At 35.7% G+C, this 72,089-nt stretch overlaps 3 protein-coding genes and 2 long non-coding RNA genes across 7 annotated transcripts in view; 3 read left to right on the top strand and 2 right to left on the bottom strand.

Annotated features, from left to right (window-relative positions):
* Positions 1 to 13,617: 13,617 nt before the first annotated feature.
* Positions 13,618 to 15,159, bottom strand: LOC142164945 (uncharacterized). The gene is made up of 2 exons (XR_012696034.1): positions 15,061 to 15,159; positions 13,618 to 14,913 (listed from the first exon to the last, which is right to left on the bottom strand). It is a non-coding gene; the product is annotated as an uncharacterized LOC142164945 (long non-coding RNA).
* Positions 15,160 to 19,003: 3,844 nt separating this feature from the next.
* Positions 19,004 to 25,108, top strand: LOC107799822 (polyamine oxidase 2). The gene is made up of 10 exons (XM_016622969.2): positions 19,004 to 19,489; positions 21,145 to 21,260; positions 21,340 to 21,428; positions 21,546 to 21,659; positions 21,817 to 21,904; positions 22,072 to 22,157; positions 22,258 to 22,360; positions 23,205 to 23,302; positions 23,426 to 23,855; positions 24,384 to 25,108. The coding sequence occupies exons 1-10, from the start codon at positions 19,450 to 19,452 to the stop codon at positions 24,690 to 24,692; spliced, it is 1,473 nt and encodes a 490-aa protein (XP_016478455.1). The 5' UTR covers positions 19,004 to 19,449; the 3' UTR covers positions 24,693 to 25,108.
* Positions 25,109 to 28,302: 3,194 nt separating this feature from the next.
* LOC107799823 (uncharacterized) lies at positions 28,303 to 46,161 on the top strand. Its single transcript, XM_016622970.2, has 9 exons — positions 28,303 to 28,485; positions 29,231 to 29,543; positions 29,964 to 30,254; positions 36,247 to 36,495; positions 37,097 to 37,221; positions 41,987 to 42,085; positions 42,684 to 43,293; positions 44,798 to 45,666; positions 45,716 to 46,161. Exons 1-9 carry the CDS (start codon positions 28,421 to 28,423, stop codon positions 46,032 to 46,034), a joined length of 2,940 nt encoding a protein of 979 aa, XP_016478456.2. The 5' UTR covers positions 28,303 to 28,420; the 3' UTR covers positions 46,035 to 46,161.
* A 5,691-nt stretch (positions 46,162 to 51,852) lies between these two features.
* Positions 51,853 to 58,735, bottom strand: LOC107762058 (auxin response factor 6). Of its 2 annotated transcripts, none has more exons than XM_075223472.1 (14): positions 58,149 to 58,735; positions 57,928 to 58,046; positions 57,353 to 57,451; positions 57,210 to 57,266; positions 56,980 to 57,138; positions 56,758 to 56,842; positions 56,270 to 56,360; positions 55,692 to 55,856; positions 55,495 to 55,617; positions 55,037 to 55,112; positions 54,743 to 54,890; positions 53,519 to 54,642; positions 53,196 to 53,386; positions 51,853 to 52,282 (listed from the first exon to the last, which is right to left on the bottom strand). In XM_075223472.1, exons 1-14 carry the CDS (start codon positions 58,189 to 58,191, stop codon positions 52,081 to 52,083), a joined length of 2,682 nt encoding a protein of 893 aa, XP_075079573.1. In that variant the 5' UTR covers positions 58,192 to 58,735; the 3' UTR covers positions 51,853 to 52,080. The 2 variants fall into 2 exon arrangements, with proteins under 2 accessions (XP_075079573.1, XP_075079574.1); XM_075223473.1 differs by having other exon boundaries at positions 57,928 to 58,043; positions 58,149 to 58,732.
* Positions 58,736 to 70,015: 11,280 nt separating this feature from the next.
* LOC107783215 (uncharacterized) overlaps positions 70,016 to 72,089 on the top strand; it is a 6,016-nt gene continuing 3,942 nt past the window's right edge. The window contains exons 1-2 of one of the 2 annotated variants that reach the window (XR_001647415.2): positions 70,016 to 70,431; positions 71,799 to 72,089. The exon at positions 71,799 to 72,089 is cut by the window's right edge and continues 3,942 nt beyond it. This is a non-coding gene — a long non-coding RNA (uncharacterized LOC107783215). The remainder of the gene's footprint in view (positions 70,432 to 71,798) is intronic. The other variant, XR_012695853.1, reaches the window with a different exon arrangement.

Here is a 72,089-nt window from a genome sequence, read left to right as displayed (position 1 = left end):
AACTCAGGCACTGGTGGAACTCCAAGCGAATCTCGCGATAGTGAACCAGGTAACATAGTTAATTCTGATTTACAAAATTTAGTTCTAACCTTGCAGAAGCAGCTCAAGGATCAAAGCAATCGCATAGAGAAAATACCTGGAGTACCACCCGTAATCAAAAGAATAGACATGGATAAGTACTCACAACAACCATGGAAGCCTAGTGCTACTCCGGTGTCGATCCCGAAGAAGTTCAAAATGCCTGATATTCCAAAGTATGATGGCACAACTGATCCACGAGATCACGTGACTGCATTCACAACTGGTATTAAAGGCAATGATTTAACCAAACAAGAAATTAAATCAGTGTTGGTCAAGAAATTCGGTGAAACACTCACCAAGGGAGCATTAACATGGTATTCCCTTTTACCCGAAAATTCTATAAATTCTTTTGCTGAGCTTGCAGATTCTTTTATCAAAGTGCATTCGGGAGCTCAAAAAGTTGAAAAAAGAATGGAAGATATTTTCAAAATCAAGCAAGGATATTCATAGTTGCTTAGAGAGTTCGTGGATAGGTTTCAGCGTGAAAGAATAATGTTACCACGCGTACCTGATAACTGGGCGGCAATGGCCTTTGCCAGTAATTTGAATGAGAAAAGCTCAGAAGCTACAAGACGACTCAAGGAAAGTCTACGTGAATTTCCAGCAACAACCTGGAATGATGCTTACAACAGATATAACACGAAGCTGAGCATAGAAGAAGACACTATATCCCCATCTCAGAAAGAGGAAAAAGTAAGTTCGAGACGTTCAGAAACCGAAAATGGTCCGGTAAAAATAAATACGAACCATATATGGGCCTAGCAGGAAAAAACTCACGATCAAAGTAGGATAATTCAAGGTACGATCACAGATCAAGAAATAGAGAGTCAGGTTCATCAAGGTTTGGAAACGATTGAAACACACGAGAAACTCGAGATGATGATAGAAACTTGAAGGCAAGATTTGGTGGTTATAATTTTAATGTCAGCACTTCAGAGTTAGTAGCGATATTAAGAGGCATGGGAGATAAGGTACGATGGCCAAAAGAAATGAGATCGAATCCAAACAGGCGCAATCCTGATCACTGGTGCGAATTTCACAACGATCATGGTCATAAAATGGCAGATTGTAGATTATTACAAAGTGAAGTTGACCATATATTAAAACAAGGGTATCTCACCAAATTATTTAGTGAGAAAGGTAAGCAAGCATACATGAAGAATAGGCAGGAGCCCCCTAAACCTACTTCTCCAAAAAGGACCGTCAATATTATAAGCGGGGGCGAGGAAATCAATGGCATGACATATACCGCAGCTAATAAGGTCTCTAAAGTTACAATCACCCACGGGAAGCGGATCCGACATGTGTTGGAGGAAGAAAGTATTACATTTGATGATGTAGATGCGGATGACGTGTTAACTCCACATAACGATGCACTGATAATATCTCTATTTGTACATGATACTAATATGAAACGAGTTTTGATTGATCCAGGTAGTTCTGTAAACATTATTCTGTTAAGAGTACTAAACGAGATGCAAGCCGAAAATAAACTAGTACCAAAGGTGCATACTTTGTCTGGATTCGACAATTCAAGCGTTGTGACGAAAGGGGAGGTAACACATACTTCATTCGCAGAAGGGGTTGTCAAAGATACAAAATTTCAGGTGGTAAAGATGGAAATGGCTTACAATATGATTCTCGGGAGAGCATGGATCCACGAGATGGATGTCGTTCCGTCTACCTTGCATCAAGTCATTAAATTTCCATCACTATGGGGAATATGTCAAATTCGTGGGGATCAACAGACATCCAGGAACATCAACTCCGTAGCAGATTCAAATACGAGAAACAAAGAAAAATAGCAGTTACAGAATCTAGTTGAGAATACCACAACACAAGCCTCAACTGAACAAGGGCGAACAGATGTGGACTCAAGGCCCGATTCCATTCAAGGACCAGAGAAAAATGAAAATATCAAAATAATGATTGAAGAACTGGAGGCTGTAGAGTTATTTACACAATGGCCTGAAAGGAAAGTCTATATTGGGGCCAACCTAAGCTACGACACGAAAGGTAAGTTGAAGCCATGACACGAAAGGTAAGTTGATTGAATTTTTAAAAACTAATGTGGATTGTTTTGCCTGGTCCCATTCTGATATGATAGGAATACCATCGGAAGTAATGACCCACAAGTTAAATGAAGACCCATCATATCCACCCATCAAACAAAAGAAGAGAAAGCAGGGGACTTTAAAAAATCAGGTGATTCAAGATGAGGTTAAAAAACTATTAAAAATTGGGTCTATCCGCGAGGTAAAGTATCCTAATTGGTTAGCCAATACTGTTGTAGTACCGAAAAAGAATGGTAAATGGCAAGTTTGTTTAGATTACACAGACCTTAACAAAGCTTGTCCTAAAGATTCTTTTCCATTACCACATATAGATCAACTGATTGATGCTACTGCATGGCATGAGTTGTTAAGCTTTTTAGATGCATATTCAGGGTACAACCAGATCAAAATGGATCCCCTATATGAAGAAAAAACTTCATTTATAACTGACATGGGGACTTACTGTTATAAAGTAATGCCCTTTGGTCTCAAAATTGTTGGTGCAACGTATCAAATATTGGTAACTAAAATGTTCCAAGAACATTTAGGGAAAACTATGGAGGTCTACATAGATGATATGCTTATCAAAACTCAACATTCAGGGGATCATATATCGAACTTGTCTGATACGCTTCAGATCTTATGAAAATTCAATATGAAGCTAAATCCCGAGAAATGTGCATTCGGCATTTCGTCAGGTAAATTTTGGGTTTTCTTGTTTCTAACCATGGTATTGAAGTAAATCCCGCGCAGATTAAAGCCATTGAAGAAATTCTTGATATGCTTACAAGTAAAAAAGAAGTGCAGAGATTGACATGAAGAATTGCAGCCTTGGGGAGATTTATTTCCAAGTCATTAGAAAAATATTTTAAATTCTTTTCAGCTCTTAAAAAGCAAGATCGGTTCGAATGGACTGAGGAGTGTCAACAAGCACTCAAAAACTTGAAGACATACCTATCAAATCCGTTCGCAAAACCGAAGGTTGGGGAAAGGTTACTCATTTATCTGGTTGTGTCAGAAGTAGCGGTGAGTGTTGTTTTAGTTCATGAAGACCAAGTTAAACAGTCTCCGATTTATTATATTAGCAAATCTTTGTTAGATGCGGAGACGCGATATCCTCAATTAGAAAAGCTTGCACTCGCATTAATCAAGGAATCTAGAAAAATAAGGCCTTATTTTCAATGCCAACCTATTTCCGTAGTAACTGCTTATCCATTGCGCAATATATTACACAAGCATGAGTTGTCAGATAGGTTAGCCAAATGGGCTATAGAATTAAGTGAATATAACATCACATACCAGCCCAAAACCGCTATAAAATCTCAGGTGTTAGCAGATTTCGTGGTTGATTTTACCCAAGGGACGCAATTAGAAGCAGAAAAAGAGTTGCAGGTGTTCAACGGAGCTAACCCAGGAACTTGGACCTTGTTTACTGGGGGTTCATCTAACGTAAAGGGTGCTGGTTTAGGGATTGTTTTGGTACCACCTACGGGCGAAACCATTCGACAAGCCATAAAATGTCATTTTATAACTAACAATGAGGCAGAATATGAAGTTGTGATTGCAGGTTTAGAATTGGCAAAATGAACTCGGCATTAATCAGATTGTAATCAAAAGCGATTCGCAACTTGTAGTTAACCAAATGTTGGGGACTTATACATCCAGTGAGGCATGAATGCAGCAGTACTTAGAGAAGGTACGGGATTTAATTAGGCAATTTCAAACCTGGAAAGTCACGCAGATACCAAGAGATGAAAATGTCAAAGCAGATGCCCTAGCCAATCTCGCATCTGCGGCAGACGTGGCAAGCAATGAAAATGCCTCCGTAATTCATTTTTTTCACTCAGTACTCGATCCAGATAAAAATGAGGTAAATTTCAATAACTTAACCTGGGATTGGAGGAACGAGATTGTTGCTTTTTTGCAGTATGGTACCATCCCTGAAGACAAGAAAACAGCCCACGCACTTCGAAAAAAGGCTGCTCGATATTGTTTAAAGCAAGGCAATCTTTATCGAAATATGTTTGAAGGTCCCTTAGCAAGATGCCTCGGTCCTTCTCAAACAGAATATATAATGAGAGAGATACACGAGGGGCATTGTGGAAATCACGCAGGAGGGAGATCACTGGTAAGAACCATGATTAGAGCAGGTTATTATTGGCCTAAAATGGAAGAGGAAGCGGAGAATTTCGTGGCTAAATGTGATAAATACCAAAGATACGGTAATAACATGCACAGACCTGCGGAGTTGCTACATTCGGTCATCGCACTGTGGCCTTTTATTAAATAGGGGATGGATATCGTGGGTCCATTACCACAAGCAAAAGGACAAGTAAAATTCTTGCTTATACTCACTGACTACTTCACTAAATGGGTAGAAGCATAAGCATTTAAGCAGGTGCGAGAAAAAAAAGTCAAAGATTTCATTTGGAGAAATATCATATGTCGATTCGGGTTACCAAAGGAAATCGTGTGTGATAATGGCTCGCAAATCATAGGCGTACAAATCACAGAATTTTTTCAAAGTTGGCAGATCAAGAGGATTACATCCACGCCTTATCATCCGGTGGGTAATGGACAAGCATAATCAACAAATAAAGTCATTGTCAACAATTTGAAGAAACGATTGGAAAAATCTAAAGGTAATTGGCCAGAATTATTACCTGGTGTTTTATGGGCGTACCGCACAATAACAAAAACAAACACGGGCGAAACACCGTTCTCATTGGTATATAGATTTGAAGCTTTAATTCCAGTTGAAATAGGGGAGCCAAGCACGAGGTACACGCAAGCGCCAAAAGAATCCAATGAAGAAGAAATGCGCATAAACTTTGATTTACTTGAAGGAAAAAAGGAAGCTGCACTAATAAGAATGGTAGCACAAAAGCATGGCATGGAACGATACTACAATCGAAGAGAATGACTAAGATACTTCAAGATTGGGGATTTTGTACTCAAGAAAGTTTTTCAATCCACGAAGGCGTCCAATGCGGGTAAATTAACTCCAACCTGGGAAGGACCCTACAAGATTCATGGTATTGCGGGGAAAGGAGCAAGAGAAAGGTTGTCAACAATGGGGACTCGCCGAGGGTTAGGGTTTGAAGAAGATATAATAGTACGAGGAAGAAGAAACTTTGAATTGAATATTCTGAACTTTTGTGAAAAAAACAAAGGTAAAAAGTTAAATTTATAAGAAGCAGCCGTCAAAGAAAAATGCGCCATGATGGAAATGTCATAATGAGAATTGTTGCCTCGTAATTGGTGAAGCCGTAAAAAAGCCTTAAAAAGCGCTGAAAGGTTGCAGAATAGTGTTGAAATCTCCCAGAATCAGCCAGGCCTCCATCATAGTGCTATTTATCTGTCTTAGTTGATTCCATATTTCTTGTCTCTCTACAACAGTATTATAACCATACACAAAAGTCAACCAGTACTTAAATTTTGAATTTCTGTCCTTGATCTCACAGTGCACCAATTGAGCTCCAGCCTGAGTTATATTAACATCTACTTGCTAAGTCTTCCACATTACCCATATTCTCCCATTGGGAGTACATGAATAGTTTGAGAATACTTCCCATTCAGTTCCAATCCTCCTTCTAACTTTTTTCTCATTCCATTTTTTCACTTTGGTCTCAAGGCACCCTAACACTGTGATTTTATTCTTAAGCAAAAAAGCCTTGAGTTCTTTCTGCTTATAGGGCTTGTTAAGCCCTCTAATATTCCATGAACTAATGATCATGGAGGGTGAACCAAAGGTATTGTTTCTTCTTTTGATGTCAAACTAGCATCCTCTCTTTCCTGGATTCTTAAGGCATTAAATCTGTTTTTATGTAGTATAACTTTAATAGTTTCATCAGTCATACTCTTTCTCATTGAGCTTCTCTCCTCGGGACTTTGCACCTGCTTTCCTTTTGACTTTGCTATCTGAAAAACATTGTCCTGCTGCTCTATTTTTGTACTGGTGCTTGGTGGTGCATTTGGCTCTTCTTTGCTAGTCTCATCTATGACCTCTTTAGCCTGTGCTTCCTATGTTGTCTTTTGCTTCACAATCTATTTTGTGGTTACTCTTTTCCTCCTCTTGTTCTATCCACCTATTTGTCCTTTGGCCTCAGGTCATTGGTACTTTTCTATCTTTGTTTGGCCATTACATTTCCCTATGTCATGCCCTATTGTGAGACAGTCTTGACAGAAGGAAGGATGCCAATCATAGCTCAATTTTTGCTCCCTTGTTTTTCCTTCAGCAGTTTCTATTAGCATTGTCTCAGGTAGTCCTTGGGACACATCCATTTCAATCAACATACGAGCATAGGATACTCTAGCCTCTTGTGCTGTTAGTTTATCAGTGCAGATTGGGTTTCCAATCGAGCTTGCAATTCTCCCTAATTTCTTTAATGTCCAGTACTGTATAGGTAGCCCAGGGAAGTTTACCCATACTGGAACATTTTTTGTGGATTCCTTACACATTTGGAAGTCCGGTTTCCATACTTTCAGAATCATAGGTCTATTATTGAAAGTGTATGGTCCATTTTGAAGGACCAAATCCCTGTCCTCATCAGACTCAAATTTGAAAATAATGTAGCCTTCATTATGCATTAGTACCTGTGGAGTTGAAACAAATTGCCAAACTCCATACTCAAATTTCAGCATCTCTTTGAATTGAGGAGATCCACCTATGACATAGCCAATTAAGCTAGTCCTTCATCTCTTATTTTTCTCTTCCACTTCTATGAGGTTCAATCTAACAATTTTCCTTCCATCCTTAACAATAGGGGGTAATAGTTCAATTTCAAACCCTGTTGTATAGATCTATTACCTTGAACCACGGCAGCTAGAGTTGGTTTTGAGATCCCTATGCCTGACGAGAAAGTCAATTTCCTAGCTACCATCGCCATTTCCGTCTCATTTGGTGCAGGACCTGCAGGAGTCATTGTTATCGGAGCTGCCTGTGTTTGATTGCCACCGGCTCCTCCGATTTCTTTCTTTCTTGTCCATACAGAACAGTTGGTGCACTCCCCATGCCTTTCATCCAATGGAACAGTTGCACCGAGTCTAAAGCTTGGGGAATCCCCGTTTCTGGTGTAATTAGTCGTGTATCTTCATCATCTGTCTTATCTTCCTCTTCTACATTAGTTTCCTTAGCTACGGAGTTCTTCTTCCTCTGTCTCTCCATCTCCACCAGTGCAAGTTAGCAGACCTTGCTTAACGTGCGCCGAGAGATTAACTCTTATTACAAGACCGAACTTACTTTTTAAAATAAACATATGTTGAGGAATGTTTTTCTATGAAAAAAGTTTTAAAAAATTATTTAATTTGTCTACCTACATTGTAGTAATAGAATTTAATATTTATTTATAAAAAAAATATATGCTAAGTATTTATTTATTTACTAGGGATATAATTTTATTTCTCACTTTCTTAGATTATTTCAAACTTGCATTATATAATAGCATTAATCAAGCATAAATTTTGAAGGACAATTTTGTCTTTAACTAAGTTGATGCATGCATTAAAACCCATTGCATTGTTAATATCATGGTTTCTTATGCATTAGTTATGCATAGGATAATACCAAATAGAGTGTATAACTAATGCATAGATTCAAAAAGTGTACCAAACAAAGTATTACTGATACACGAAGCTAATGCATGCATTATTTAACCTAATGCATCCTACCAAACGACCCATTAGTGTCTTAGACAAGTTAATTTGAAGTATTAGTATTTATTATGCAATGAAAATATGAAATGAATACTTTTAAAGTTTGATCCTTACGTATTGGTCTTATTAAATAATTTTATGTAACCAGTTAATTTCAATTTTATAATTCAAATTTTGAATTTAAAACTTTAAATTTTAAAGTTTAAAAGTTTAATTTTATGCCTTAAAATACTTATTTTATTATTTAAAAGTTTGCAAACACTTAAATAATATTTACATTGACAAAGAAACATAATACACCAAAAAAATAAATTATCTGACCTGGTCTGGACCCGATAAGCCCGAACCCGAATGGGCCCACCAAAACCCAAAATATTCCAGCCCACTACAAGCCCAGAATATCAATCCACTAACCAACTCGAAATAATAATCGGATGGGCTGTTTCTTTTCGTGTTCAGCCCGGACCAACCCGTTCGGTTAACACCCCCAAATTTTGAATTAGTTTGAACTTCAATATCGTTGAAACTAGGGGTGGGCATAAAATCCGAAAAAATCAAATTTCGAACCGAACCAAATTAATTTAGTATTTCGGTTTCGGTTTTTTCGGTATTTCGGTTTATTTCGGTACAGAAATTTCGGTAATTCGGTACAGTATACGGTATTGGATTATTGATATTTATACCGAAATAGTTTAATGAGGTGAGATCAATATTTCGGTGTCCGTAAATGAAAGCAAATCTCACTACTACTGTTAACTTGCTTTTAAAATTTCTCGGACTTCGTAGAGTTTGTAATTTGAGACTAAGCACTACACACCAGAGTTTCTTGAGCCTTTTAGGAATATCAATAGCTCTAATGTCATTTGTTGAGCATAGAAGTTGTGCGACAAAAAACCTGAAGGCATATGCATGTCTTAAAGTATTCTCAAGCTTGTATCTTAGTCATTTAAACATGAGAGAGGAAGTAGAATAAGTTAAACTTGTCACGGGAAGTTTTCAAGTTAATATTTTCATTTATTTGAGAAAGTCTCTCTGTTCGGTTCAAGCTTTCGTTTGAGAATGGTAATTCACAATTAGGCATCTATTTTATTCATGAAATTATGCCATTTTCTTGATTAAAGTTCTTATTTAAGTTTCATCTATTTACAGTGAACCCCCAGAAGAGAAATGCATCCGGAAAGCAGAATTGGCAACTGGAAAAGGAGACTGGTTCACCATCATTATAATTTTCGGACCTCAAAATACATAGTGGTGTAGTAGAACGATCACTTTTTCAGCATTGGCCTTAATACAAATTAAAGTTCGTAATATGGTGTGTAGTGCTTAGTCTCAAATTAAATTGGCTACCTACATTGGCCTTAATGTAAAAAGTCGATGTAACTTTTGGAATATTCTGGATTTTATAGGCTCAAGCACATAAATGTAAGTATCAAATGAATGACAAAAGATTTTGTGAACAACTTTAGAGGATCAAGAAAAAGAAAACACAATATTAGAATAATTGAAGGTAAAATAATGTTGACGCTATATTTTGCTAGTTAATGAATGGGGAGACAGTGAAGATTTGGTTTAAACTGAAACAGTACCGAAATAGTACCGAACCAAAATAAGAAATACCGACCATACCGAAATATTATGGTACGATATTTGGTATATACAATTGATAAATCGAATACCGAACCGAAATTCTTAAGTACCGAACCGAAATACCGAACACCCGTCCCTAATTGAAACAAAGAGAAAGGTGAACACGTGGGATGTTAGAGATGTGGCAACAATTAAACCGCGTGGGCATTATCTACACAGAGATCTTTATAGTGAAATGTCATTTCGTGGTGCATTAAAATTTAAAAATGACCGGACGAGGTGACAGGTGGCAAACTGCTATCTCCGTTGTCTTTTTTCTACTATTGTTATTTTGTTTTTGATAGAAAATAAGTTCACAAATCTATTGAAGGTGAAAATAGGAAAAATGATCCTTTATGTTTTAAGATAGGTTTAAAGCGGTCCCTTAACTATACACTGAGCAGTTTTAATTCCTTGATTTTGTTAAAATAGCACTTTTGTCTTTGTAAACGTTTTTTTTTAAAAAAATTTAACCTTAAACACTAGGAAAGTCCCATCAAATCCAAAATATACAAAAAATAAATTGCAATAAACACTAAAGGACGAAAAATAGTAGTAAAAAATACACCTTAAAAAGCTGCACCAAACTTTAAAAATGAATAAAAAGTAAACAAAAGCTGCAAAAATTATATCTCAAATACAAATTCTCCCTAATTTCTATGTTTCTTAAACAGTTCCCGTAAAATCTAATAGGTAAAGTTAAATATACGAAGACTGAAAACGTTAACTTGTAGTAATAATAAATTTAAAGGATGAAAACTGCTTAGTGCAAACTAAAAATTACTTTGAATCTAACCTCAAATATAAGGAACCATTTTTATCATTTTCTCTCCATTAAAGTCTCAATCACTTTCTCATGGTCGGTCTCTAAAACTAAACTCAATTAATTTTTTCGACCTTTTCTTTCGCCTTCATCTCTTTACGTCTTTCAACTACCAACTTTCTCTACGTCAGATATCTTTTTTTTTTCTGTTTTAACTTTTATTATTATATCTAACTTACTGCTATGAATCTGTATTGCTGTAATAAATAATTAAACAATTAAGTTTTTGGAAAAATAGAAAGTTAGTAGAATTAGAACGACAAAATAAATTCTAAAAAATAATATAGGAATAAATTGAGTCCGCTGAATACACAATATGGTTTTAAGAAAATTATACCCCTTAAGTACTCGAGGTACTGGAATATATCCTCTCAAGATAAAACGATTTAACTCACCAACGTATTGGTACCAAAATCTTTGGTAAACGGCAAACCATTCAATGGTTGTAAAACACACTGAAAAATATTGTGCAGAATAAGAAGAAGGTAATCAGAAAATTTAGTAAGTAGAAATTCTGGGATTCAAGGCATATTTATAACCCATTTGACACTATTTCTGAAAAGGTTTGCAACCTTTCAGAACAACCATGGCTGTTGAAAAAGTTTGCAACCTTTCAGAACAACCATAACTGTTGGAACAGGTGGGAATATTGTGGGAAATTAAAAAACTGATTTAAAATAATGTGGGAAAGAAAACGGACAGGACCGTGGGTCATGGGTTATTTCGGATTGATTTTTTGTTAATTAAATTAATTAATTAAATAATTGAAAGGAATTTTATCCAAAAAGATTAATCAATCATTGACCGAAGCCGAAGCTCAATTGTATATATACCCATCAAAGTCTTTTCTTCCTCAAATATGGGACAATGTCCTTTTGCCAAAGAGGAAAACTCAAATATTTTACTTTCCCTCCATTTCTCATTCATCCTTTTTAAGCTACACCAAGCTTAAAATTAAGTTACGCCAAGCTTAAAGCCCAGCACTAACAACCCCAGTAAAGATATAGTTTTTTTGGTTTCTCATCTGGTGCCTTGTATTCATATTAAAGTCTGATTATATTCGTATTCGCATCGTGTAGGGTCTCATTTGGGGAGAAACGTTCCCTACCAACGATTTTTCCATACACATAGTCCGAAACCGAGATCTTTAGTTAAGGAAATAGCAGTTCCATCTATTGCACCATATCTTTTGTTACTCCCTCTGATTTACAATAAGTGATCAATTTGCTTTGGGCACATCCATTAACGAAATACTAAATTTTAGACAAAAATTAAATAGTTAGTGTGACTAAACTACTCTTAATTAAGTGTTGCAGCATAATTTAATGTGAGGAGTAAAAAAATTTTTAGGGATACATACATAAGGATAATTTTGAAAAAATAAAATGAATTTTTTCTTGATTATATAAATAAACACTTATTTTGAATCAAAATAAAAAAATAAATTGATCACTTATTGTGGACCGAACCGAAGGAAATAGTAGTAAGGAAAGATATAGTTTTATCCTCGTAAAACATCCTGCAATGTACCAGTTTCCTCTCACCATTTAAGATAAGCTTTTCTTATCGACATTGTACTACTTTAATTAATTAATCAACACGTGGAAAACACTTTTACCCATTTTGCTTTTCTATTCCACAAACTTGTTCACTCGTCATTACGAAAAACCAAAAAAAAAAAAAAATAATCAATTTTCTTTTCCCCGATTACAAAAACGTTTTGGATAAATAAATTATTTCTTCAACACTAATGGGTTGGCTCAACGATCAACACTTAAAACTGTTAATCAAAAGGTTCAGGAGAGGCCCTTCCATAAAGCAAGTAAAGTAATCGCTTTAAGTCCCATATATTTGTAGGGGTTCCATTTTTTGTTACACCTAATAGATTATGTATTAGTTTAAAAATTATTCTGTAAAGTGAAAAAGTTTTATTTATTTCTAACAAATACAGAGAAGAAAGATTTGCAACCACTATGATTTCTACCAAGAAAATTGCATTTGAAATAGATATCGAACCCAAATTTTGTAAGAAACGTGTGATATATAGGAAGTAGCAATTTGATGCGAATGTTGATAATGAAATCCCAAAATCTTTCGAAGAGTCCTTTAGAGTTGATTACTTTTATACATAATAGACAGAGCTATTTTTTCACTTCAAAATAGATTTGAACAATTCGAAGCATATGAAAATATTTTTAATTTTTTATTTGGCAGTTAAAACTAAGATCACTAGATGTTGGAAATTTGAAAAAATATTGCCTTAATCTTGAATGTTCCTTAAAGCATAATAATCAATTCGATATTGATGGTTTAGATTTATTTTCTGAATTAAAAGTATTAAGGAAAATATTACAATTAGAAGATAACAATTTAATTGATAAACTTAATCAAATAAAAAGATTTAATTCTTTTCCAAGTGCCTAAAAAGTTAAGGTCTCTCGTAAAGTTTGGCTTTAGGTCACAAAATTCGTTGGGTCGGCCCAGAAAAGGTTTTACGGTTGAACTTGAATAATTAGTATTCTTCTCTACCCTTTGAAGCCCAAACTTACCATTCATCCGGAAAAATATGTATAAAACAATAGTTCAAGGAAAACATTACAAAAAAGAAATAAAAAATTCTGAGGTTTCCAGTATATATATAAAATTCGATGTTACGTAAATCAAATAGAAATATACAGAACGTCAATATGCTTGAGAAGATCATATAATGGGTCATATATACCAATATATATTTGATAAATCAAACGTTTGGTATATCACTTTATATAAAAACTTGTTCTTATTAACATTCAATTTCAGAAGCGTAAAACATTAATTCACTGAAACGATCATTCACTCGTTAAACTAATTCTATGCAATATTTGCATTTAGAAACATTCAATCTTCACGTAAAACACAAGCTATATATATGGAGTATATGTTAGTGTAAATTACCCACACAATATTTACATATACTATGTTTTTGTCAGACCTTTTATTTTTATTTAAAAATTAAAAAGAAATACGCTACCTTCTGAATATCATTTAATTTGGTGGGAAGACCAGTCAATAAAGCAATACTTTATAGTGTGATTTTTAAAATGTCCACTACAGCATGGTTTTATGTATTATTGTTTACAAGTTTAAACTTCTCAATTCAGCTCCCTCGCCATTCTTTAGTTCCTATCTAATCTTCTTGAATCTCACGACAAGTTGTCTTGCCTTGGTTGGAGATCTCATTTTCGAAAAGATAAAGACGATTATTGTGACGACTCATTTCCTGAACAAGCCGGGACCGGCACTCGATCATTAAATATGACCGAACGAATCATCTCTGCTTATCAAATCTATTATAACTCCAAATTTTATATGCAACAAGGCAATACTCTAACCAAATACTTTTGATTAATTTAAACATTTATATAAATCAACTCCAAAACTTTATTCATAGTAACTAATGAAATACGACTAAGTTATTATCAAAAACATCTGAATTTTAACCCAACGACTATGTCTATGAAGCCTCTACTGATAAACTGACGCACTGGTCAGGACATGAGATTTCCTGGCCACTTCTCTAAGTAACAAAGAAATAACTAAATAAAAATGACTCTAAGGAATACTCCACGAACAAAAGCGGAGCTCACCAATAGCACTGGAAGAGAAGGAAGTCCTAACTCGTAGTCTGCTCGCATGCAAATCCGATTCCTACGTTGTACCGCAGACCAACGTAGGTTCCCAAAGAGAACATCAGTACCATCCATTGTACTCAGTGAGTCTCAACAACAGGGGGCGAAACTTTAATAATATTTACATTATGAGCAAAGGTTCTAAATGCATGTAAAACATAAAGCTTATAAGAATAATTCTAAATAATTGCATAATAACAGTCTATGAATATTCTAAAAGAAATTCTTTTCTTTTTCTTTCTTAAAAAAAAATATACTTCACTTTATACTTTGGGAGTTCCAACTATCGTGACTTAATTCTATCTCAATCACCGTGTGATCGGCACGGGTTCGATCCCAACCTGATCGAATAGGCCCAATCCACGAGGTGCCACTCGCTTCATGGTTCTCAGCGCTCATGTATCATACCTTAGCATGACTAAGTAAATTCTCAGCAACGAGACCCTCGGCTCGTGTGCTCCCTACTTTGGCACAAGTAGTTTCAGGAAGCCAACGCCTTGGTCAGGACCCTCGGCCTGGACGATGGCCCCTTCTCAGAATAAAGGATACTCCCAAAAATCTTTTTCTTCTAAAACTTCTTCTTGTGACTTTCAAGTCTAAATCTTTTTTTTATAGAACATCGTGTACGTGCTCATGCTGGTATCCTTAAATGTAAAGCATGACATAAGAGTGAAATAAACATGTAAAAGTATTTCTAAAGATTCTTGCTTCTTCATAAATTTTCAACATGAAAATAGCATATAAGAATAACACAAAAATCTGAAAATTTATGCACATATATCATAATAAATCATCTAAACTTTTGGTAGAACAATTCTAAGTTAATAGGTACTCACTCGCTCCAACTAAGTAAATATAAACTCTTTTAAGCAATTCATCAAGCACCTTGTATGCGTGTTTTTATGAGTTAAACCACTTTAGTAAAGGGTTATATCAACTCACCTCAAAACTCCTTGAGCTAATACGCAGACCCCAGTCCAATTTATACCCGTCAAAATAATTGATTCTATAACAATCAGTGCATTTTAATCAATTTTAAAGTTTCTCGCCTAAACATGAAATTTACTGTTGATATAGAGAAAGAAGGGAATTAACTATTCAATTCTTACCTATTACTACTATAGAATAATTGACAATAGAAAATTTTATATACCTGAATTCAAGAATTTGTGATTTGTAAAAAACCTTAGAATTTTATTTTCGTTGCCTGCGTGCCTTGCGTGAACAGAACAGTGTTCTCTTCTGTTTAATCCTTAAAGCCCTTTGTTTACTCCTTTGCCTTAAAAGGGTTAAGGCTTGGTCACGTGCTTCCTTATTCTTTTTTGTTTTTCCCTTTTTTTTCGACTTAACTAATATCTTATTTTACTTACTTTTAATAATTAATAATATTAAAATTATTAATATTTTTCTAATTGTATATCCAATTATATATATATATATATATATATATATATATATATATATATATATATATTTCACTATAGGCAAGATAAAAGTAATAAAAATAGTAATAATTTAGTTCTATAATTAACGTGTCTCGAAACTTTTATAAATTTGAGGATTATTACAATTATTAGGTCATATATACCAATTATAATTAAGTAAATTTTTAATCAGCATTCAATAGTGCATTACTTACTTCTTTCTGCGCTCTAATTTGCTTTTGCACATTCACTTTCATAATAAAGGCAGAAAACTTTTTCATGCTTCTCAAAGATTGCCCATCTCTTGTATAAAAGGAAAATTGTTGTGCTGTCCCCGTAATGGCACCAAATAACTGAAATAGCATTTTCAATCTTATAAAATTTCTTATATTTCCTAGACTGAACAGGCGTCGAGTTCATTACTCAAATGGTTATTCTACTATTAAAATTTACCTTGTAAAGTCATGTTCTTTTGTTTGTAACAGAAAAGTCAGTTAATTTTTTTTTGGTTTCCCACCCGGTGTCCGATACTCGCATTGGAACTCGACTATATCCGGATTCACGCTACGTAGAGCCCCATTCGGGGAAAGCGCTCCCTACCAAGGATTTTAATTTCTATATCACTAAGTAAATCACTTAACTAGATTTCTCAAATTTTTCGGCGGTCAAATACCTATATATTTTACTCTTTATTTTTTAATAATAATTTTTTTCTTTTTAATCTATATTATGGACTTACCTATAAAACAAATAAATCTTATTTATAAAGTAAAAAGGTACAATAAGATATTTCAAGCATATATAATGTTCGAATAATGAAAAAATTGAGCATTTAAATAATTATTTTTTGTATTACATGCATGTAATATATGTTTTAAAATTTTTTATTCTCTTTTATTCTCAACTGCGTATATAATGAGTAGACACTACTAGAAATTTGGCCAAAACCGACCTCGGCCGACCGACCAACTTCGATTGACTTTTTCGACAAATTTTTTCTTGTTTGGTCATTTGTGAAATTTAATTGACCGGCCGAAATCAGTCAGAAATTGCAACCGACTTCGATCGTTATTTATTACAGACCAACCTAATTTTGACGGATTAAAATTAATCAAAAATTGATCAGTTTTTTCAATTTTTTAATCGATTTTGATCGATATTTCTAGACGATTTTAGCCATTTTTGAAATAGGAGAGCACCATACGACTCAATTAATTTCGAGAATTCCAGAACTTTTATAACGGTAAATGGGGAGGTAGGTGGATATGAGAGAATACAAAACGAAATTCTCACCTCAGGTATTTTGACAAATACATTTCTATGTTGGAAAACAATGTCTCCTATCGGCCAGATAGTTATTATTATTATTTTACTTTTTTTGTGCAACAAAATCTCAGTACCTTAGCTTCAGCCTATTTATTTATCGCTTTTTTTATTTTGTACCTATTTTAAGAAACAAAATCTCAGTGTATAATAATATACTATCTCCAGCCTATTTATTTATCGTCTTTTTAGATTTTTATACATATTTTAAGTAAGCCATTTAATACAGGTTGCATTGGAGGTTAATTTTCTAAAATACTAATCCATTTAGTTTTCTCTTAAATGTCTTACTTATTTAACAAAAATCCACTAATTAGAGCACTGAGACCTAATTTGAAAAATAAATGGCAATTGATACTTCTTATTTTTCAAATATTAGAAAATTAGCTTCCACCCTTAAACCTAATACTTAGGATATTAATTTATAAATATTTCTTTTTATTTTTAGGAAAACTTTCTAATATATAGTGACTTTAGGGGAGAATGCTTTTATATTTGTTGAAGGAATTTTAATATATTTAACTTATATTAAAAGAATTAAGTACTTTTTAATTTTATTTTCATATTTTACTTAAATAAAATGATTTTTTAATTATTTCATGTAATAACAAAATTTTGAGATTATTTATTTACTTATAATATTAATTATTAAGTACATCTATTCATGTCCTTATTCGTAATTTGACACTTGAAAGCACTTTCTAAAAAGTTTGGCCAAACACAAATTATTTCTCAAAAGTGCTTTTTAGACTGATTAGCCAAACACAAACTGCTTCTCTACAAAAGTACTTTTTTCAAAAGCACTTTTGAAAAAAGCACTTCTCAAAATAAGTTGATTTCTCCAGCTTGGCCAAACAGGCTATTAGTCTTTTAGAAGGTTGGTGGATTTTGACGGTCACTCAAAACATTTTGGGTGTGTTTGGTATGAAGGAAAACATTTTCCGGAAAATGTTTTCTAATTTTCCCATATTTGGTTGGCTTAAATGTTTTGGAAAACATTTTCCTCCGATTGGAGGAAAATATTTTCCTTATCAAGGGAAGAGAAAACATTTTCCAAAGCTCTTTCTTAACCTTAACCACTCTCACCAACCCACCCCAACCCCTTCTCCAAAAAAAGATTTTTTTTTCTTTCAAATTTCAGTTTTTCCGTTACCACCCACTCTACTATCCCTTTCCTCCCCCGCAATTTTTTTTTACCTTTATTTTTTTTTTTTGCAATTTCAAATTTCTGTTTTTCATTTTTCTGCACCACCCATTACCCACCCCAATCCCCCCACCTGCCCCCAGCACAATTTTTTTTTTTTACCTTTTTTTGTAATTATTTTTTTTTCATTTTGCTGTCCCCCTAGCCCCGGCCCTAGCCCCCTGCCCCCCTCCCGAAAAAAAAATTTAAATATATTTTTCAGTTTTAATTTTATTATTTATCGGTTTAAAGGCTCAAAATTTTACAAGTTCCAAAATTATGAGTTCGGGGGTTTATGTATTTGGAAGTTTACGGGTTTAGAAATTATAAAGTTTACGGGTTCGAAATTCCGTGGTTTTGAAAGTTTAGCGGTTGGAAAGTTTATGAAATTTGTGGGCCCGGAAGGTTGTTGGTTTAAAAGTTTATGGATTCATGTTTATTATATCTAAATTATTTATGAATACTCTTGAGAAGTCATTTTCCTTAATTTGCATACCAAACACCGAAAAATGAATAAGATTACTACTTATTTTCCAAGAAAATATTTTCCACGGTGAATATGATATTATTTTTCAAATTCAAAAGATTGAGAGAATTAATTAGTGACATTTATGAATTTGAGTGAAATTTGATCTATAATTCATGTATGCTTTTTTTGAAAGATCTATCTCTCACCAGATATGTTCACTACTTCTCGCTTACTTACCACTTAAACAATACCGATTTGAACAAAAAAAAGTGATCCCTTATTTCTCTATTCCTTTCCGTAATCCAATCCGGTAATAAAATTTGAACATGAATTCATTCCATCAATTGAATCTTCAAAGAGACCAATAACAACGACGAATAATAAGGAATTCAGGATAAAAAGTATATATTTTTCATTACATACGTAAAAAAAAAACCATTTTGACACTGGTCGACTAACCAAGATAAAAATATTAAAATTAAATTACTTTATTTGATGTAAATATTGAGTAGAAATAAATATTGTATCGGAATCAATAATTAACAAAATCTCATTTTCTTAAACCCCTTAATTTACTCAATAAAAAAAGAAAGACTTTTTCTTTTTCTTAGTTTTTCCTAATTAAAAATTACAAAGGAAAGCACACATGGCAAAAGAGAGCGTAAAACCTGTCTATAAATCTTAAACCAAATCCCCCACCCCCACTGTTCTTCTCTCCTTAATCTACGTAGGAAACCAATTTGGACTCCATTACCAAATCTCCAACCAAACAACTTTCTTCTCTCTCTCTCTCTAGAATCTTCTTTTCCTCACCCAGAGTTCTCTTAATTCCCCTAATTAATCACAATTTCATCAATTATTCTCTCCGATCATCCCCAAATTTTTCTCATTTAACGGAAATTGTCTTAGAATTCCGTCGAATAGATAATCCATTGTTTGATCCGGAGAGAGAACTTTTTTTCCATAGGTTTTGTATACGCATGAGCTGGTTGATCAAGCTGGGTTTCTCTTCAAATTCTAATATTAATTCTGTTATTCTCAGATTATTGAGATTATTAACTTTAATTTTATTTAATAATCCCTTTGTTATTTTTAATAGTAATTGTTTATCTATCAATAATCACCGATCATCGCCTTTTGATCATGGATTCTCAAAACAAGAGTAATCGCCAACTTCAGAGAGGTTTGTCTCTTTTTATAAAAAGTTTTAATCTTTTTGTCGGTGATTTTTTTTTTTTGGATTTTACTTTATTAAGTTGAATTTTTAGCGTGATTAATTAGATTCAGTAGTCATTTTAAGTTAAATTTGTATTGTTGGAGCTGAATTGTCTTTTTGGTGATATTTGTGATTTACTATGGTTTTACTTAGATTTAGTTGAATTTTAACATAGAATTCAATTTGCTTGAATTTTTTGGGGTTTTGTCTTAACATTTCAATTTAGTTTGTATTACTTAAGCTGGATAACGATAATTAACTCTTGATCTATGCTTTTATAGCTTATTAAAATTGTGAATTGTGAACTATGATAACGAAACCTTTAGTTTTTTTTTAATATTAATAAAAACGCTTTTGCAGTTTTCGAGTTGCAAAGATAATTAAAAAATGGCAAGAATATGCTTTTTAACGTACCTGTTTTGTGACGTGGGCCGCTCTCTTTTAGTTATTCAAACAACTGATGGGTCCAAAATATCGATTGTTAGGTACTTGGGGCCCTCTGAAAATCTTTTAGTGGCTACTTTTGATCTCGCTTACCATCTTGATAAATTAGGAGTTACATTAAACTTTTTATTTGATTAGATAATTAACGGTTAGGCAAATGAATATGAAGACAACTTTATGATCTGTGATATTTCTATTCTATGAAGGAAGTTGGCTAATGACAAATAAATTACATGAATCTTTGACACAGACACACACAAACAAAAGAACCTTTATTTTTGAGGATGCGAAAGGCCTGACACTTTATCTGAATCTTGATTCCCAGAGTAGCTAATTCAGCTGATATTTTTTTGGACATAGGTACTAGCTCCACTTTTAGTTGCAATTGCTAGTCCGTGGTAGGCAACTTTAATCCTCTATCCTAAGTTTAGTATGGGATTGTTATTTTTGAAGATAAAGTTAAGTGAGTAAAAAAATGCTCTCTCTAATAGGTTAAGCTTTTAGATGAAATACACTTCAAAAAGAATTTCTACATGCATGGCTCATAAAAAAAGAATCAAGCCGCACACAAGGGGGTGTGTTGAATACGTAGTTAAGTAAATAAAAGTGTGACTTTAAAGCTAGCTTTTAGATGAAATATTGACACTCTTATAGTTGCTATGCCGTTGTCAGCTTAGTTAACATATTATGGAGTTGTTAAATGGGAAATTGGAGGCACACGAATTCTTTTTTTCATTTCTATGTTCCCCGTATTTGGAAATCCTATTTATCAAAGAGACAATATCACAAATTATAGGTAGTATTGGTTCTTGATTAAAAGGGCAGGATAGCAAATTGTTATGTTCCTTTCATTTTGAGAATCAGAAGCACATCGAAACTGTAATTATGGTTGTTGCACAGGCTTTGTGCAGCTCTGTATACACACACACACAAAAAAAAAAATTACAATATCAAAAAAGAAAAGAAAAAGCAACACTTCACTACAGTTGGAGCTTATAACAGCAAGCAATACAGTAACCTTTTATTTGGTGAATAAGTATGCCACGTTGTCACCTTTCGAGTCAGTTTCTGTCTTTATAAGTTACCTTGTATTATGTTTGTGTGTAATTGTTGGTTGCTTATCATTTTTTATCTTACTTAACAACTTTTCTGACTGAGTTTTTGGTTTTGTCATCTAGCTCCTTGCTTCTCAGGCGATGGACAGCGGGCTGGGGCTTCACCATCTGTCATTGTGATTGGTGGCGGAGTTGCTGGCCTTGCAGCTGCTCGGGCTCTTTATGATGCATCATTTCAGGTATGCATGTGAAAAAGCATGTTTTCACTTAGTTGGTGTAAATGGTGATATGTTTAACAAGGATAATATTTTCTGTTAGGTGGTTGTTTTGGAGTCACGAGATAGAATTGGAGGCCGAGTTCACACTGATTATTCATTTGGTTTTCCTGTTGACTTGGGTGCATCATGGTAATGAGTTCTACTCTTACTTTTGCTTTACATCCATCCAAAATTTTCCTCTTTATTGACAAATTAAGCACAACCTTTTTGCTTGCAATTTGGAAATTGATTGGCTGACTGCTTTAGGTTACATGGAGTCTGCAAAGAGAATCCTCTGGCACCTCTAATCGGAAGACTAGGACTGCCTCTCTATCGTACAAGTGGTGACAATTCTGTGTTGTACGACCATGATCTGGAGAGGTTTGTATTTCAAGACCTTCTTACCTCTCACATGATAGTGTTACATAATGTACAGATTCACGCACAAATAGTTGTGTTAGTCTTTTGATATTATATTTCCAAGTTTGATTATTTTTCAAGTAATGTATATTCATCTGACCTAGCTTTGATTCTTCAGTTATGCCCTTTTTGACATGGATGGGAATCAAGTTCCCCAGGACTTAGTCACTAAGGTTGGCGAAACATTTGAGAGCATTTTGAAGGAGGTGTGTTCTCTTTCTCTTTCTTTCCCTCTCTCTCCCCGCAACTTCATTTATATGAACTCTGAATTCTGGAATATCTATTTCTCTCTTCATGGAAAAGAATTTTACATGTCTTTAAATCGTGTGGTGCTTTGGACATTTTCTGATGAGAGCTGATTCATTTTCTGCAGACTGATACAATTAGACAAGAATTTAGCGAAGACATGTCTATTAGCCGTGCTATATCTATGGTCTTTGAAAGGAGACCGGACTTAAGGTACCATTTGTTCTGTTTTGTTGATAACTGATTCCTCCCCCTCAAACTAACTGAAAAGGAAAAAGAACACCACTTGTGCTAAGTGAAATTCTTGCTACAGGCTCGACGGCATTGCTCATAAGGTGTTGCAATGGTACCTTTGCAGAATGGAAGGCTGGTTTGCTGCAGATGCTGATACCATCTCACTCAAGTGCTGGGACCAGGTAGATTTCTTTGCCTCCTTAAGAAGAAAGAACTTGTTGGGAGAATGTCTATACCTAACTGACCATTATCTTGCAGAGACTACTGGATAACTAGGTTAATATATGAAAATGCTCTCGTTCACCTTATAAAAATATCCTCACTGTAGTAAAACAGTTCGTTCAGAAAGAGGGTGGGGTTTCTATCCTTGTTCGCATGTGGGTTCTGTGACATCTGTTTGCTTAGCTCATTAGAAATGATACAGTGGATGAAGAAAGCGTCGCATCACCTTGATGATGATATAGGATAGAAATTGGATTTTGATATTAGGCGAGCAGGATATAACCATTCTAAATTTTACTGCCAACTGTTTCCTTTGCTAGATCCACTACATCCACGTGTGTCTGTGAGGAGGAGAGTGATACATAATGAAATCATACAGATAGTGGGCGAGAGTTATCTTAATGTAGGACCAATAACTTTTCTTTTATCTCCAGGTTAGTTTGTATTCTATTGTTGTGAGAAGTTCGACCATTTATTCTAAAATATAACTGAAGCATTCCTCCATGCAAGTACTTGGTGATTTAGTTTTGTAATTAACAGGTTAAAAATTGAAATCCCATGTATTAGAATGAATCCTCCTAATTCTAAGATCCTAAGCAAAGCTTAGATCTTGTAACCTGTTCGTGTGTCAGAGTATCTGTAATGTAAGATGTCTGAGGTTCTGGAAGATGAAAATGCTCCTATTTGTGTTATGAATGTAATTGTATATTTATAAAGAGTAAGGTCAAACAACTGTGTACAGTTTCCAGTCCTTGCAAACATTATTTCAAATATGTCTTACATATTCACTTTTGTGATGTACAGGAAGAATTGCTTCCCGGTGGGCATGGTCTTATGGTCCGAGGATATCTTCCTGTCATCAATACACTAGCAAAAGGGCTTGACATACGCTTAGGTCACAGGTAAGAGAAACCTACTTCATGACATCTCTGCTTCCTGCACCTCCCTCTCCTCTTCCCAAACACCAAAAAAAGGAAAGAAAACAGTCTACACGATTAATTTGCTGTTTTCTGAATCTTCCTCAGGGTTACACAAGTAGTAAGGCGTTATAATGGAGTGAAAGTGACAGTTGAGGATGGGAGAACTTTTGTAGCTGATGCTGCTGTTGTTGCTGTTCCTCTTGGTGTTTTAAAATCGAAAAAGATTAAGTTTGAACCCAGATTACCTGAATGGAAGGAGGCTGCAATCAATGAACTAGGTGTAGGGATTGAGAACAAGATTATTCTGCACTTTGAAAAGGTGTTTTGGCCTAATGTTGAGTTCTTGGGGGTAGTTGCAGAGAGCTCATATGAATGTAGTTACTTTTTGAATCTTCACAAGGCTACTGGCCATCCTGTCCTGGTTTATATGCCTGCAGGGCAACTGGCCCGTGACATTGAGAAACTGTCAGATGAGGATGCTGCTAATTTTGCTTTTAAGCAACTTCAGAGGATTCTTCCCAATTCGACGACTCCTGTAATGTTACTTTTCTTCTTGCTCCATTGCTTATTTTTAGGTTTCACGTTTATATGTTTCCGAGAATTCCCTTCCCAGGTTTGTTTGGGCAGCATCATTCTGTAACTTAATGCATCTTTTCCTTCGGGTTTCTTAATCAAGCTAGTGACATGTATGAACATCTGGTTATTATGGTATTAATATGAAGAGTTGCCACATGACTGTAATTTTCTAGTTTTAAAGATTTTGTTTATCATGATGTCTCTTAATCAAATAGTAGTGTAATGTTTATCAAGATTTCTTTCATCACTGAAAACCTAATAGAGTTGGTTTGTAGTGTTCTGCTGATTTCAATCTGAATTCTGGATATCAGTGGGGACCTGTTCAAAAGATTGAATTTGACTAGCTTGAGATTCTGTTAGCTCAATGGGTTTGACACTGGGGAAAAGAGAACTACTATAGAAAGCAAATATGGTCTGCGAGATGCTTTCATATTATATTATGATATTGTTGTGGCTAAGCATCTTTTTTCTCCTGGTCTTGCTGCAGATTCAGTATCTTGTTTCGCATTGGGGTACAGATGTAAACTCACTTGGATCCTACAGCTACGATACAGTTGGGAAGCCCCATGAATTCTATGAAAGGCTGAGAATTCCGGTGGATAACCTATTTTTTGCTGGGGAGGCGACGAGTATGGATTACCCAGGTTCTGTGCATGGCGCATATTCAACAGGTCTAATGGCTGCTGAGGACTGCAGGATGCGTGTTCTGGAGCGGTATGGAGAGTTGGATCTGTTCCAGCCAGTCATGGGTGAAGACACTCCTGTTGCTGTCCCCTTATTGATCTCCCGTATGTAACTCTTTTAGTTCCCTATTATATATGTACAGACACAGTATTTGAGTGCCATATGGGATTGGCTTAACACATCGTGTGCTGACAGCTTAGTGAAAAATTGTGGAAACCAAAAGGTTCCTCAATGAATGATCAAGCATCAGCTAATGTGTATAGTCATCTGTATGCAGTATTTATAGCATTTCTAAGTGAACAAAGAGACAGAACAAGGTTACCATGCAGGTTATATGGTACAATGGTGCAGTTGTGGAAGTCACCTGTGTAGACCAGGTCGGCTGGTGACATCTGCAAATCGCGGTGCTTAATGCACCATTCAGTTTAATAGCTACTGTGTGTAACAAGAACTATGTTATAAGATTTGTGTGTTTTCTAAGACAATTTATTCTCATTTGGCATCAAATAAGCAGTTTATTTTTATCAATTTTATGCATTATAATTGGTCAAAGAATGTGAATTGAGATTGCATCATGCGTCTGAGCACTGGACTGATGCCTTTATTACAGTCTCTCAAAGTTTTTGCTTTTGGCCAAGATAGGCGAATGAGGCTTTTTTTTTTTTTTTGGGGGGGGGGGGGGGGATAACAAACAAGGAGTAGTAATGAAAAGCCGGCAATCGGAGTATAATATAATGATTTTCAAAAGGCACTTAATGTCTATTGATCAGGAAAAAAGGATTGTCAATAGTTTAACATTTAGACGAGGAAAAAATAATTTAAGATTTAAGCTTTTGTGGGCATTAATTTCAGTTAATTATTTAAGTAATTTAAGCATTTACGTAACATAAAAAAGTGAACGGGAGTAATGATCTTTGAATTAATGCAAACAGTAACGAAAAATGGCGTAAATGCGCTTTTACAGAGTTGCAAATTTGCAAACCAGATCCTTTTTCTTTCTCCTAGACATATTTGTATTTGGGGCGATTTATATCATAAAATAATGTAATGGCTATTGATAGCAACGGTTATTGTCTTTGTGCGATCTATAAGTCATGAGTTAAAGCCGTGAAATCAGCTATTGATGCTTGCATCAGGATGAGTTGCTTACATGACACCTCCTTGGACTGCTACTTTTTCGGATCATGCGTGAACATAAAATGCTTTGTACATCGGGCTGCCCTTTGTCAATGTAATGGCTATCTATGTGCAAGGAATATTCATGAAAGAATTAAATAATTAATGCAGCAGAAAATCGTTTTTTTAATATTTCATATACGAATGACATACGCTTGCCTTTTTTTAGTATTAGCTAATTTGCTCCACCAGTTTATCACTGTTTTAGTTCAAGAAAGGCAAAATACATAGTTTACCCATCAAACTTGCACCGAAATTTCTGTTACACATTTTTTTCTCACGAGAAACTTCTTATAAACTAAACCTTTTAAAAGTGTGTCTAAAACACACCTCTTCAGTACTGCCACATTTTTCTCATCAAGTGTATTCATGCACCAACAGTAACGTGACACGTGTTATTGACTTCAAAAACCTTAAATTTACAATTATATCCATCTTCTTCATCTTCCCCCGAGCTGTACCACCATGGTTGCCCCCTCCATCCACCACCCAAAGTGAGTAACTTTGTACTAGTAACCATGAACCTTTATTTTTATTTTTAATTTTAATTTTCAAATTATTAGAATAACATTGAATTTATGTCAACACTACAATTACATATTTTTCCTAAAATTCCTTGTATTTGTATCTTCCCTCTTTCAAATTGGCCAACGATTATATAGTTTGAGTACCAAAATTGCTTACACCAGGAACAGTAAGAACAAAAAAGAACACAAGAACCCAAAATTCCCAACCCATCAATGGCTGAAATGGAAGAAACTTTACAGACCCAATTAGAACCCACAAATTCTCACGAAACACATATGGAGAACTTCACAAATTTTCCCTTCAACATTTGGCCACCCAGGTAGCTCAATCGTGACACCGTTATTCAGCGATTTTTATGTTAAATATGAAACTCTGATTTCTTTTTCTCCTCCTTTAAATCTTGGCAAAACATATTTGGTGGTATGGTGGCAGAAGACGTCGATGGTGCAATAATGGAAAAAGATGGAAAAGAATGGTGGACTTTTTATTCTAAAAAATGAAGAAAAAGATTTAGAAAAATGAAAATATGAAAAAGCTGGACATGTGCTGTCAAAATGAGCCTTTAGACACATAATTTTAATTGTCTACTCCCTTCTTACGTGTGAAAAACACCCGAGTGATACGTAATAAAAAATGTGTGTTTTCGATACACTTTTAAAAGATTGAGTGTGTAAAAGATTATCCGTAAAAAAAGGTATATAATAGAGATTTCGGTACAAGTTTAATGGCTAAACTAGCTTAGGCGAGAACTAATATTTCTCAAGTTATTATCCCAAACTAATCAAACTTAAATAGACTCAATTGATAGGGGTTGCCATTTCTAAATAGCTTAGGCACTCTTTTGAAAATTCAAAATTTTCAAAAAGCCTTTTTTCCCAACTCACAAAATTGCAATATTTTTTCAAGTGAAATGCATGTCAAAACATAATTTCAAATTTCAAATACCATTTTTTAACTTAACTCCAATTATTACTTTTTTCAAAAATTATAATTTTTATGTCCAAACGCGTCCTCATGGAAAGTAACTTTTCGTGCAACCTAAAGTAGGAGCTAAGATGTCTTTGTATGCCGGATGATATTTTTGATAAATATTTTCTAAAAAAAGAAGAAGTTAGTTTCTGATGTCAAAAAAGTATTTTTAAGATTTTTTTTTTGAAGAATTAACCTAAATAGCCGTTTACTCAACCACTTAAACTAAAAATAATTGGCGGAAGTATAATATATTTATAATTTATATATAATATGTATATAATATATGTATTATTAATATATATAATCTATATATAACTAGTAAACAATGAGTCCGACGGGCTATTTATGTTAAGATCCCAAAATCTTTTCTATCAAAAGTGGGAAACGACTTTAAAATACGGGAGAAATTGCTAAAAATAGCACGATATAGCCAGTTTTGGGACTGGTCACTCAAAAATAGCCAGCATTTATGAAGTCAATGAAAAATAGCCACTATTTTGTCGCAACAGAGACCGGTCCAGCATAATATACTGGAGTTCGGTGCACCGGTCTCTGTTGCAGCAAAATAGTGGCTATTTTTCATTGACTTCGTAAACACTGACTATTTTTGAATGACCAGTCCGAAAACTGGCTATACCATGCTATTTTTACTTAAAATACTCCTACATATAATACTTGTAACCTGTTTGGCCAAGCTTCTCAAAATTCAAGAACATTTTTTTTAAAGTATTTTTTTTAAAGCTTGAAGTATTTTGTCAAATTTTTCGAAGAAAAAAAGTGCTTTGAGTAGAAGCAGAAGCAGTTTTGGATAAGTAGAAAATTGTAGTTTCTTCTCAAAAAAGTGCTTTTGATAAAAATACGCTTAGAAGCACTTGTTAAGCTTGTTTTTTATATTAATTAGCCAAACACAATCTGTTTCTCACCGTATCGTTGAAAAAAATACTTTTGAGAAAAAACACGTCTAAAAATAAGTTAGATTTTTGAAGCGTGGCCAAATAGGTTATTAGTGTAATATTAAAAGAAAAAAAATAAGAAAAAGAGAAAATGGTAAAACAAAAGGAAGAAATATCTGAAAAGATTATTCAAATCTTCAACTCCATGAGGATTGCAGTGAGCTAGTGCAGCCAAAGCAAAAGCAGAAGCAATTGTCAAAAGTGGAAGGAAATGCCTCAAACAATGATGATTTTCCTCAAACCATTCATTTCAGCTCCCTCTTCTTCCCTCTGGAGGTTTTCTCACTGTTTTTTTAAAATTATTTTTATTTTTATTTTTTGCTTAAAGAACTATATTTTGTGCTTGATATTGTACAAAGATCACATCTTTTATGTCAGAACGGTATTTATTGGGTTACCAATTTGGGAATTTTCTTATTTAAGAACTGTTCATGCTAGGTGTATAGAGAACACTGAATATCTCCCTTTTTTTCTTTTTTTCTTTGATGTTCTGGGTCTTGTTTGCTGTTTAGAATTCGATTGATATGAAATAGTAGTTGAGAAATGTTAAATAGGCCAAAATCTTATCTTTGAACATTTTTGGGGTAAATGATTTATTTCATGATTTTATCTGCTTACAGTGTGGTGTTTAACAAAATTCCCTGTCCAATAATTTGCCTGCCTCGAAAAAGTAATACTTGGACGCGGGGAATGCCAAGTTATAGCTTTATTGAATCAGAATAGGTGTGTTAGCTGGTTCTTGAATCATATACCTGATGGTTCTTTTAGCTGTTAGCTTTATTTTACTGCCAGGAAATACCACAAAAAGAGAGATGGTAAAAAAAAAATGTAAGTAGAGTAGGAGAGAAAGAAGAAAGAAATGTTAGGTTTTTGTAGTTTCTATTATTTTGGTACATATATGACTTGTTACCATTCACAACTCCATGTATGACAATATTGAATTTGAAGGTTTGTCTTTGCAAATTTGATTTAATTCCATGTTGTGAACTTGTGCTTAGCAAAACCGTCATTTCTCATGCAGTAAATCAAATAGTGGTGGGAATTTATTGGATACAAATGTTAAAATATGTAAAAGAGCAGAAGTGGTGTGTCAAGGCATGCTGGCGCCGAGAAAGTTCATGCAGAAGAGGAAGAAAGTAGAGGTTTTCAAGAGTGCCGAGGACGAAGCAGACCAGAAAAACTGGAGAAAGATGATGAATGAAATTGAAGAAACTGGTTCTGCTGTTTCGGTGCTGAGAAGCCAGAGGTCCAAGAACCAGGGTCTTCCCAAGGACCTTGTTCTTGGAAGCTTGGTTCGATTTAAACAGCTTAAGAAGTGGAACCTTGTTAGTGAGGTATGGACTGTACTCTCTGCATTCAATTTTTTCTCAAAGAAAATCTTTTTCCCCATATGTGGTGTGGATTCTGAGGGTTAGGTTTAATCTGGTGATATTCAATTGGATTTCTGATTTCTGTAGTGCAGGGTATCTGGGATTTTCCTTTTTCTGCTAAGAAGTTGGGGTTTCGTAGAATCTTTGTTTTACCAAATAGATTTGGTTTCTAAAATCAGTTGCTCAATTATTATGTTGAATCTCAAGGATATTTGTGTTCTTGTACTCTGTTGATTTTTCTTTTCATCCTCTTAAATAAATTTGAAAATCAGTTAATTGGCATTTAAGTTTGTACATCAGTTCTCTCCCATTTCTGCATGCTTTAGCCAGTACTCATCTATGTATATCTCGATTATTTGTAGTCTAATCTGTTGTTTCCACTAGATTCTTGAATGGCTTCAAACTCAACACTGGTGGGATTTTAATGAAATGGACTTTCTGATGCTTATTACGGCCTACGGGAAGGAAGGGGAATTCAGTAAAGCTGAAAGCCTTTTAGGCTACATGAATAAGAAGGGCTATTCCCCGAATGTGATATCTCACACTGCTCTGATGGAGGCATATGGAAAAGGAGGTCAATACAGTAAGGCAGAAGCGATATTTCGGAGAATGCAAACCTCAGGCCCTGAACCTTCTGCTATTACATACCAAATCATTCTCAAAATCTTTGTTGAGGTAATGTAGCAAACAATATAACGGAAGTAGATAGACTTAGGAGCTCAATTATTAAAGATATAAGAAGGCGAATGATAAATGCTGAACACAACAATGAAATTTTGATTTTCTGTTTACTGTTGTAAAAATAAAATTTTCTTGTCAATTGAATTGAGCATGTCGTGGGACTCGGTAGTAGGCTATTATATGTTGAGTGTGGAGTTGTAAACATAAATACTTGTGATCAGACTGTTTACTTTTAAGCCTGCTTGTTGTGGTGGAGAAGAGCATTTGTATCATACAATGGCTGGTATGGTGCTTTGCTTTGGAATGACAGAATCATGAACTTCATGTTCTATCTTGCATGCCAAAGCTACGTAATGGAATCGAATTAATAACAATTGCTGCAATCATCTTTTTGTTTTCTAGGCAAAGGGTCCACTGCATAAGTTCCTTGACTATTATGTGATAGGATGAGAAGAAAAGTTTGATAAAATGGTAATGATTCTGACTTTAGATTTGTGGTAAGTATGCTGCTTGGTAATGATTCTTACTTAAGATTTGTGCATTTGGCTGAAGCTCCAGGTCAAGACCGTTAGTGATATTCCGAAAATTATTTTTTAGAAAAGGACCATTAATGATATTTTTGTATGAATCTTTAGATAGTAGAGATTTTGATCTGGACATTTCATTTATGCCAAATAGACTAATTCGGGGGATCTGATATAGCAGTTGAAAGAAACACTTCAAGATGCAGATGTTGACTAGACTTTTTGTCTCTTGTGCTTCTCCAAATCCACAATTAATGATGTAAACAATGACAATACTAATTAGAGAAGAGAGAAATAAAAGGTCATATTATAGAGCATATTTGCAAGATCTGTTGTTTACTTCCTTTGACTTCTGCTTTTAAAAAAGTCTCTCCTTCTTCTGAACAATATCCGTAGATTCTAGTCTTTCTAAATTTGTTTCTTATATTATATTTGACTATTGTTGTTTGTTCCCTTGCTAAAACTTGCTTAGTTACTAGAGTCATTCAAATGGAATTGGTAATTATGTGAATATATGTAATTAGTCCTAGTCCCTTATGTAATAGGAGTAGGTTATGTGTTATGTATACATATAAATAGGGCTCATTGTAACATAGAATATCAATTAATAATATTTTCTCCCATACATTCTCACATGGTATCAGAACAACTAGTGAGAAATCCCCGCTGTGCAGTTACCAGCGAGTCCGGGACAGTCACCGTACCTTTTTTCCGGTGACTTTTAGGTTGTTTTTTGCAAAATCCCTTCTCCAGTGGGTTTTTTACGAAAAATAACATCACCAGCAAGTGCGGATTTCTTAGGCGACCAAACCCCAGAAAACCACACCTGCAGAACCCGTCCACGCGCTCTCACGCGCCTTTAGAGCTTCTGACGCCGGCGGCGCGTCAGACCCACGCGTCGGTACGTGAACAGTGTTTCGGCCATCTTTTTGGAAAATTTCTTCAGGACAGTCTTATCTTCTAGTAATTCCGACCAGGCCCATACTGTTTTCTTTTTATTCCGAGCACTTTGAGATTTTTCCGGCCAGAACAGTAATTCCTTGAAAATTTCTGCTTTTTTTCGGCACAATATTATAATGGCATTCGTATCAGAAGCCTTTAACTCACAATCCGTTGGATCCAATGCATTGAATCTAATCCAGATGGTTTCTTTACCGGATTATATTGAGTTCCTTCAGTACAAAGCATGTAAACAGACATTTTCAGGGATAGCTTCCGTTGTTCAAACAGATAGTAGCGTGACTTGTGTCTCACAATCTTCAACCTCTGAGTCTTGGGTCATTGATTCAGGTGCATCTGATCATATTTTTGGTAACAAATCTCTTTTTACTACTATTTCATATTCTCAATCTCTTCCAACAGTCACAGTGGCCAATGAGTCTCAAACCACGACAACTGCAATAGGTCAAGCATGCCCACTTCTTTCCTTACCTTTAGACTCAGTTCTTTATGTTCCCGATAGTCCTTTTAATCTCATAACCATTAGTCACTTAGCCAAATCACTTAAATCTGCTGTTTTATTTCTTGATGACCTTGTTTTTATTCAAGAATGCAGTACAGGGCGGATCATTGGTACCTGACGTGAATCAGATGGACTTTATTACCTTATCCTTGCAAAATAACATGGACTCACATCTTGTCTTTCTTCAACAACTTGTCCCGCTACTGATTCATCAGATTTATTACATAAACGGTTGGGACATCCAGTTTGTCAAAACTTCAGAAAATGGTACCTGACTTATCTCACTTGTCCACTCTAGAGTGTGAGTCATGTCAGCTCGGTAAGCATACCCGCTCCCATTTCCCGCAGTGTCTTGTTAATCGAGCATAATCACCTTTTACTTTAGTCCATTCAGATGTTTGGGGTCCTAGTCGGGTCAGTTCTACCTTGGGATTCCGCTACTTTGTCAGTTTCATTGATGATTATTCCTGGTGCACTTGGATATTTTTGATGAAAAATCAATCTGAGTTGTTTTGTATTTTCCAGACCTTCCACGCTGAAATTCAAAATTAATTTGGGGTTTCTATCCGCACATTTCGTAGTGATAATGCCCTAGAGTATTTGTCTTCCCCATTTCAGCAGTTATGAACTCCCATAGGATTATTCATCAAACATCTTGTCCGTACACATCCCAACAAAACGGGGTAGCTGAAAGAAAGAATAGACATCTTGTTGAAACTGCTCGTACCCTACTCATACAATCTCATGTTCCGCTGCGTTTTTGGGGGATGCAGTTCTTACATCTTGCTACTTATTAATCGTATGCCATCTTCAACCATCCAGAATCAAGTTCCATTCTCTGTCCTGATTCCCCACTTACCTTTGTTCTCTCTTCCACCCCGTGTTTTTGGGAGCACGTGTTTTGTTCATAACCTCACTCCAGGAAAAATAAGTTAGCTCCTCGTGCTCTTAAATGCGTATTTATGGGTTACTCGAGAACGCAAAAGGGATATCGGTGCTATTCTCCTGACCTCCAGTGGTATCTTATGTCTGCTGATGTTACCTTCTTTGAAACCCAATCATACTTCGCAGGTCCAGATAATCACTTAGATATTTCTGAAGTGCTACCAGTTTCGTCTTTTGGAGATTCAGTCACTATCTCCCATTCATCTTCCTCCATAGCTCCAATTGCAGCTCCACACCTACAGCTCCAGTTGCAGCTCCACCATCTATAGCTCCAGTGCCACCACCTAGTCCAGCTCCACCAACTATAGCTCCAGTGCCACCACCTAGTCTAGTTCAACCTTCTACAGCTCCACCACCCCTGACTTATCCGCACCCAGCATCAGGTCCAGCTGATTCACGTCCTGCACCTGACCCTGCTAATACTGCGGACTTGTATCTTTTTAGTCAACCGATTGCACTACGAAAAGGTATACGGTCCACACTTAATCCTAATCCTCATTATGTCGGTTTAAGTTACCATCGTCTGTCATCATCCCATTGAGCATTTGTATCATCTTTGTCCTGTGTTTCCATCCCTAAGTCTACAAGTGAAGCCCTGTCTCATCCCGGGTGGCGACATGCTATGATTGGCGATATGTCTGCTTTATATACGAGTGGTACCTGGGAGCTTGTTCCTCTTTTTTCGGGTAAATCGACTGTTGGTTGTCGTTGGGTGTATGCCGTCAAAGTTGGTCCAGATGGCCAGGTTGATCGACTTAAGGCTCGTCTTGATGCCAAAGGGTATACCCAGATATTTGAATTCGATTACAGTGATAGTTTCTCTCCCGTGGCTAAAATAGCATCAGTCCGCCTTTTTCTATCCATGGCCGTTGTTCGCCATTGGCCTCTCTATCAGTTGGACATTAAGGATGTTTTTCTTCACGGTGACCTTGAGGATGAGGTTTATATGGAGCAACCACCTGGTTTTGTTGCTCAGGGGGAGCCTAGTGGCCTTGTATGTCGGTTGCGCCAGTCCCTCTATGGTCTAAAGCAATCTCCTCGAGCCTGGTTTGGTAAGTTCAACACAGTTATTCAGGAGTTTGGCATGACTCGTAGTGAAACTGATCACTCTATGTTTTATCGGCATTCTGCTTCAAATCTCTGTATTTATCTGGTTGTTTATGTTGACGATATTGTTATTACCAGCAATGATCAAGATGGTATTAGTAAGTTGAAGCAACATCTCTTTCAGCATTTTCAAACTAAGGATCTGGGCAGATTAAAGTATTTTCTGGGTATTGAGGTCGCTCAGTCTAGCTCTGGTATTGTGATCTCACAACGGAAGTATGCCTTAGATATTCTTGAGGAGACAGGAATGACGGGTTGTAGACCTGTTGACACTCTGATGGATCCGAATTCTAAACTTCTGCCAGGACAGGGGGAGCCTCTTAGCGATCTTGCAAGATATAGGCGGTTGGTTGGTAAATTAAATTACCTCACAGTGACTAGACCTGACATTTCCTTTCCTGTGAGTGTTGTGAGTCAGTTTATGGATTCTCCCTGTGATAGTCACTGGGATGCAGTTGTCCGCATTCTTCGGTATAGAAAATTAGCTCCAGACAAAGGTTTATTGTTTGAGGATCGGGCCATGAGCAGATCGTTGGATACTCAGATGTTGATTGGGCAGGATCACCTTCTGATAGACGTTCTACGTCTGGATATTGTGTCTTAATAGGAGGAAATTTGGTATCTTGGAAGAGCAAGAAATAGAATGTGGTTGCTTGGTCTAGTGCAGAAGTAGAATATCGAGCAATGGCTATGGCGACATGTGAGCTAATTTGGATCAAACAGTTACTTGTGGAGTTGAAATTTGGTGAGATTAATCAGATGGGACTTGTGTGTAATAATCAAGTTGCACTTCATATTGCTTCAAATCCAGTGTTCCCTGAGAGAACTAAATACATTGAGATTGACTGTCACTTTGTTAGAGAAAAGATACTCTCGGGAGATATTGCTACAAAGTTTATGAAGTGGAATGATCAGCTTGCAGATATTTTCACCAAGTCCCTCACTGGTCCTCGTATTAACTACATATGTAACAAGCTCGGTACATATGATTTATATGCACCAGCTTGAGGGGGAGTGTTAGAATAGTTATGTGAATATATGTAATTAGTCCTAGTCCCTTATGTAATAGGAGTAGGTTATGTGTTATGTATACATATAAATAGGGCTCATTGTAACATAGAATATCAATTAATAATATTTTCTCCCGTGCATTCTCACAGGTTCATAGGAGCGACAATGTCATGATTGAAAGTGATAAAATGGGACGAGGTAGACCTTGTACCATTACCATTTGTTACATACTTTTGTAGCCGACCAAGTACTGGAAAATGATTTTCCAAGAAAATGAAAAAGCATAGTGATTAAACGAAAGTTTATGAATTGATGGATTTCCTTAATTTAGGGAAGTTGATAAAGACCATCAAAGAACTCTTTTTAATGAGTATTTACTGGAAAAAGATGAAGTTTCAAGCAGGAAATTGGTACTTATTAGTAGTGGTAGTAGTAGCTGTTGTACCTATTTTCTAAATGTAATTAATTGGGGGAGAGAAAAAGATAGTTGTAAACCCACTACACCAAGTCAAACTGAAATGGTGCCTCCAAAACCAAAAGAAATTGTTTCTGAAACCCTTGCTTCGTTTTGGAAAGCTGCTGGTACTGGTTTGGTAATAGAATACAGGAAAAAATTGACCAAACTGAACCTGAGCACGCTTATGCTTAACTAGCAATAAAAAATCAAGAAGATTGAGAAAATATATTAGTCGAATGCTGTTTCTTTGATAACTATAGACTCTTAGTCTGCTCTCAATCTACGATTTGTTGTGGTTTTAAAGCATTCTATTTTTAGAGAAACCATATCTGGCTATCTGCAAGCGTCAAAGCATTAGTTCAACTTGCTGTGCTTATGTGGGATAAAAGATGTTTTAACTTAACTCAAAAATCCAAGGAAAAACAATAGTTCCTTTATTCATTTATATAAAGTTCCTTGCTAATGAAGGGGTTAATACAGGGTGACAAATTTGATGAAGCTCAAGAAGTCTTTGAAGCTCTTATGGACATGGATGCACCTCCGCTAAAACCAGATCAGAAAATGTTCCACATGATGATCTATATGTATAAGAAGGCTGGGAAATATGAGAAAGCTCGTCAGCTGTTTTCTTTGATGGCCGAGCGAGGAATTCCACAAAATACGGTTACTTACAACAGTTTGATGTCGTTTGAGACTAACTACAAGGAGGTTGCGAACATTTATGATCAGGTAACTTGCAAATTATTTATTAGGTTCTGATTTGTTCAACAAATGGTAATTAAGTATGCTGAACAACTCCTTAAGCGCCTGTTATATTATATCTCTTCGTATCAAAAAAATGTTTTTATTCTAGTATAGGTTTGTTTCTCTTAGCAGTTAGCATTAGTTCTCTGTATTACTCCTTGATGCAGTAGTATTACACTGCATTTTAATTTGAGATGTTAGTGTTCTTTTAAAAACCTTATACAACAACAACAACAACAACCCAGTATAATCCCACACGTGGGGTCTGGGGAGGGTAATATGTACGCAGACCTTACCCCTACCCCGAAGGGTAGAGAGGCCTTTTAAAAACCTTATATTCTTGTTAATTTCTTCTAAGGTGAGACTTTATTTGCAAGATTATTTGTAGTATTATTTGTCTGTTTTAGTTATTGTTTCGTGTTTGCTTTTGAAAATCATGGGCGCACGGAATGGCTTTATGCATTTGCACGTCATTTTAAGCTTTGTCGACAAGGCAGTTTTACATTTGGGGTTAATCACTTGTGTGCTTTTAATTTTGTATTTATAATGACTTGATTAGCAAATTGAAGCAAATGCCTAATTTTAGATGCAAAGAGCTGGTCTTCGGCCTGATGTTGTTAGCTATGCCCTGCTCATTAGTGCATATGGAAAGGCTAGAAGAGAAGAGGAGGCACTCGCTGTTTTTGAGGAAATGCTTGATGCTGGTGTCAGGTACTTAGTTCTTTACTCCACTGGTTATCCAAGATTTTTAACATTGTTTTCCTTTCCCACAGCTTCCTTCTTTCTCTTGTTTTCTCTCCCTTCTGTTGGGTGAGGGGAGACAGTAGTGCGTGCAGTTCACTTTGTGCCTTCGATTCATTTTTTGATCTTTTTTTTTCCGGATAAGGTAAATATTTATATTAATATTGGGAAGCTCGTGTATACAAGAGGTATTTCAAGAAGTAGACACATTAAAACATGATTCTCTACATAAGATACCCCATATAATCAGTTACTTAAAAATGTGCCATTTCATCAACTAGTGAAAGCAAGTTGAACATACCTTATACATTTTCTTTGTCCCAATAATTGGAAAGAAATTAAATTGATTATCGTTGCACATTGAAAGATGAGATGAAAATTCAGTGGGACACTAAACATGACTAACTACTTCACACTCCCCCAAAGCCGGTGCGTATAAATCATATGTACCGAGCTTGTTACAGATGCAACTAATACGAGAACCAGTAAGAGACTTAGTGAAAATATCTGCTAGCTGATCATTCGACTTTACAAACTTTGTAACAATATCTCCTGAGAGTATCTTTTCTATGACAAAGTGACAGTCGATCTCAATGTGTTTAGTCCTCTCATGGAACACCAGATTTGACGCAATATGAAGAGCAGCTTGATTATCACACACCAGTTCCATCTTGCTGATTTCTCCGAACTTCAACTCCTTGAGCAACTGCTTGATCCAAACTAACTCAAACGTTGCCATAGCCATGGCCCGATATTCGGCTTCGACGCTAGATCGAGCAAGTACATTCTGTTTCTTGCTCTTCCAAGAGACCAAATTACCTCTTACTAGAACACAATATCCAGACGTAGAACGTCTATCAGAAGGTGATCCTGCCCAATCAGCATCTGTGTACCCAACAATCTGCTCGTGGCCTCGATCCTCGAATAGTAACCCTTTGCCTGGAGCTGACTTTATATACCGAAGAATGCGAACAACTGCATCCCAGTAACTATCACAGGGAAAGAAATATCAGGTCTAGTCACTGTGAGGTAATTCAATTTGCCAACCAACCTCCTATATCTCGTAGGTCTTTAAGAGGTTCCCCTGTCCAGGCAGAAGCTTAGCATTCAGATCTATATGAGTGTCAACAGGTCTACAACCCATCATTCTAGTCTCCTCATGAATGTCTAAGGCATACTTTCGCTGTGAAATAACAATACCTGAGCTAGACTGAGCGACCTCAATACCTAGAAAATACTTCAATCTGCCCAGATCCTTAGTCTGAAAGTGCTGAAAGAGATGCTGCTTCAGATTAGTAATACCATCCTGATCATTGCCAGTAATAACAATATCATCAACGTAAACCATTAGATAAATACACAGATTAGGAGCAGAATGCCGATAAAACACAGAGTGATCAGCTTCACTACGAGTCATGCCGAACTCCTGGATAACTGTGCTGAACTTACCAAACCAAGCTTGAGGGGACTGTTTCAAACCATATAGTGACCTGCGCAATCGACATACAAGACCACTAGACTCCCCCTGAGCAACAAAACTAGGTGGTTGCTCCATATAAACTTCTTCCTCAAGATCACCGTGGAGAAAAGCATTCTTAATGTCTAACTGATAAAGAGCCAATGACATATAGCAGCCATGGACAAAAAGAGACGAACAAATGCTACTTTAGCCACGGGAGAGAAAGTGTCACTGTAATCGGGCCCAAAAATCTGAGTGTATCCTTTTGCAACAAGACGAGCCTTAAAACGATCAACCTGGCCATCCGGGCCGACTTTAACTACATAAACCCAACGACAATCAACAGTAGACTTACCTGAAGGAAGAGGAACAAGCTCCCAAGTGCCACTCGCATGTAAAGCAGACATCTCCTCCATCATAGCATGTCGCCATCCTGGATGAGATAGTGCCTCACCTGTAGACTTTGGGATAGAAACAATGGACAAAGATGATATAAAAGCATAATGAGGTGATGACGGACGATGATAACTTAAACTGACATAATGGGGATTAGGATTAAGAGTGGATCGTACACCTTTGCGGAGTGCAATTGGTTGACTAAGAGGAGACAAGTCCGCAGTAGGTGCAGAATCTGATGCAGGACGTGAATCACCTGGGCCTGATGCTGGACGTGGACGACGATGATAAGTCAAGAGTGGTGGAGCTGCAGAAGGTTGAACTGGACTAGGTGGTGGAACTGGAGCAGTAGGTGGTGGAGCTGCAACTGGAGCAGTAGGTGGTGGAGCTGGAGTTGTAGAGAAAGATGAATGAGGAGATAGTGACTTAATCTCCAAAAGATGAAACTGGTAGCACCTCAGAAATATCTAAGTGATTACCTGGACCTGTGAAGTATGATTGGGTTTCAAAGAAGGTAACATCAGCAGACATAAGATACCGCTGGAGGTCAGGAGAATATCATCGATACCCCTTTTGCTTTCTCGAGTAACCCAGAAATACACACTTAAGAGCACGAGGAGCTAACTTATCTTTTCCTGGAGTAAGGTTATGAACAAAACACGTGCTTCCAAAGACACGGGGTGGAAGAGAGAACAAAGGTAAGTGGGGAAACAGGATAGAGAATGGAACTTGGTTCTGGATAGCTGAAGATGACATACGATTAATAAGATAGCAAGATGTAGGAACTGCATCCCAAACGCAACGGAGAATGAGATTGTATGAGTAGGGTACGAGCAGTTTCAATAAGATGTCTATTCTTTCTTTCAGCCACCCCATTTTAATGATGTGTACGGACAAGATGTTTGATGAATAATCCCATGAGAGTTCATAAACTGCTGAAATGGGGAAGACAAATACTTTAGGGCATTATCACTACGAAATGTGCGGATAGAAACTCCAAATTGATTTTGAATTTCAGCGTGGAAGGTTTGGAAAATAGAAAACAACTCAAACCGATTTTTCATCAAAAATATCCAAGTGCACCTGGAATAACCATCAATGAAACTGACAAAATAGCGGAATCCCAAAGTAGAACTGACCCGACTAGGACCCCAAACATCTGAATGAACTAAAGTAAAAGGTGACTCTGCTCTATTATCAAGACGCCGAGGGAAATGGGAGCGGGTATACTTACCGAGCTGACATGACTCACACTCTAAAGTGGACAAGTGAGATAAATCAGGTACCATTTTATGAAGTTTTGACAAACTGGGATGTCCCAACCGTTTATGTAATAAATCTGGTGAATCGGTAACTAGACAAGTTATTGAAGGAAGACATGCGAGTCTATGTGATTTTGCAAGGATAAGGTAATAAAGTCCATCTAATTCATGTCCGGTACCAATGATTCGCCTCGTACTGCGTTCCTGTATAAAAACAAGGTCATCAAGAAATAAAACAACGCATTTAAGTGATTTGGCTAAGCGACTAACGGCTATGAGATTAAAAGGACTATTGGGAATATAAATGACTGAATTTAAAGGTAAGGAAGGAAGTGGGCTTGCTTGATCTATTGCAGTTGCCATGGTTTGAGATCCATTGGCCATTGTGACTGCTGGAAGAGATTGAGAATATGAAATTCTAGTGAAAAGAGATTTGTTACCAGAAATATGATTAGATGCACCTGAATCAATGACCCAAGACTCAGAGGTTGAAGATTGGGAGACACAAGTCACGCTACTATCTGTTCGAACAACGGAAGCTATCCCTGAAGATATCTGTTTACATGCTTTATACTGAAGGAACTCAATATAATCCGGTAAAGAAACCATCTGGATTGGATTCAACGGATTGTGAGTTAAAGGCTTCTGATACGAATGCCATTATAATATTGTGCTGGAAAAAGCAGAAATTTTATGGGAATCACTGTTCATGCCGGAAAAATCACTGTAGCTCGCCGGAAAATTCGAAAGTTGTCGGAATCTGTCGGAAATAGTACCAATGGACTCGGAATTTATGTGCGAATAGGTTGTCCTTAAGAAGCTGGGCCAAAAAATGGCCGGAGAAGCACGCACGACGCGCCGGCGGAATCGCATATCTGGGTGGCGCGTGGAGGCGCGTGGGGCGTCTGTCGCCGGAGAACCTTTTTGGGGTTTGGTCGCCGGAGGTTTCTGAATCTATTGGTGGTGCTGGTTTGTGCATAACACTCCCCAAACATAAGATAGACGCTAATCAGTCACTTAGGTCATCGGAAAATTGCACGGTGACTGAGTTATTTTTTCCCGGATGTCGTTGGAATGACGCACAACGATCTTTTTTCACTAATGCTCTGATACCATGTGAGAATGCACGGGAGAAAAATATTATTATTAATTAAAGTGTTGTACAACCCTATTTATATACAGTAATTACATAATAATAGTTATCTACTTCCCGATGTGGGACACTAAACATGACTAACTATTTCACAAATTCTATCTCCTGAGGGGAAGGTGCACTTTTCAGAAAGAAGATCACCAATTAACTTTCTTGTTGACATTTGTGCTTGACGAAAACATAATCATCTAAATTATGGTTTCTTGTTTCAATGGAATTGGTTTTATTCTCTGCAAAGATATTTTCTGATGCTAGCTCCCGCTAGAAAGCACCAAAATCTGGCAGTAGAGATGTGTTTAAGCCAAGTTTTTACTTATTTAGCAAGAGTAGCTTAAGTTCAGAGACACATATGTTCTCCGTCTTCATCCCAGATGATGTGATCTTGCTATGGATGCTTTGAAGTCAGTGACTGCTTTCTCTTATCCTATAATTACAAGGGGTATAAGTGTGCACCTCTTTTTTCAGGCCAACACAGAAATCTTACAACATCTTGCTAGATGCATTTGCAATCTCAGGAATGGTCGAACAAGCCCGAAATGTCTTCAAAAGCATGCGAAGAGACAGGTGACATTTTGTTTGCATTTCCATGAAAAAAACGTAACTATTATTTTTATTAACTCAAAAAACTTTTTTCCACTGTTTGTCAGCACCAGATGGTCTCACCTGATTTTCCTATACTTTGCCTCACTTAATTTGTCGTCCAATGATCCTCACAAACAAATTCCTAGGATGCTTACTTCGGATGAATCTTGCATCCAACATTAAAAATTCTTCATGCGCCTAACTCATCCAGACGGTTTTCTAACAAACCAGTTTCCAAAATAACTCATACAGATATTTTTCTAACAAATACTTCTGAGAAAACATGCATTTTTTTAAACCTTTTGCTCTAACATTGTCTGGTTTAGCGCTTATTGGCCAAAGCATGGAGGTGGATAATATAAATTGTCTTCCTTTCAAATCCTGAACTTGATCCAACTCTCTGACTCAATATTTGGATTAAATTCTCGGACTCACTCAATTAAAGGGAAGGGGAAAAGTAAAATACATGGTGGATTAAATTCACCGACTCAATTACTTGGGAAATTGTCAATGTGATCCTTTGCTCTAACGTAGGAATCCATTCTCAAGTAGACTTTTGATTTTCCGTATTTCCCTGCAGATGTAGCCCCGACCTTTGCTCATACACAACAATGCTATCTGCTTATATTAATGCACCGGATATGGAGGGTGCTGAGAAATTTTTCAGAAGAATAAAGCAGGATGGATTGGAGCCCAATGTTGTCACATACGGCACACTGATTAAGGGATATGCAAAAATAAATGACCTCGAAAAGATGATGGAGAAATATGAACAAATGCGGGTCCATGGTATCAAGGCTAACCAAACTATCTTCACTACAATCATGGACGCGAATGGTAGGAATAAGGAATTTGGCAGTGCCGTTGCTTGGTTCAATGAGATGGTATCTTCCGGGGTATCTCCTGATCAAAAAGCAAAGAACATTCTCTTGTCCTTGGCAAAAACGTCGGAAGAACAGATGGAAGCTAAGCAGCTTACAGGATGCGCCAACGAGCTGATAGTTGACAGAATTCCCAATTACATCAATAATAATGATGAAGACGACTATGACGATGACGATGATGATGGTAGTAGTGATGACGAAGATGACTATGACGATGATGATGGTAGTGGTGATAATGAAGACTATGATGATGACAATAATGCAAAAATGAGCATTTTGTCAGGAGAAAAATTGGATCAACTAACAGTTAGTGGTAGTGCATCTCAGACGTAAGAAAGTAATGCAAAATGAGCCTAGAAAATTTTGTAAATCTTGGTAGTCTTCCTAGTTTATATTACACTTCTCCTCCATTTTGTATGTTAAAGCAAATATGAGACTCCAGGAAAATGAAATTTCAACTTTGAAAAGCAAGCAATTTCTTCCCATCTGTTCAAGCCTATTGCTGGTGGGAGGTAACAGATATCATGTGGAATAAGTCGAGATGCGCGCAAGCTGGTCCGGACACCACAGTTATAAAAAAAAGAAGAGCAAGCAATGTCCAGCTAAAGGTTGTCGACATCAGTGATGTGTCTTCATGTTCTTCATATCAATAACCATCCAGTGTAATCCCACAGGTGGGTTTGAGGAGGATCGTGTGTACACAGTCTTACCTCTATCTTGTGTATTCATGTTCATGATATCAGCAAACACTCGGTGTAATCACACAACTAGAGTTTGGGGAAAGTAGTGTGTACTCGGCGTTACCCCTAGCTTGCGAAGGTAAGGCATGTTCTTGATATCATGTATCTTTATTCTAGTGGTTTGGCTGTTCACATTTCTCCAATTCTATGTCATGGTGCAGTAACCATCCTTTCAACTTTAGTCAGTTTTGAAGTTTATAAATTGAATTTTCACTGTGTGACATTTATAGCTGGTGAACAAGTGGACAAGAATCTGACATTTCATATTCAAAGTTGAATTTCCTTGTAAGGTGTAGCTATCTTGGCAATATAATAAATTGCTTTTGGGACTGGGGACCAATTCACCAAATTACTGAAACTTTACAACCATTGGATGACCACGTGTATATTACTTGAACACTGCAATTTTTCAAACGTGTGATATTTATGGTGCAGGGTTTAGTCGAACATAGTAGCTTCAGGCCAAATTTTGTATTTATGCAAAAACTTGCAAAAATATAGAAGTAATACTTTTTGCAGTGGTTTTTAATTTTGAACCCCGCTTGCCCTATGGACAGAATTTCAAGGTCAAAAGTAAAAAGTATCGACAAAAAATTAAGATCATCCACTTTAAAGGCTACTTGTGTACTTCACCCGTATGAACAAATTTGAATATGTATAAAATACTAATTTAGAATCGAATAATTAAAAGGACTAGAATCTCGAATCCACAAGTTCCAAATTCTGGCCTCGCCTTACCGACTCTATCTCTAATTAATATGGTAGATATTTTTTACCATAAATAATGCAGAGTCCTAACTGTAAAGTTCATATCATTATCAAGAAAGTAGGCCCCTCTTCACTTCATGTCATTTTGTCCTCATTTCCCTTAGTCTCTCTTATATTTCAACCCTACCCCATATCCCAAAATAATCATACACAAAAATTATAACCAAGAAAAAGATAGATTTTCATGGATTTACAAGATATTACTAGTTTGAGGGTATTAATGTTTCCATGGTTAGCATATGGTCATATATCTCCATACAAACATAGCCAAAAAACTTATAGACAAGGGTTTTTATATCTAGCTTTGTTCTACACCTATAAATCTTAATCTTATCAAGCAAAAAATCCCCCAAAATTACTCTCTTTCAATTGATCTTGTTGAACTTCATCTACCACAATTACCTGAGTTTCCTCCTATTTACCATACAACTAATGGCCTCCCACCACATCTCAGCTCCCCTCTCAGAATTGCATTTAACATGTCAAAACCCGAATTCTCAAGAATATTACAAAAAATTAAACGCGATTTGGTAATCTATGATATGTTACCTCCATGGGCAGAAGAAGTTGCTACCCTTTCACACAACGTTCCAGCAGTAATGCTCTTGACTTCTGGTGCAGCTGCGCTTTCACATGTTTTGCATTCGCACAAAAATTCATCCATTGAATTCCCATTTCCAGCCCTTTATTTGAGTAAAATTGAGCAACAACAATTCCAAGTAATTATGGAACAAGCTACTAAAGAGAAAGATCCTGAGGATAAGCTCCTCCACCCTTTATTAGCTGAAATTGGAAACTCGAAAAGAATCATTTTGATGAGTACGTCTAGGGCAATCGAGGCTAAATACATCGATTATATAACCGAATTATCACATTGGAAAGTTGTTCCTACTGGTTATCCAATCCAAGATCATGATCTTATGAGTACTGAAGATGATGATTATGATCTTATCGATTGGCTAGGAACGAAAAATGAGCATTCAACTGTATTTGTTTCGTTTGGAAGTGAGTATTTATTGAGTAAGGAAGATTTTGAAGAGATAGCATTTGGTTTAGAACTTAGCCAAGTTAATTTCATATGGGTTGTAAGGTTTCACAAGGAGAGGAGGAAGCTAAAATCTAGCGCTTATTACCTAAAGATTTTCTTGAAAAAATTGGAGATAAGGGAAAGGTTGTGAATGGTTGGGTACCAAACAACAAAGAATTCTTAACCATTCGAGTATCGGAGGATTTGTAAGTCATTGTGGTTGGAATTCTGTAATGGAAAGTATAGAGTTTAGTGTTCCTATTATAGCAATGCCAATGCATATTGATCAACCTATAAATGCTAGGTTGATGGTTGAACTTGGCGCAGCGGTGGAGATAGTGAAGGATGACGAAGGGAAGGTTGGTAAAGAAGAGGTAGCACAAGTTATTAGAGGTGTTATATGTGGAAAAAATGGGGAAAATCTGAGGAAGAAAGTTAGAGATATTAGTGAGAATTTTAAGTCTGTAAGAGGAGAAGAGATTGATGCTGCTATAGTGCTGTTGAAGAGATAATAAAGATTTGCAAGAATAGCCAAAGTGTCAAAAATGTAACGTGATGTTGTAATTCATAGACAGATCATGTTGTGTTTCTGATTGCTTTTAAAAAAAACAATAGGGTGGAAGACTATATTGCTTCTAAGTTTGTTGTTAGTTGCATAAATTACTTAAATCAGCTGCCATGTTTTCTAACTGTCCTTTTGTTCTTCTAGCTAGTATCAGTGGTGAAGCTAGGAGTTTTTCCAAAGGTATTCAAATTTGAAAGAAGTGGAAAAAAATTCTCGATAAATGGTGTTCAGTATGTGTTATATACCTCTAAAACGTAATGTTATATCCATATACACAGTGGAATTTTTCGACGAAGGGTGGTTAGTTGACCACCCTTATGACCATGTGGCTTTGCCACTGGCTAGTACTAGTATGTTTAAATGGATCATGTTAGACTGTTTACATTACACTCTCTTGGTGTTACAGAACCAATTTTTCGCAAATGGCACGGCACGGCAGTAGCCTAACACTCAAGCCACTCACCCTTACTTGTTTTCTCTCACAGTTTAGGACTTAGAATACTTTCAGACTTGTAAACGAAAGCACACAACAATTACGAGTAAAACATTCAACCTTTTTATTATTCTCGCAGAATATTTTAAAGACTCACATTGGAAAGCTCACAATATGTTACTTGCTTTAGCCAACAAAATACAAATACATACAGGGGTTGCCAATGGCTGTTATAAAGGGAGTAGTTACATGGGGTGTGCCTGGCACATGCCAAGGCCTACAAACAAGTAAAACACTTGGCCATTGTCTGAAGATGATTCTCATTAAATTATCCCACCTTCAGCCTTCAAGCCAACTGATTCATGTGCACTGAACATGGCATAACTTCCACACCACATGCATAGCACACTGCCTTCCAGTCATGTATTTTGCACACTTTTTCCAGCTTTGCCCCCACTTCATTCCGCAAGACTTGCCTTGTCTTTTGGACCATGCCCCGCACATAATCAGCTCATGACAATGCTCGTCATAGCCATACGCATGCATTTGTCAAGTGCCATGCGACTGCATGCCTTCATTTGCCATAGTTGTCGCCCACAACCAAGACTATCGTGCCATCACTCAAGGCACCTTGTCAAGCTGCTCTGCCTAAGTCCATGCGCCAACTTAGGTACACACCCAGCTCTGCACATTGCTTGCCAATGTCCACTCGAACCCGTGTCAAGGGGCAATGTACAAGCTCTTGACATTGGTTATGCTCGACATCTATCACGTTTCAATATTAGGGGCTAACACTTAGGGTGCGGCCTTTTCTCGATTTTGCGTGAAGATGGGATATTTTATGTACCGAGCTGCCACAATTTTAGTAAATTAAATCTCTCTCTGTGTTCATTTTTTAAGTCAGAAATGTCAAATTATATTGCAAGTTATTTATTTTTATGGCATGGTATGTTGTTACTAATAATTCAATTTCAGAATCAAGCTGAAAATTCTGTCCATAAGGTTCTTCGATCATCTCTTGGAAGTGTGCAATTTGTCAACTATGAAATTACTTGGAGCAAGTTTGATGTATGTTTCCTTTTATATTGACCTTAAATAGAATAGGAAGAAATTCAAAAATAGTGAGTTTTACAAGTGGTCATTCAAAAATAGCCACAATTTTAAAAGTAATCGAAATATAACCACTTTTCATGTAAAAATAAATCTGAACGAAAACACTGTTCAAAATACGAAAAAATGCTTCAGTATAATATACTGGAACTTCAGTATATCATACTGGAGTTCCAGTATAATATGCCGGTCCAGCATAATATACTGGAACTTTCCGCGTGTTGGAGTTATACACAAGTGCACCGATCTCTAGTATATTATGCTGGAACTTTCCGTGTTCCAGAAAAATAGTGGCTATTTTCAATGACTTTGCAAACGCTTGCTATTTTTGAATGACCAGTCCGAAAACTGGCTAGCCCATGCTATTTTTACAATAGAATGTGAATGAATATGAATCAAGATTTGGCTTTATTTTTTTGAGCAAATGACCCTCTATAGCCCCTCAAATTTTGATAGCCCGTGATTTTTTCCATTGATACCAAATGTCCCTTTGGCCCAAACATATTACATCTAATAGCCCGAAATGTCTATTTTGTATAGAGATAGTCTATTGTATATAAATTATATATATTTTATATAGTGATGGTCTATTTAGTATATTTTTTGTATAGTGACAATCTATTTTGTATATATTTTGTATAGTGACAGTCTATTTTCCATACTTGTATGCTTAGTATTGGCTTTAAACACTGTTCAAACTTAAACGTGTCTCTGTCTTTTTGACTCTTCAAAAATCTAACTCAATCACAAAAATACCCAAATAATCTCCATAACAATGGACCTTCAAGAATCGATCAGCAACCAAACAGGCGTATCCTTAACATTAGCGAAACATGTTTTTGCAACCGAGGTTAAAGGGGACAACAACATGGTCATTTCCCCTTTGTCGATCCACGTAGTGTTGGGTCTAATCGCAGCGAGTTCAAATGGTCCATCCCGTGATCAGTTGCTCGCTTTCCTCAAATCCAAATCTACTGATGAACTCAACTCTCTTTCTTCTCAGCTTGTTGATTTTGTGGCTAGCCACTAGAATTACTTTTGGGTTATAAAATAATATATTGTAATTTTGGACTATCGGGTGCTATAAGCTTGGCCCGAGTGGCTATAAATAAATTTTGCTCTTGTTTTTTCCAGGCTAATCAAGGTTTAACTCTTAACTAGTCAATTTATTCGCGCTTCGCGCGATCATAAAAAAAATAACGAATTTAAGTTTTGATCTTGTTGTACATTTAATCGAGATATAAGAAATAAAATTTTCATGTACAAAATATAAATATTTTCTCCAATTAACTCCGGAACTCTCCATATAACCATTAACCCCCAAATTAATTTTGTTTAAATACTAAAAGTAGAAAATGATTATTACTCCTATTTGATAGTTTATCATGCACTTTTCACTAATTCTCATACCAGATATGTGAAGTTATAGTAAGATTATGGGTTGATAGACATTAAATAATTAGGCTTAAAACAGTTGGGGGCATTTGCATCTATACCCGCTTTTTGTGTCACGTTTTAACTTGTGCCCGCTTTGCAAAAAAAATTGCAAGCATATCCACTTTTTTGCATAACTTAGCATACGGGGCTGAAGTAGCAAAGACAATCATACAAAACTTCAGCATTCTAGTAGCCGGGCCTGAAGTTCAGCTCTAGAGCTGAAGTTTTTGTTTTGTAACTGGCAAAGTTTTTGTTTTTGTAACTGGCGAACTTCAGCTCTAGAGTTGAAGTTTTGTTTTGTAACTAGCGAACTAGAGCTGAAGTTTTTGTTTTGTAACTGTCAAACTTCAGCTCTAGAGCTGAAGTTATTTAGTTAACCTAGATACTAATAACTCCTTTGATTATCATTCGTGTTGATGAGTACTGTCTTCAGCTCCGCCGTGGACATTCAAGCCTTTCTTTCCAAGGAGAGCAGAAGCACTCTTTGTGTACCAGCATTGGAAGAGATTATTTTCTTGTTGGAAGACATAGTAATTGATTTCTGGGTCAGTTGATATCACCACTGGTTGTCCAAGTATGCTTGTTTTAAATAATCCTCCGTACTTAACAAGTATCAACAAAGAGTTTAAGTTCATGTTATACTATTCTAATAGAGAAACGGACGATGTTGTTCCATTTAGAAGGATATCCAGTTGTAATGGATCCAATATATTTTCTGCTTAGCTGAGATTCTCCTGTATATGATTCGAGAGAGTTGCAAAGCAAGGAGGAGGAGAAAGGGGCTGAAGTTATTTAAAAAGTGGGTACAAGTTGAAAGTTTTTAAAAAAAATGGGTATAGGTTAAATGGGGGCGACCAAATAGGGTGCCCCATGCAATTTGCTGAAACAGTTGTGATTAAAATCTAGACATTATCCAGCTTAAAATAGGGTCAAATTGATGTTATTCTTCTTTCAACTTTTCAAATGGACCTACTGAATATGAAATTAATCAAATAATGGTTGTCTTTATAACGTATGCAAAAACAAATGTATTTTCAAAATTTACAAACTCAACGTATGCGCAGTAATGGGGAGTGGGAAGAAAAAGAGAGCAACATTTAGAGTATCCAATACCATTGCCTACCTAAGAACAAATCAAGCTGATAAACAAAAAAATTGGTCAAAAGAACCAAAACTAATTTCGTTAAAATCTTTAATATACAATAATGATTATCGTCTAATCTACACCTTGTTTAAAAAAGCTAAAGAAAGAAATAAGAGAAGTTTTATGCCAAAAAGGCGTATAGTGGTAATACATTCCTCCTCGCACATAGTATATTGCTTTCAAGTTCCATGACCTCCTCCCTCCCAACTGTTCAAGAAAATAGTATTAACTATCAATAAACTTTCTTTTTCTTTTCTTTGTAATCCATTGTCATTTCTTATTACAAGTAAGCTTTACGTGAACTCAAACCATATAACAATTCAACAGATAGGAGAAAAACTCATAACATTAAATTTATAAAATACTATCAAATACATGTCGGGTTAAGCTTGCTATCTCATTTTGAAGCTTGAAAACTTGCTCTGCTCAATTATAATAGTGTCTTTCAAATTTAATTAGAAACTGGCCACACACCCCCTAATAGCGGAATACAAAAAGGTACCACAAAGAGAAACAATAAGGCATCAATCAATTTAAACATTTCACAAATTTAATTTGGGATATAAAAAAAGGCACAGAAGTTCCAAAGATTCACTTTGGGCTATTTAAAATTAATAAGGTAAAATAATTTTTTTTAAAAATATATGAAAAAAATATACAAAGAGAAATTTTTTTTAGAAAAAGGGAAGAAGATTGAACGGAGGATTTCATGTATTGGGTTTGTAGCACAAGCATCAGAAGACATTTTCTTCACCAGCGGTCTCTTACCTAGTTTGCTTGCACTGCAAAGTTTGTTTTACAGTTGGCTGTGTCATCTTCGTCCATCATCTCTTTGCAGTCTACTATGCAAAGAGCAAAACGAAATGTCTGGATTTTAAGAAACACAAAAGAAATGGAACAATAAGAAGAATGGAGGATGAACCGTTTGTGTAAAATAAGGGTCATGTCTGTCAATATATTTTGCTTGAGTGTCTCCTTATTTAATTCAATAACGTCCAAGGATAAAAGAAATTTGGTAACGTCAGGCGACTAGTGAGTTATTTAGATAAAGCACCTTTTAAGAAGTGACTTTTGGTGTTTTAAGATAGCGCATAAATGGAAAAAAAATTAGAGGAATGCCAAAAAAATTAAGAAAAAAGATAAAAAATGATTCTTGAACAAAGAGATATGCCACATCACTCTTTCTTTCCCCTCCTTTATATATATTATAGATTATCAAATTATAATTTTCAAATTGCACCTTCAGCCCCTTACATAGAAAAGGGGAAAAGAAATTTAAAAAGTCCGTCTAAGGACCATGTGCCTCCTTTGCAATGAAATTTTTGCCAAACATGGAAAAAGTGCTATGAATTTGTGAACTAGAGGGCTTCGGAGCTCATGCGACTCAACCAACCTAGACGCTTTAGCATCGAGAGAGGAGGAATAAGAATGTGTAAAAGAAGAGACGGTCTTAGACCTTGGCTGTTTAAATAAAGCGAGGTCAACTGTTGTTGTACCAGTCTGTCTGTCCCAATAATTGATCTCAAACCTCCCAAATAGAGGTGTAAAACGGCATTTTATCCGAAAAACAATATAAAAAAAGTACAATATATGGATCTAGCAAAGTCAACTGTGGCTACTGCTAACTAGATATTTCTGCAGTTGGTCTCTAGAAGGTAGTTCCACAGGCTTATCAATAATAATAATATTTATAATTTACAGTGTACTTATCTGGGATACAAGCTTCAAATGACACTTAGCCCTTGTCTTTAGGTAGAAAGATACATGACATTTTGACACAACAAAGGGTACAAGAAATTTGCAGACATTAACCAAGGGCAACAACCACCATATGGAACAATTACCTTAGGCAGGGGTCACTATTGATCATTAGTAGTCGAGCGACCCCAAGGGTATCCCATTCATGGCATTTTGGGAGCCCTTTTGGTTCATATAGTCATCACATCCGACGCCATTGCTAGGAAGCCTTTGTACTAGGCCAGCATTTGGAAGATCAAGGCCGTCTTTCCCCATCTGTTGCACTTCGAGTGGAGAAAGTATCTTTATGTACCAAACATTGTTCACAAACTCCCTGAAGCAAGATAGAGATGGTTAAAAAAACATGGAAGAACTAGATATAGTAAAATAAACAAATGCGTGAAGAAAGTACATGTAAGTGCACATACGACCCAATACATTAGAAATATAATGCATGCTACAAACCATTGGCTCCATCCGCAAACAACTCAAGTAGCCAAGTCTCTTCTTTTCCCTTTTTTTTGTGATAACAATGGGGTCAGGACCATCTTTTGCGAGCCTCGACTAATCTATGGGTACCTGCTACCTTCCATCAATACCGACATTGAATAACTGTCTATCAGAACTTAGACGAAAAGAAATCACCTTACACCTTCTTGCCTCCATGGGATTTGAACCCTGATCTCATAATTTTTTTTGATTGTTAAAGGTAAAACCCTGATATTTTTTATAACCGTAAAGTACGAGCCAGTTTGCGCGCACCTCAATTAGTTCCAAGGGATACCTGCTACCTCCTACCAGCAACATGTACCAGGTAACTCTATCTACCAAAGCTTAGACAAATGGAAAGAAAACACCTAGTGTTTTTGTCTCAGCAAGGATTTGAACCTGAGACCTTAGGTAGTTAAAACCCTGATATCATAATCCATTCTAACTTCATTGACCGCTAGGCCACACCCTTCGGTATGCTAGTATAAAAAGGTTTTTCTCCAAGACGCTCATAGTCAGCATAAGGGAAGACTGATTTTTATAGGTGGTAAAATGAAAATATCATGTATACCTAAAAAACTCATACATTGAAATTATATGCATGGAGTCTAGAACAATAATTTGAAACCCCCCCCCCCCCCAAAAAAAAAAAACACCAAAACAAAAAGAAAAAAAAGAGACACGGGGGAAAGGGAGGGCAGAAGAAAAAGGTTGTAGTACCAAGCCTGAAAAAGAAAAGAAAGTTAATGCATTCTTACTGCCAGGGATCGTCACCGAGGAGGAGAACATCATTCTCTCGGTCTACAAATACAAGCTGCCAGCCTGATCTCTCAGGGTCCTCCAACAAGCCTTCTAGCCCAAACATGTGAGCAAGCTCACTTCGAAGTTCGTGATAGCTGCTAAACTTGGAGATATCGAGTGACCGTCCAAAGGACCCTGATTTATGAACCTGCCAGAGACATGCAGTATGAAACATCATAACACCGCAAAATATTTCCTCTTTAAAACTAGACAGCATGTTTGGTCATGCAATTCAGAGAACAAAAGGTGAACTGATGTAAGACAAGCTAATAAAGCTCACCTTCACAAAGGTTCTATTAGTTGGGTTTCCTTGATCCCCATTCTCGGAGGACTGCAAGAAACCTGATTCATCTACACAACTTGAAGTTGTCATGTCTGAGTTAATGGGATACTCGTTGCCCACAGTATTTGTGAAGGTAGAGGTAGCATAAGGAATAGATAAAGATCCATTATCACCACTACTATCCTTCATGTTGGACATACCATTCGGCAGTATGTTCAAAGAGTCGGTATTAAATCCATACAGTGCATTGTTTTGGCTATCTTCTACTCCTCTATAATCAGAAAAAGACTCTCTGCCAGGAAAAGGGGGCAACAGAGAGGAAAGATCAGAAACTTTAGTATTGTGTGATATCACATCCTCAGGCTGGGGCACAGCGAATGGAGTAACCCGAGAAGGGAGCTGAGATTCTAGAGCAATTCGCTTTGATGATGAGGACGAAGACACTAGAGGGTGAGCTTCATGCATGTTAAGGACAGCAGACGCTCCATCACGGGAAAATGAACTCAACAGACTTTGCATAGTAGAATTACTAGATGCATTGACATGGTTACCAAGTATATCAGAAAATGTTTGTGGAGAACCAGTTGAACTTAAGACTCGCAAATGAGAAAGCTGGGGCTGCGCAGCCGAAGTCATCTGAGAGAGACTGGACATGGCCTTGGTTTGCTGTTGATGTTGAAACTGCGAGGAGTTCACTTCTTGGTGTTGCTGAAGCTGTGGCTGCAGCAATTGCTGTTGATCATTATAATTCTGACGGCGCTGCAATTGTTGCTGAAGCATCTGTGCCTGAGATATTAACTGGTTTTCGGAGAAGCCGTGGAGCAGATTTTGCTGTGAATGAGAAGGCTGCAAAATTTGACTATGACTCAAAGATGCTGAACCGCCAGGTATACTTTGTTGGAACTGCATAAAGGATTGATTTGCAAGTTTCGATGGATCTAGTGCAGCCATTGTTTGCAGAATGTCAGGTTGCAAACCTAACATAGAAGCATCAATTCTTGGCTGCATAAACGGAGTAACACCATAGCCCTGGAAATTAAGCGACTGAATCCCTTGGTCTCCTATGTCACCACGCAGCCACGAGAGTGGAGAATTCATAGTCATATCACCATTGGGAAAACCTGAGTGAATGAGAGGTAAACAAACCACAGAAAGTTAGAACTCAACCAAATTTACCTTGTTTGCCCAGGGCAAAAAAAAAAAAGCAAGAAGAACCCATACCAGGGAGAGAAGGTAGTCCAGATGGCCAAGGCCTTTTTAGCCTAAGAGAGAAAGGAGAAGGATACATAGGAAAAGTTGTCAGAGGTTCAATTTCCCACAGCGAAACTCTGGGCTGCCTCTCTCCTGCAGTTGATTCATCCCATCCAACCTGCATCAGGACCAGCGACAAAAGATCTTAATTTATACACTAAAGGCACCACCAAGCTCGTTATAATTTATAAATTTAAACAAAGATACAAGTAGCAGTTAATTGATCTATTACTTTTATTAATGAGCACCTGTTATAAAACTAACCTTCACAGACCGCCAATGTGAATTTGGCCAACGAACAGGATCTAAATCACTGATACCGGTAATTGTGCCCATATACCTGAATCAAAAGATATTTACATGATTAAAGTGTGCATGAGAGAGAGAGAGAGAGAGTTAGGGGAAATTGCTGAGGGTCAAAATCAATATTCCACACCAGCAACGAAAATTTGAAATACTGAATTGGTTGTAAGAGGGTTTGCATGTAAACATATTAACAGCGAAAGTATGGTATCTTTGTTCGTAGAAGAGGTGGCAGTAGCTCAAATATTTTAATCTCCTAACTTTCTTTTCTCTTCCTAAAAGAATTTTCCCTGCTTCCAAATCAGCTAAAACTTCACAAAGGCGCCTTAGCATAGAGTTACTTCAACAGCAAGCTCTAACATTTTTGTCTTTCAAATTACTTTACATTGCACGTGAAAGTCCAAGAAGATAAGACCTACCTACGGACACTCGATTCTTCTGTTTCAAACAGCATCCGGAACCTCATACCAACAGAAATCCGTGTATGATAAACTGCTTTAGCATACTTGGCAAGAGGTATGACAAACTCTGATGGACTTGCCCTGAAATTATGAAGCTAAAAGGTTAAACATGACTCAATTTTGTTAGCAGATGTAACAAAAGAAAAAGACTTTACCTTGGATTATAAAATATTGTAAAGCGGCTATTAGTTGCAGCTGCATGAGCCGCCGCAGCAAGGAGACCAATGTGCATGCTATCACTTGACAAAACTGAAGAAGGCATAACGGTTTGAGGACGATTAGCACGTCGAATCCCCAAAAGCAATTGATTATTTTCATTCCTGATAGAAGATGACAGTATTTTAGCAAAGATAAAACTGATATCAATGAACTGAGAGGGTGAAATGAGAGTGAATTCCTTAAAATGCAAATGATTATCCAACTACATCACTATCAACTGCCAATACATGATGCAGATTCAGAGCTACCTTATTGCGGAAGAGAAAATGATACAGGTTCACAGTTAAAAAGTCACAGACGTAAAAAGATTGAAATCAATCCTTAATTCGTGAAGATTCTCAGTTTGGCTTATTCAAAGTAGCAAATGACAAGCAACAAAACTTGGCCAAATATGATTCTGCACTTAAAATACATACTGCCATTTATCTGAAACTATATAAATCATTTGAAAGTTCAGGATGGTGGAGTGGAAACTTATGAAGAATTAATAAAAGGAACAGACAAAATCTTCTACCAGATAAAGATGACTGCATCACCCGCAACAAGTCTCTTTGCACTTACGAACACACTCCATCCTGTTGTCAATAGATGCCTCTTTGGTTGGCCTAAACATGAGCAACCAATTAGAGTGCTGGTAATGCTTGCACCCAAGTTTGATTTTATAATACTCCCTCCACCACAAAATTAAGAGATGCAAAATCTGAAACATGCAAAGTAGATTCTTCGGAAAGCAAGCAGCCCAGAGGAAAGCAGCAATCTTTTCTACTCTGTCTGTGTTTGTGTATAGATATTTTTTGGGATTGAAGTGAAAGGACAAGTCGGTAAAGATGATAATGATAAACAGCTCAGCTCAATGTTGTGACTTTATATAGTTCATATACTGCAGTAGACAAAAAACCCTAATCTCGAGCTTGAATTTTCTTTTCTTTCAGGTACATTTGGTTCATAGTACCAACTACAAAAACAGTACTCCCTTTAAGCTCTGACTGGACAGAAACTCACCACGAAAAATATGCCGGAATTTCCATTCATTTCCATGGAGATCTTTTGCAATCAACTCTTGACAGGGCGGCTGCTGAGAGTAATCCTGCAAGAGCAAGACACATTCGTCATGAGATCACTGAGCACTACAAGGATACTACAGAATCCAATGCTGATGAGACACAACAAAAGAAAAAGGAAAAGAGAACCACAATGCTGATGAGTTCTGTCGAAGGGACCTACAAGAGGGGGAAAAACTTTTTCTGCTGCACGTCGGGGGACAGAGAATCCACCGTGAGTACTGGTGTCACTTGCCGTCAAGGTTTTGCAGAAATAGTTGGTTGGTTGTTTACTCGGGATGCCAAGTTCTGCTGGTAGCAGGCACACATCCTTTTGCTCTTGCTACATAGAGTAAGTCCGTTACCACAATATAATTAGTAAAACTGATTTTAAAAAGGTAGGAAGTGACATACTGCACTTAGTGGCTGCAACGTCATTTGAGCATATACTTCATCGGTCTCAACATCTGCCTGTAATATAAAAATTCTTCAGAATAATACCTCCCGTGATAGAAACGCACATAGATAACACATCACAACTAACAAAACTAACTTACATGCATTGTCAGGTTGTGAAGCTGACAAATTAGCTGAGGTGGTAAACCAGGATAGTTAGGGATATGAGCATCTACTTCCTTGTTTGTCGAGGCAGCAACCTGTAAAATCTAAATTAGATTGAAGGCGTCTAAAACTCTCAAGTCAATCCTTCATTAAAGAAACTCAGGGAGCTACTTAAAGCTAAAATAGGAAGACTGTGCCTCAAGAAAAATCAGTTCACATAGAATTCAATGGCTCGTGGCACAAACAATAGCAGCATACTCTATTTAGCCACAAAAACTAGAGGTGCAAGCTTTAACAGAACATCACATGAAATTAAAGGGCAAGTTCCATATTTGGCCTGTCGGCCAAAAATAATTACTTCCGCTAGCCAAATATACAAAAAGTATGCACTAATTATGTATAAAATATGTATATTATACATTAATATCCTATAAAAATATACATTTTTTCGGCTATTATTTTGGGAGCGGCTATACAGTGTAGTTTTCCCGAAATTAATTAAATATGAACCATATCAAACACTGAAACTTCAATGAGCTACAGTGTGAAACATAATATACCTATAACTAACCTGTTCACTATGCCCTTGAGGAAAATACACAACTCTGCTTCCTACAGGCGGAAGCGAAACTAGTGGCCCGGCACACGCGTGCCACAACTCTGAATTCAAGCATTTCTTCTCCCCTGCTGCTGTAATTTAAAGCATAAAAATATGAACTTTACTAATTAATCACTACAAACAATGCTTCACTTCAAGTCCACCAAACAAGTAATAACAACAAACAAACAAACCTTCCTCTGGTTGAGGATTGAACCCAGCTGAAGATACCCTCATTACAGCAAATCAAACTAACTCCTATCAAGAACCTACTTTTTACTAGTTAAACCAAAAAACCCAAAAAGGGCAACTCTCAAAAAATATAAAGAACCCAAAAAATGAAAACTTTAGTCTTTTTAGTACAACCCCCACCCCCCACCCCAAGCAAAAACCAAGCAGCAAGAAACCATATTTTTCATCCAAACCCACTTCCACAACTAAATACCACCATTAAAAACTGCTTCATACTTGTCCCCAGATCTTTAATTACTCACTGGAAAATAAAACAAACACACAAAAAACTACACAAACCCTAAATACCCTTTTCTTGAAATAAGCTACAGAAGCAAGTCAGCAACTGAGCTTAGCAAAAAACTGAAGCAGATCTTGAAGTGAACTAAGTAAAACTTGAAACCCTTAAAGAAACTGGGGCTATGAGTTAAAAACTAAGTAGAGAGCACAGTAAAAGAAGCAACTTCTTGGCTGCTTCAAGATCTCTGTAAGAGCTCAAGTTGGCTATTTCAGTAGATCTCTTTCTCTCTCTCTCTCTATCAGCTGTACTTTTTTCCCTTTTTCTTTTTCAGTGATTTTCTTTTTCACATATTGAAAGCTACAGAAGAAAGGAAAGAGCAAAAAAGAAAGAGGGGACCCCAACAATTTAAGGAAGCTAATAGAAGTGAAAGATTGTGTGAAATGCTGTTCTTTTAGCACCTCGTTTGGAATTGCCAATTAGAAAAATAATTATAATATAAAAAATTCAAAATTTTATTTTATTCTAAAACTCAAACATAAGACTTATTAAAAAGTGATTCTATACATCCTATCATAACTTTTAAGAAGTATTTTTGTAATACACATGGTGAAAAGGTAATAATAATACTCAGGTTAAAATATTTATAGTTACAAAAATACCCCTAAGGAAGCAGCTTATTTTCCTCCTTACTTTAGAACGAGCTGCTTTACTTCAAATTAAGGCTTCTTGTTTGAGAAAATTAAAGAAAAAATTAGTAGTAAAATATTAATAAATTACATTGTTATATAATTTTAGCTGACTTTTTTTTCAACGACTTTATTACCGCTATATAATTCTAGATAACTTTGAATATAAAGTTGCTTACAAAAATTAAAACCTTGTCATATATGCTATGCTATTAAGTAAAGGTAATTTTTGACTATAGCGTAATTTATAAAAAAAAATAATTTTATGCACATATCATAAGTATCCTTAAAACATGTGATCTTAAATAAGTTATTACATCTATAATAAGAAGGGAAATTAAAATTTTAAAATAAAAAAGTTTGAAAGTACCTTTTGTTAGCCAATTAAAGAAATAATGCAATAATTTTTGAGTTATTCATTGCATAACAGTCTTCATTTAAAATCTCTTTGATAGCAAATCCATTGGTCAAACGGCCTTAATTGGTATGAAATTGAACAAATCTTTCAATCCAAACATGTGTTAGATAGCATATCAAAACATTAAATACTTTTCATCAAATAATAACCTCTACTTTAAATTAACTATTAATTTTTGCTCCATCTATCTATAATATAATTCTTTAGCATTTTAAAAATACTTTTAACTAAATAAAAATTATGATTTCCTAGTATTTTTATGCACTTTATTATAGCCTTAATTTAGGGGTCAGTTGCATGCGCTTCGACGGAATAATTGATATTTCCCACCAGTATAAATATGGTACAACTTTTATGCAATTTTTTGAATAAATTATTATCTAATGTCGCCATTATTTTCAGATAGGTGTGAGTAATTAGTTATCGTAATGATCACTTATTCAAATATCAGAAGCTGAATTATATTTCAAACCGAGGAAGCCCAAGCTTCTTAATTTTATATTTAAGGTGAGTAGAAGTTTGTAGGGTAACACCAATGAACGTGGTGTAGCGGATGAGGTTGTTTTTCCCTTAACTTTAGTCTCGAATTCGAGTTTTAAATATGGAAAAATTCTTGGTAGAGAACGTTTCTCCCCGAATGGGGCTTTACGCACTACGAATTCAGATAAACTTGGGCTCCAATACGAGTACCGGATAATAAGCAAAAAACCAAAAAAAATAAAATAATAATAATGTTTGTAGGGTAAGGGTAACTTGAATGGAAAAAGGTTGGAAGAGATAAGGGATAAAAGGTGCGTGAATCACTGTGCTACCTTTTATTGACAATCATTGTAGGTTCATTACCAAATCACAAATGGAAATGACAATATATAAGCATATAGTTTATTAACACAAGAATATATATTAATTAATGGACAAAATATAAAGTTGGCCGGTGAATTGAAATTAATATATTTGCTAGCCGAAAAAGATAAAATAGGTACATATAATACACATATATACAACAAGAATATATATTTTATCGGCTATTATTTTTATGAGCTATTAAAAATATACATTTTCCTTAATTAACTATGATTTAATGATAATAGTTTATGTGGAAACGTGTGTCATGCACGTATTGAATAAGTGTAAATACTTGGTGCATATATCATTAATTATTCATCATATATATTAGATAACTTGTCTTATTTTTAATATTACAAATCTATCCTTTGAAAAACTACCCGTGATAGTGTAAAATATATTAAACTCCTCCTTACATATGGGCGAGCCTTAGGGTGGAATTGGACAAAGGTCGGAAAGCTATGGGCCGAGCTGGGGCCCAGGTTGCAATGGCATTGAAGAAGAATTCAAAAATTAGAAGAAAGAATAGGCTTATCCAATTTTTTAAATTAAAAATAGCCGGCAGATATATATAATATATATATATATATATATATATATATATATATATATATATGATTTATATATAATATAAATATCCATATTAATACATGATCGATGTATACTGACTACAAAAAGTAAACATCAAACTGGTCGTCTATTTATATAACAATCCCGAAGAATTAGTCTTAGGCTCTTGGGATCTTTATACCATTAGCCGATCGAATTTATAATTTATTTTACTTAGTCGGTATATATAGATTATATAATTATTATACATGATTACGCATATATTATATAACCACTGACTATTTTTAGTTTAAGCGGTCGGGTGGACAACAATTTAGGTTAGTTCTTTTTTTTTTTTTCTGGTGTCTATCTTTCAAAGTGTAAAAAATTCATCAGTGTTAGCTCTTAATTCTTTTTTTTGAGTGCGTTTTTTTTTTGGCAATATTGTTTCTTTTGTTACTGTACTTTCTTTGATGCTAATCACTATTTGTCTTTTTTTTTTTTGATGAAACACTATTTGTCGAGTATATGTTACCTTTCCTATTCTTTTGGTGAGTACTGGTTAATCATTTTCATATTTTTGTCGGGGGCGGATCTAGAATTTTTAGTTTATGGGTTACTATATCGATTTTAAATTAATATATTATAATAACCGGACTAAAGAACTGGATTCCCAACTAAATATTCTTATCCATTAAAAGATTTTCTTAATACAAATACGGGATCTAGCCAAAAGCTACTGGGTTCCCGGAACCCATACTCACACCTTTAGATCCGCCCCTGATTTTTGTGTTGTTTCTTGTAGGATTTTCTACATGCATGTCAATAATTTTTCTAATTTGCTTATACATGCGAGGAAATTAATTAATACCCAGATAAGCTTGTGAGAATAGGGATATAAATTATGTTGGAATTTTCTAACGTGTAACCTTCATGCTAGTTTTTAAATTTAAGAATACCTCCTTAGGCACACTTTTCAATTTAATTCTATTTGTTTATTTAGTACTAGAAAATTTTACATTATTAACTGGTGGAGTATTTATTAAAATAAAAATTAAAAAAAGAGTCTCTGCTATTAATTTCTTTGTCAAATGTGACGATTAGTCTCTAAATTTTGCCATTATTTGTAAGGAGCACACAGCTGATGAAACTTGAGGCTGGACTACAGGCTTCTTATATGTTAAAATTTTGTTTCATTAGACTGTTCCTAAACTATTTCTCAGTACATGTATAAATAATACGCAAAATACTTATATACTTTCTCCATCTCCATTCACTTGTAATTGTCAACTTTTAACTTGCACCCCCTTAGCTTGAAACAAAAAAATAAATAACATTTCGAAAAGTCTTGGAAAATGATACGGGTAAAATAGAAGAAGAAAAAAAGATTGTCTTTCTCTTGATTTGTTAAAATGGACATGTTGACAATAAGAAATTTTTTACTTTTTTTCGAAAAAAATTCACTTTTTTCGGAATACGTGTTTGTTCATGAAATTTTAAATTTCACTCAAAGTTGAATTTTGGAATTTTTCGAAAATTTGAAAAACTGCAAAAAATGATTTTTCAAAATTTTCACTTCAATCACTCACTAAAATTAAAAAATAACTCCAAATTGTATTCATGTCCAAACACAACTCTAATTCTCAAATACTATTTTTACTTGAATTTATTTCTACACTTTTTTCGGAATTTCACAATTCTTATATCTAAACACCCACTTAGTATAGTGAACAAGTAAAAGTGAATGGAGATAGTAGTAAAGAGGGACCATCACATGAGAAAACATACGTCTTGGTCTAATGATCTAGCTAACACGCTTATACTCTTGTGCGTCCTCGAGCAACTTTCAAAATTAAGCACAATTGCAATAAACACATTTTCAAAATATACCCAACCATCATACCATTGACAATGGTTTATACCAATACTTAGAACTCAACATAAGAACTATTGACCTCTTTCTTCAAAATTTGACCAATGCCAAGACTATTTAAAATATTCGTGCGACTTCTTATAATATATTAACCTCAAGAGATGACTCCAATACATTCCTTACTATGACTCACTTCTTGTGTCAACACAAAATGCTTGGACTTTACCAATCCTTTGTAAATCATGTGCTCTTACTGCAAATAAAGAGAGAAATTAGTCCACACACTTAAATATGCATTCAAGTCTAATTTAAGGACTTAGACATCGAAAAAATTCACTCACTCTCACAAAGAAATTCATGTGCATCTCGGGGTCGTATCATATGCTTGCATGTAGTGTACGTCTCTACTAATTTAAGCTTGTGAAGTCTAGGATCAATTATGTCTTTCTAGGTTGTAATATAGGCTAAGAGATTGACATGGTATATTTGGGTATAGTGATTAACCCTTCTAAGCACTTGATACACTACACTTAACTTTCAAATACATACTCTTCATGACCAATTCAGGCAATGCCACGAAATCATATAAATTTGGCCCTTCTTCTTTAAGCACAACTATGCATTCACTAGTTCGGATTAAGAGGAATAAGAGGTGTATTTTCTAAATTTTTTTCATTTTTTCATTTTGTATTTTCTGTGATTTTTTTTTCAACACTCTCCAAACTTGGGTTGTCCGGCTAATGATCTTTCAAACCATATGTGTACCTTTTGGCCTTTCTATGGTTCCACTAAAAAGCTACCCAACTCTCATCTTATTCTTCTAGTTACTTACGTGCTTTCGGAGGTAAATGTTCAAATAGATTTAATTAAGAACAAAAAGGGAATCAACTTGTTATGTGAATACCAAAGAAAAGGTTTACAGGCTCAAACGGGCTATCTAAGGATCAATTTTATTTATGGTGGCATACTAGCTCAATGGACTATCAAAGAGACACCTATTTCATCTCCTAGACTCACAAAACTTACTTAATTCGCTTCGACTAACATACTGGGTAAGTTCTAGACTAACACAAGATAGCATAGAATGTAATCAAGCCTCACATCACACAATACACATGATTCACCCTAGACGGCTCAGACCTAACACTCAAGTTAAACAACTAAGCATAGTCATCATATTAACTCAACATATGCAAAGTAATCATAGGAGTCAACAAATGAACTTAAGCGTCAAAAGAAAGTCACATATATTCTCAAGGCTTGTGGGCACATAAAACATGAAGAAGATACTCAATTCAAATATTACAGCTCTAAGTCCCGGTATAAAACATGTCAAAAATTATTGATACTCAAGTTCTTCCATTCCATTATCAATTCTACAGAAGAAATAAAAAGGAAAATCTTTTTGTATTTTTCTTTAGACTTTAATCCATCAAGAAAACTGTCAAAGAAGTCCATCTTCGGAAAAAGTCCAAAACTTTTATGAAAATCTACCTAAAAATAAAATTACTACTTGTTTGAAAGAGTTATCCCTTGAAAAAGAATCGTGGCCATAAAAAAATCAATGGGGATTATTTCTATCTAATTTTTTTAACATACATAAATATAACACAAGAAATTATCCCGACAGTCTTCTCCGACCCCATAATTAAAAATTTGTATTATCCCTAATGCACACCATAAATATCAGGAGGGTAAAAGAAATTCCCTGGTAGGCCAAAAGTCGAAGCATTAGCAACTCATATGGTACTCAGGCTTCTCCCAAACATTGATCTTTTATGCGGGCACTCCACTTAGTTCCAGCCGTCTTGCTTTCTTTTTCTTCTTTCCAAAGGCTTGATTCTCATGCTCCTAAAAAATAAAAAATGATACTACAAAAATAACACAAAAAATAATAATTAAAAAAACTAAACATAAAAGAAAATAGTAAAATTGGGTTGCCTCCCAACAAGCGCCCGATTTAACGTCGCGACACGACGCGAATCACTTTTTGCCTCCACCTCGAGCTTATGAATTGAACCCCCAAGTTTTGCTTCGATCTTATGATTAAGCTCTTGGGGCGATACAAATTCTTGCGAGCTAAAAATTAAATAAATTCTTATGCACTTTTTGGCTCTCGACCGAGGAGTGTCACCTTGCATAGACGACCTTAAAATTTTCAAAATATAAGGATCATCTACCTTTTTTCTTGACCCCTCTTTATGCTCATGTGGATTAATTTTCATTTCACCATCAGAACACAAGGTAGATAAGTGTTTGGAATGAGGTCCAACGCGCTCAAATACATGAACTTCAATATTTTCGACACCCTCAACACCAATCACATTATAGTCAACTAAATATGTATCATCAATGTCCTTGGTTGATACTAGTATCTCTTCTACAACATCGACATCCTCAAATTCTAGTTTGATAGATTGTTGGTGTTCTACTATGGACCCTTCTATTGACACCTCAATTTCTGTCTCTAATGCATACTGCTCATGGCTACTATTCATAATATTATCTTGTTGAGCATGTAAAGCCTCAAACAATTGCCTCACTTGTACCTCCAGGTTAAGAATAGTTGCCTCTTGCCTTTGGATAGTATCCCATTGTATTTGGTTAGTATCCCCTAGCCTTTGTATTTGTAGTTGTTTCTCATTACTTCGTTCCATGAGGTACTTTAACATATCTTTGATCTCCTTCAGGTCAGCTTTCCTGAGTTATTTGTTCCTATCAGAAAAAAGTAGAACCATCATAGTAAGGAGTTGGGGGAGGATACGACATATAAGCACAACCATGAAAGTGACCATCTTGACCACCACACATATCACATACATTTCACACAATAGATTGAGTTGGTATACATAACTCGCTCTCGGAAATATTTTGATAATTTTGCCATGAGTGATTTCCTCCACAATATACATAAGGAGGATCAAAAGTAAAATTACCAATATCAATACTCTCATAATTCCAAGATGTCATGTTTCTAAAATCAACAAGCAGAACAAAAATTAAAAAAAATCAAATACAAAAAAAATAGAAATAAAAGTTCAAACTTGAAACCTAGCAATATGTACACCTACAGCTACACCGTTAGTTCCCCGATAACGGCGCCAAAATTTAATCACGTCCAACTCTAGTCCTAAAAAGGACAAGCGATCGCTGCAAATATAATCCAGTCTAAAAGCCTGGAGTTGAATCCCATAGAGAACTAAGACTTAACTACAACTGTTCAATATCACTAATAAGGCAAGCTCGAATAGTTTCTAAGTTATGCATATTAAGATTCTTATCACTAACTAATTAACTAGAAAATTAAAATAATGAATTAATAACTAAAGATATTAAGGTTTGGAGACTAAATTAAGGAGGTCTAGAGTTATGATTTTCCCAATTATCGGAATCTTTCTCGCTATGTCTTCTATAATTTCGCCTAAGTATTCTCTACCGATTGTGAGTACTTTGGGTGTTGTAGCTCTCTCTCGATCAACTACCACAATTTACTAAACGTATTTTCTCAAACTACGCTAGCTGACACCAATTCACCGCTCTACGACCGCACCAAGGTTTTGTTATCTCTAATCTCGTCTTTAAATCCTCCGTAATGATCTCTCACATACGTTAGGAGTGATGTTGTTCAACAACTACCTAAATGCGCTCTCTCTCTCTCTAGCAATATACACACTAAATAGGCACAGTCAATTGATGGCCATTCAATCAACAATAATAAATACGTAGTTGAACAAGTAGAGAAATCTGACGGCTCAATTATAAAAGAGCGTAATAAGAGTTATCATCCTACAAAAGGTTCCATCAAAACCGTAGATAACAAATTAGTTATTCATAATAGTATACAAAACTACAATACTAGAATTCATAACCAATAATGAAAATAGGAAGAAGAAAGTGAAAAACTTGTAGAAGAATTTTCCACCTGCTCCTAGTGTATTCTTGCCTCATTTGGTCGATAATCCTCTCTAAAAACGTCCCCTTTTCATCTCCAAAAACGTCTTTCCTTAAGGTCGTCTTCCCCTTTCAAAAGTGAGTTTAAGGACTATTTATATGGGATATTTTTAGCATGGGGCAAAATAATACAAGCCAACTTTGGAAAAGACTTTTCAGGTTAGCTCGTTCACTCTCTCGTTCGCACGCGAGTGTGAACGAGTGAAGTACTTCTCTTTTTCTTTGCCTCCATTTATCACTAACGCTTGACTCTCAACATGTTTTACGATAACACTAATCACATTTTTCAGTAAAAAGCATGCTCTAAAATGTTAAAATTAAATTAAGATTAATTAGTAATCATAAGTCGTTAATCTTTTAGTATTTGCCATTAATTAATTCATGTATAACTAGTTTTCGTACTCAAAATAATATAAGAATAAATAAATTTTGTAGTTTCTCATTAAAGTAGGTTTTTGCGCAATTATAAATAAAAATATTTCTTGTGGTGAGGGTGGCTGAGTGTCACGACCCAAATTCCACTAAGGGTCGTGATGGCACCGGACACCATTGTCAGGCAAGCCAACAACAAATAACTAGTAACTTCTCGTTTTAAATATTTCTGAAATTACTTCTTTTATACGTTTAAACAATATATAATAAATTTCACTGAATAAATAATGAAACATTTAACAATTTTAAATTTCTGAATAAACCCATAGACATCCCAGAACCCGGTGTCACAAGTGCATGAGCATTTACTAGGGAATGAAATAAAATACAGTAACTATCCCGTATACAAAGTGGACAGAAATACATATACAATACAATACTTTGAAGGAAACTCTGCTGGTTGCAGGTCGTCTCGATAAGTGCAGCTCACCTAAGTCTCCATATCAACCATGTCGCTATGCCACTAAGCCACTAGTCACACATAAACATGTGCAACGAAAATGCACAACAAGTGTAGTATGAGTACGAAAACAACGTGTACTCAGTAAGTATCCCGTCTAATCTCGAAGAAGTAGAAATGAGAGGTCGACTACGACACTTACTAGTGGTCCAATAATGTTATATCAATAATATATTAAATCGTGGATTTTTTATAAACATGATTGTAATTCAATAGAATGAAGCAAGTAAACAATTCTTTCTTTTATAGGAAATTTCCAAATTCCTTTTCGTCATTTATAAATTTATTCTCATGTCGGGAAGGAACAACATCACTTCAATAAATTTCAAGGCAAGCAATACAAGCATGCGCAAATCATGTCGAGGATGTACGACCCGATCCAACAATATTTAAATTGTGCACTGCCAGAGGGTAGAATGACACGAATCATAGATGCATCTATTTAATATACCGAGGTGTTCAGCCCGTTCCACAATAGATAAACACATTCAAACAATCAATTCAATAATTCATCAAGGAGCAAATATTCAAGAAAAGGCAAGTTTCTCTTTTAAAAGTCAAAAAATAAAACCTAGCCTTTTTCTTTAGAAATTCATTTACACGTTCGATATGTTTTAAGCATTTTAAGTTTGTCAACAAGGTTGCAAGTATTTCAAAAAAACATGCTTTTGGGCCCTAAACTACCCGGACTTAAGCATAATAGTAGCTACACACGGACTCTCGTCACCTCGTGCGTATGTAGCCCCCGCAAATAGGAGCACATAACCAATTAACTCACCTATGGGGATAATTCCCTCTTATAAGGTTAGAAAGGAGACTCACCTCGCTCCGAAGATCCATAACCGACATTCCACGCCCTTCCGAAGACTCGAATCGATGCACAATGCTCCAAAACTAGCTAATAATTATACAAATCTATTAATATATGTTCAATTACTCATTACAACCCAATTTATAACAATTCCTAATCTCGATCGAAAAGTTGACAAAATTGCCCTCGGGCCGACGTGTCCGGATTCCAAAATTTTTCGAAGATAAAGTTTACCCATGAACTTACGAACTCAAATATATGATTTTCTCTTAATTTCATGTCCAAAATTATGGTCAAAATTCAAGAATACCAAATTTCTAGGTCTTCCTCAAAACCCCCAAATTTTCACTAATTTTCATGTTAAAATCCATACATAATCAATGTATTTAACTCCTATTAAGTACGGATAACTTACCTTGCCATTGAATGATGAAACCCCCTCTTGAAATCCTCCAAGAATCGCCAAGCCAAGAGAAAAATGAAAGAAATGGGCCAAACCCGTCTTAAAACAAGTCACTGTTCACCACTGCCCTTCTTCGCGAACGCGGAAATGCCCTCGCGTTCGCGAAGCACAACCTGCTTCGGCCCCAAAATTTCTTCATCGTGTTCATGACCCGACGCTCGCGTTCATAAAGGCCAAATCTAGCAGCCTCCCACTTTCCTCTTCGCGAACGTGGGACTCCCTTCGCGTTCGCGAAGAAGGAAACCAGTTACCAGTAATCAGCAACAACTTTTTATCCAAATTCGATCCGAAACCACTCCAAAACACACCCGAGGCCCCCGGGACCCCGTCCAATCACACAAACCAGTCCCATAACTTAACACGGACCTGCTCACGGCCTCAAATCACATCAAACAACATCGAAATCATGAATCACCCTCCAATTCAAGCTTAATGAACTTTAGAATTTCAAACATCTACATTCGATGTTCGAAACCTATCAAATCACGTCCGATTGACCTCAAATTTTGCACACAAGTCATATTTGATATTACGGACCTATTCCAACTTCCAAAATTGGAATTCGACCCCAATATCAAAAAGTCAACTCTCGGTCAAACTTCCCAAAACCCTTCAAATTTCGATCTTTAGCCAAATGACTCCAAAATGACCTACGAACCTCCGAATTCACTTCTGATCAATCTCCCAATACCAGAATCATCATACGAACCTACTGGAACCTTCAGATCCCGATTCCAAGGTCATTTACTTTGAAATCCAATCTTAGTCAATTCTTTCAACTTAAAGCTTCCTAAATGAGATTTTCCTTTCCAAGTCAACTCCGAATTTCCCAGAATTCAATTCCGACCATGCGTATAAGTCATAATACCTGAAGTGAAGCTGCTCATAGCCTCAAACTGCTGAATAACGTGCTAGAGCTCAAAACGACCGGTCGGATCGTTACACTGAGAGTCAAGTGAACCAAAGAGTCTCATACTTGAGAAATTTCCTAGAAAATTTATTAATGTATCACAAAATATACATATTTGTTATGTTACTACTATATATAAATGGGAAGGGGTGTACGACCACTGCAAAGGACAGTTGTACAAAAAGTTATATTGATTGTACTGTAAAATGTGGACTTCTCCTAATTAAGGCTATAACCACGTGTATTGCTTCTTAACACGTGTACTTTCAATTGTTGCTCTTCTTTCCGGGTCTTCTCCTTTCCCTTTAATTCTCAAACGATAGGTTGCTCAATTTCTCATCTCTACGACTGCTTTTTCTCTGTCTTTTATTTTTTGCTTCTCGAATACCGGGCATTTCTTCCTATTTCCTCGCATTTTAGCACCCACTAATGAATGATTCTGTTGTATTTGCCATCTTGGAGGTTTGTTTCGGTGGATCAACTCTTGCAAGTCTTTGTCATCTAAAATACCATTTTTTGAGAAATTGTGTTCTTAGATCTTTACAATGATATTCATCTTGGCAAGGGTTACAAAAGAGATTGTGGATTTAAGATGAATTAGTTCAGGTAATGTTTTCTTCATTTTTTTTGTTTAATGTGCTGAGTTTATGGCTAATATGTTACTTTTCTAATTTTTTGGATTGTTATTGTAGAATTTCATATATGCATGTAATGATTTCATTTGATTTATTATATATATATATAATCCCTAACTTTTTGTGGGTTTTCTTTACATTTCTCTTTTAAATCCGCTTGTAATATTAGTGATGCCCATAAAGTACTTGATAATAGATACAAAAGAAAGCAAGTTATGTTTTTTGCATTATTATTATTATTATTATTATTATTATTATTATTATTATTATTATTTTATTGTAAGTTTGAAACGGTGAAATTATTCCCATATTATCTTTATGTTTATAGGTAATGGAGAATTTTTTTGATATTTCTTTATGTTATCTTTGTTCTATATTTTGATGAGTTTGTTAAAAATTAGTAGTTCATATGGATTAGTGCTTTTGTGTGTTTGAATCAAACTTTTGTGTTTAGATTTTAAAGATCACAATTTTAAAATTTGGGTTCAACTGTATGGTTTGCTGTTTGCGTGTTAGAGCTTATGATTGTTTACTGTCAAAGAGAATTTGCTACCTTTCTCTTTATACACAATATATATCTCTATGATATATTCACTGCATGAAGTGCAACACTTAATTTTCGGGGGCACAATTAGTAAATATATTATGTATTTATTATACTTAATTAGTAAATCTATTATGTGTTATATATTATACTGAAGGATGTTTCATGTCATAGCCTAAAACACTACTCTTTCTGGTGGTGTTTAGTTCTATTATTCTTTATTGATCTATTAGTGCATATTGCAAAACTAAAATCATTGTTCATCAACTTAGATCTAAAAAGAAGAAAAAGGCCAAATCTTTTGTTTAATCGCAAGAAAAAGCAACATAGATGTCGTTGTTACATTTTCAAATAGGAGGTTGGTTAAAGAAACCAACAGATGGATTAATTTCCACAAATTATAATGGAAGTTCTCCTGAAATAATTGGAATTGAATTGATCAACATGAATATCATGATACAATAGCAGCTTTCTCAGATTACTTATTATTTTTCTATTCATGTAAAAAGTTTGTAATATTGCAAAAGAGTTTCTTTCTCAGATTATTTAAAGCTCAGCTTTATCTCTTAAAGGTCTATCATCTTATTACTTTGCTCTAGAAGCTATATTCATCTTTATATCTTATGATTTCGTATTTTTCTTTATCTTAGTCTTTGCCGAACTTTTGTTCCTATTTTAAGTTTTTTCGTTTATATGAATTTAGTAGAATTGGTATTGTTCAAATGTCTCCAAACAGAATGAGAAACCTATATTTTGATCACAATTTTTTTCTCGCTTTTGATGGTTGTAACTAGGCATTATATGGAGAAGACTGCACTGCTTGCTCTTTGATGTCAACTACTTGACATCTTTGACTAAGGTCTTATAATTCTACTCATTCTGGGGGGAAATTACTCAGTCAACCCAAGCAAGGTAGCAACATTCTAATTCTCCAAAATTATATGGTAATTCATCAACTATATTATTTAGTTGTTATGATATTACTTATGTTGAGTTTATGGATCTTTATTTTGATAATATTGGATTCCATTTGATACCAACTGCTTATATGTATGTAACAAAAGCTTTGAATATGGACAGTTTGA

Source organism: Nicotiana tabacum, chromosome 10 (genome assembly GCF_000715075.1).
Source record: "Nicotiana tabacum cultivar K326 chromosome 10, ASM71507v2, whole genome shotgun sequence".
Lineage (NCBI taxonomy): Eukaryota > Viridiplantae > Streptophyta > Magnoliopsida > Solanales > Solanaceae > Nicotiana > Nicotiana tabacum.
Note: the sequence above shows the minus strand (reverse complement) of the source record. Positions and strands in the feature narration are given on the sequence as shown.

Bases quoted from the DNA above. Each gene is read 5' to 3' on its own strand.
- LOC107799822 (XM_016622969.2), top strand. From the start codon at position 19,450: ATGGATTCTCAAAACAAGAGTAATCGCCAACTTCAGAGAG. The intron at 23,303-23,425 runs GTAAGAGAAACC...AATCTTCCTCAG, and splicing joins GACATACGCTTAGGTCACAG to GGTTACACAAGTAGTAAGGC. The intron at 23,856-24,383 runs GTAATGTTACTT...GTCTTGCTGCAG, and splicing joins TTCCCAATTCGACGACTCCT to ATTCAGTATCTTGTTTCGCA.
- LOC107799823 (XM_016622970.2), top strand. From the start codon at position 28,421: ATGCCTCAAACAATGATGATTTTCCTCAAACCATTCATTTCAGCTCCC. The intron at 28,486-29,230 runs GTTTTCTCACTG...TTTCTCATGCAG, and splicing joins CCCTCTTCTTCCCTCTGGAG to TAAATCAAATAGTGGTGGGA. The intron at 37,222-41,986 runs GTACTTAGTTCT...CTCTTTTTTCAG, and splicing joins ATGCTTGATGCTGGTGTCAG to GCCAACACAGAAATCTTACA.
- LOC107762058 (XM_075223472.1), bottom strand. From the start codon at position 58,191: ATGAGGGTATCTTCAGCTGGGTTCAATCCTCAACCAGAGGAAG. The intron at 56,361-56,757 runs GTGAGTTTCTGT...GCTCATGTTTAG, and splicing joins ATTCCGGCATATTTTTCGTG to GCCAACCAAAGAGGCATCTA. The intron at 54,891-55,036 runs GTTAGTTTTATA...GTCCTGATGCAG, and splicing joins CACATTGGCGGTCTGTGAAG to GTTGGATGGGATGAATCAAC.